The sequence below is a fragment of the Lissotriton helveticus genome, chromosome 10, assembly GCF_964261635.1.
Source record: "Lissotriton helveticus chromosome 10, aLisHel1.1, whole genome shotgun sequence".
Lineage (NCBI taxonomy): Eukaryota > Metazoa > Chordata > Amphibia > Caudata > Salamandridae > Lissotriton > Lissotriton helveticus.
In genome coordinates this window covers 797,915,774-797,987,862 of record NC_136071.1, presented here as the reverse complement: position 1 = coordinate 797,987,862, position 72,089 = coordinate 797,915,774, and positions in this window count along the sequence as shown.

Below are 72,089 nucleotides of genomic sequence, written 5' to 3'. Positions count from 1 at the left end.
GAGCTACTCTCAACATGCCTTTACGTTCGGGTAAAGAGAGAACTGTGCAAGTGTCGACACCAAGTGGCATGGTTACTGGGACCCTTGAAGCCTTTTTTAAACGGGCTACAGGCATCTTGGAGAAGGAAATAGCCTATGCCGAGAAGCGTTTATCCCTGGGCCTTATCTCCGGGAAACGATCTTCCCTAGGACATATTGGGTCAGTGGTATCCCCCGCTATTCAAGCCCCCACAACGAGTCAGGAGACACATCATGACTCTATGCTGGTAGAATCAAGTCAGGAGGTGGACTTCTCTATACTAAATACAATCGATGGTGGCACGCTTTCTAGCACCATCAATCATAGTGGCGGTGAATGTTCGATGCCTCCAAGTCCCGAACTAAATAATCCAAATAAGGGTGGAATTCAAATATCCAAGTGTGGGAAAAGGAAAAGGAGGGATGGAGCCGGTAAGGGGGTACTTCCAAGATTCCTAAATTTAATCTTATACCTCAGCCTCCTCAGGTTCAAAGTAGTCCCCCGCCTCCCATACTGGTACCTCCTGACACTGATGGTCAATGCCTAACCTGTAGTTGCAAGGAGGATGGTCTTTTGGGTAAGATGGAAATCCTAATTAAATCCCTTATGTTACCCTTAATGGAACGTGCTAGGTTAACAAATTCAAAACTAGATAAGTTGGAGAATCTAGTTATTGCCAACACCAGCACACTTAATAATTTAGTAAACACACCGAATAACTCCAAAGCTACTACCACCGCTGCAAAAGTAGTGGGGTCTGGTGTGTTTACTAATAATTCGGTTCCTCAAATTAGTGCCAAGCCAACGAATAAACAGCAAAGTTGTATACAGTTGGAGAAAGCCCCCGTGAGTAATAACTCGGTGGCTACTGTCAGAGGAGGGCCCCTGAAGGAAGGTAGTAGGTCCAACCCACAGTCATCTTTAGGTACACAATCAAGGGCGGGTCAGGCTAGACAGCTTACCCTACCGGGAAGAAGGTCCCAAAACAGAACCCCCAGTAGTGACCTTCCCCCGGAGGCCACCCCATATACTATCATACTGACGGGTGTCTCAGCTATTGGGGAGGATAGCACCGAATCATTTAGGGACCTGAAAAACAAAGTTGTTTTTTGGTTGAACAAACACAGAACACTTCCCCCCTCCTCTAACACAGAGATCTTAAGTGTTAGAAGAGTAAATTGGGTGGGACACAACCCAAAGGACCTAGAGGGTGATTGTGTTATCATCAACTTCAGGGACCCTTGGGTGGTGGACTTTGTGCGTAGAGAACCGAGATTTGGCAGAATGGGTGACGTCCAATCACTGAGTCTCCATTACTTCTATCCCAAATGGATCAATGAACCCCCTTACTACCCGACTAAACCCAGCTATAGAAGACCCGTTTGCAGACTTCCCCACGATTTGACTTCACACATTCCACCTTTCCCTCACCTGTATAATCGCTTTGAACCACTATCTGGTTTGGAGAGCATCGATTGACTTTCTTCTTTGGCTGGTGGGGACATCCAAACTGCAAACTATGCTAGTGATGACGCAGGATTTAGCATAAATGAGGAATGTGGGGATGACTTTAGTAAGGGTACTCAGACTGGGCCTTTGGAAGTGGCCCTAAAGGGCCAGGATGGGGGTTATGAAGTCGAAGGGTCTCCTAGGAGCATTATAGTTTGCAACCCTCCAGTTAGAACCACACTGATAGAGGGAGGGGGTTTAGGATATGACCCGGGAGCCACAATCCAAAGCCACTTGACTACCCAAGATCCCTTGCTAAAATTAGCCTCATGGAACATCGCAGGGCTTAAAGGGAAACTAGAATCAGCTGACTGGGCAGATTTTATAGATGAGTTTGATATCCTGATTTTTCAAGAAAGCTGGGCTATCGAACCGATTTTTCGGGCAGGTTATTTAAATTTTTTTAAACTAGCAACCCGGGGAACAAAAGGCAGAGCATCAGGTGGATTAACAATATGGGTGAGGCAGTCCATTAGTTATAGGCCAGTAGAAGTGCTAGTCCACAACCCTGACATCCTGGGAATTAAGCTGTGCAGGGAAAATTACCAGGACATTTTTATTATCAATATTAACGCCCGTGGATTACCTGGAGGACGGAGCCCGGCAATCATTGATGAGTTAGACTCCTATCTGGAATCAATTGGGAGGGATAAATTCATAATCGTCGCAGAGGATTTAAACTGCACTTTCGAACCTTGGTCGTGTGAGGGTGGGGATATTGGCGCGGAGGAAGACGCTGTATGGAATGTCCCTAACCTAGCACTGAATCCTATTAAGAAGGGCACTGAGGCAGCCTTGCATTGGTTGGGGCTGTGTCTCGAGTGGGGGCTAAGAGCTGCCAATGGACGCTCAATTTCTGACAAAATTGGTCAGTCAACTTTCGACAATGGAGTAAGCAATAGTAGAATCGATTATTTTTTAATAAAAATAGAGCATTGGTCACTTCTGGTTGATATGCTAATCTCCACACAGCCAGAAAGTGACCACAATCCGTTGATCCTAAGTTTGAAATTAAAGGATGGCCCTGGCCGGGCTCCCACAGCTAAGAGCCTTACAGCAGAGGCTATCTTAATAAACGACAGACGTAGGGTCCGTTGGTGCAGGGTTTTAGAGGATCCTGATCTATTAGACAGGATCTCCCACAAAGCTTCATCTACACTGGGTGTTGTTCAGGAACTGACTTTTATTGATCTAGGGTCACTTGAGCAGATTAGCGCCCATCATGAGCTGCTCTTTGACAAACTGAAAGCTCTATTCACTAAAACTGGCAATCGCAGGAAAGTCCTGACACCTTTATTATGCCAGAAATGGTATAATAAAACTTGTCGGCAGGCGCATAGTTGTCTGATTAAAGCTATTAAATCTAGAGTTACTGCAGATATTACATCGGCTAGACTGCAGTATAAGAAGGCCCAATGGGAGGCGTGGAGAGAGTGGGATGATAACCACTGGCAGGACTTATATGAAGCTAGTTTGTCCTCCAACCAGATCAAATTCTGGGAGGTGGTGAAATGGGGCAGGAACCCGGATTTGCAAATTCTGGAAAATCACGTTTCTGCTGACGTATGGGTGGATTACTTTTCAACCCAGTTTAGAGGTCTTGAGCTAACATCTCCCAATGCCCCGGACAAACAGCCTCCTATGCCTCTTCCAACACGACAACCCCTAGTGTTCGATAATAATGATGCAGTGACCGCACTGGGACTGGTACAAGCCGGCAAAGCTCCTGACATGGATTGCATCCCGGCCGACTTATTTAGGTCTGACCCTCTGAATTGGGTGCCTTACATCATGACGTTTGCGAATGCTATTGCAAATGGGGCTAGGATTCCTGACTCATGGAGAGGGGCGGAAATCCTTCCTATTTTTAAAAAAGGGGATTGTTCGGCCCCAGGGAATTATCGTCCCATTAGTCTCATCTACGCCCTACAGAAAATTATAGAAAGGATGGTGCTCGCCAAAATACAGGGGTGGATGGAGAAAGAGAATATTCTCTCCCCGATGCAAGAAGGTTTCAGATCAAACACTAGCACAATCGACCAAGTGTTCAGATTTATTCTGTTATACTGGAAGGTTGTGTATCTGGGTGGAGGATCCATATATGCGGCATTCGTGGACCTTAAGTCCGCGTTCGATCTTGTTCCCAGGGTAAAGTTATGGGCCGCATTAGATAATATGTGTATGCCCCCTGAACTCCTGGAACTAGTGGAAAGACTACACGTGGGGCAACTATGCTAGGGTCAGGTGGGGAAGACAGGGGCAGGTGACGGAGCGATTCCCCGTCACACGCGGCGTTTGCCAGCGATGCGTTCTGGCACCCACATTGTTTTTATTGTTTATCAACCAAGTTGTGCAGTATTTAGCAGACACGCCGACTGACGCGCCTACGCTGGGTGGTACTAAGTTTCCATTGCTCATCTTTTATTATTATTATTATAAAGGCTTTTGTAGCGCGCTCTATTACTAAAAAATAGTATCCTGGCGCGAGAAGGTGAGAGCAAAGCAAAGGGTTCAAGAGAAGACAGAATGGAGACACTTTACAGGGTAATGTTGAATAGGTGGGTTTTCAGACCTTTCTTAAAAGCCATGTCTTTGCTGATGACACCCTAATTCTCTCGAAAACACAAAAGGGACTTCAGACAGCGATTAATAGGTTTGAGGATTTCTGCAAACTGAATGATCTGCAGGTAAATGTTAGCAAAACCAAATTTATGGATATATCTAAAAATAGGCCACTAAAGAGTCACGCTAATATGAATGGGGTGGAAATAGAGCAGGTGGATGTTATGACTTACCTTGGGGTGGTCCTGGATTATAGGCTGCGATGGAAACCTCAGGTCGAATCTCTTTGTTTAAAATGTTCTCGACTAACGGGGTGCCTAATCCAGGAACAAAGAAAGTCACAAACCAAAAGGGTAATGCCTGCACTAAAAATTTATGGCGCCAAAATTAGATCCGCTATCCTGTATGGTGCTGACCTATGGGGCTTTATAGATCTAGCCCCATTGGATAGAATCCAAAATAAGTTTCTGCGTACTCTGGTAGGCCTCCCGCAATCCACCCCAATCAAACCGTTACTGCTTGATATGGGGTGTCAGACGATAAAAGAGTTAGCGCAGTTTCGGATGGTAGCTTTGTGGAGGCGAATCTGGTCAACGCCGGAATTAGCCCTCTTTGCCAATGAAATCTCAGATTTAAGATCAATTATGGGTTCAGGTAATATCCCTTGGTTCAGAGAGGTGAAGCTAATTTTGGAAAATATGGGACTTAGCTCACAGTGGGTAGCCCCGGGGAAAAACGCTTTTCCATCAAAAAAAGAATTTAAAATGATGTATTGGGCTACTGTAAGACGTCATTCTGCCTTGCAGTCTGAGGATTATTGGGACGTCATCACCAGGAGCATGAACAGAAAGCTGTACCATCAGTTTAGAGTCGGGTCACTGCCTGTAAAGTCGTTTACCAATAAATGGCAAGGCCAGTCAACTGAGCAATGCCCCTGGTGTAGAGTCCACAAGGAGACTATTGGTCACATCTTTTTTTCCTGCCCTGCTTACTCCGCCCCCCGGAGTAAATGGCTAAAGCCCATTTGCAGGATGTTGAACACACGGGTGGGTGCTGAGGCACTCTGGGTTTTAAGATCTAATACTTCAGAGATTGTGATCATAGGTGTGGCGAAATTCCTGGGGTGGGCATGGATCATTAGAGCTAGATACCCACTTGTAAGATAATCAACTGTTAGTTTTTAAACGCTACTACATCAGTACGTCTTAACAACATAATTTAATCATGTTTTAATATATAGAGTGTTTTAATTGGGAGAAAAGTGGATTGTTAGTTTTTTGCGTATAGTTTTTTATGAAGAATGTCTTTTATGATGTAAATACTCGAAATAAAGACGTATGAAACCTTCTCACCATCACTTGCCACAGCATTGCACCAATGAGTCTTGCAAATGTATTATGCCAGTGTTTAATTTGCACCACTGGTTTCAGGCAGTGGGAAACAAAGCATATTTTTCATCATCAGTGTTTGACCCACAGCAAAAGAGATTAAGAAGGTGCATAGAAAGCGAAACAGCGAGAAAGGTGCAAAGTAGATCTGAAAAAGAACCTACTATGGAGAGATTAAAACACAGGAGTATTGTGTCGTGGAAAAAAAAGGCATAAGGTGAAATCAAAAGTAGCAGCCTTTTCCTCCGATAGACGGAACTATTCACCAAGGTAACCTTACACTTGTAAGTAACACGTGTAAGTTTACACTTACAGTTTTGAGTACCTTTACTACTTTTGGCTATTATCAAAAGGATAAATAAATGTTTTCAACCCCCTAAACAGTGGATGCAGCCAGATTTACAAGTATAATGTACTACTGCCAAAAAGGAGCAGTAGTAAGACCACACATGACCAATCACTGATACTGCAACACCCTCCAATAAAAAAAAAGTGGACTCGGGGTCTTAAAATAATAGCCATAGGAAGTAATGCTAAATTCTCTTAGGAAGACCAGACTCCGGGGTGGTCTGTCCCGTATGAATGGGAGTATTTCAATGATATCCTGGAATCTAGCGGGCCTGGGTCCTAAACTAGCGACACCTGAGGTGTCCGATTTTATTGAAAAATTTGACATCTGTCTCTTCCAGGAGACATGGTCAGTAGACCCTGTTTTCCGCTTAGGCTATCTTAATTTTTATGTCCCAGAGGTAAAGAAAGATAGGGGTCGTCCGGCTGGTGGGCTAGTTATATGGGTCAGGCAGGAGCTGTAACATTCAGCAACGCCCAGTATGTAGTAATGATATCCTCGTAGTGAGACTTAGTACTCCCTCAGGTATTAGCCTAGACATCTTTAATGTCTATGCTCGAGGCAACCCAGAGGGAAAAAAAATCTGAGGTTTTAACCGCCCTAGAAGAGCTGTTGGTGATCATGCCCTTTAGCATCTTGCCTCTTGTAGCAGGGGATTTTAATACAACTTTTGAGCCATTAGGGCATGATGACCAACGTCTCTCAGAGGAGGAAGATTCTAGGTGGAATATCCCCTGTCTGGAGTTGGCACCTATAAAAAAAATGGGCTGAGGCGGCCATTCAACTGAAAGGATTGTGCTTGGGCAACCACTTGAGGGCAGCTAATGGGCGTACATTATCAGACAAGATGGGAACTAATACCTATGATAATGGCCACAGGTCTAGCCGTATAGATTATCTGCTCATTCATCTAAGACTGTGGCATTATCTTAGGGATATGGTGGTAACCGACCGAATAGAAAGTGACCACAATCCACTCACATCTATTTTTAATTTGTCTCTAGTTGAGGGTGCACCAGCTCAACAGGAGGCTATAGCATTAGATCTTGTTTTAGCCAATGACATGCGCCACCTAACGTGGAGTAAAATTGTTGATCACCCTGAAACCGTGGCTACAATTAAAAAGGATGTAACTAATGTATTAGCCGAGCTGTGGGCTAGCGACGCTAGTGTGGATTCCCGTTCCTTTGTGTCTGATGTCCACACTAAACTCTTTGATCGCTTTAAATCCCACTTTTGCAAGCCTAGCTCAGGCAGGATTGAAAAGTGTAAGAAACCTGCGGGATGGTATAATAAGGCCTGCCGAAAAGCTCGGGTTAGCCTCGGTAGGGCCTTAAGAACGGTGGACGCATGTAAAGTAAGGGCAGCTCGGGGCTGTTACAGGAAACCTCAGATGGAGGCAAAAAAGTCCTGGGATGAAGACAAGTGGCAGGAACATAAAGAGGCCTGTGTGGCCAAGAACCCTAAACAGTTCTGCGATATATTTAAATGGGATAGGGGAGGTTGTCCGGATCGCCCTCAGAGCAATGTGGCCCAGCATGCATGGGTTGATTATTTTAAGCCACAGTATGCCATGAGTAGTGATGAAGAGCCCCATGGTTCACTTGCATATACCTACTATGATGGAGTGGTATTTACTCCTGAAGATGTCGACAAGGTACTAGATGCGGTAACTGGGGGTAGAGCCCCGGGTATGGACTGTATCCCGGCTGACCTTTTTGTAAATGACAAGCAAACTTGGCGATTATATATTGCCCATATTGCAAATGCAATTGCCCAAGGAGCCAATGTCCCCCCCTCATGGAAGGGGGCGGAAATCATTCCAGTGTTTAAAAAGGAAGATAAGTCCGTAGCAGGCAATTATAGGCCACTCAGCTTAATCGATTCGGTGCAGAAGATTATGGGCAGACTGGTTTTGTGTAAGGTGCAGGCCTGAATTGATGATAACGATATCTTGAGTCCAATGCAGGCTGGCTTTCGCCGCCTAACTAGCACGGTTGACCAAGTTTTTCGTTTTATCACCCTGTACTGGAGAACGGTGTTACTGGGAAAGGGGGCACTGTACGCTGTCTTCGTTAATTTGAGGGCAGCTTTTGACCTAGTACCACGTAGAAAATTATGGCAAGTCTTGGGAGAGTTGGGGATGGCCCCGGAGTTGTTGTCACTTATCATCTGGCTACATGAGGATAATTTTGCCCGGGTCCGGTGGGGGGCACAGGGTGAGGTTACGGAAGCCTTCCCCGTTGGCAGGGGAGTGTGACAGGGATGCGTTATGGCGCCAACCCTGTTCTCTCTCTTTGTCAACGGGGCGGCTGACTATCTTTCCCTGGCCTCCACGGATGCCCAGGTGTTGGCAGGCACCCAAATTCCAATCCTCATGTTTGCGGATGATACTTTGATTATCTCAAAGACTCCGAGTGGCATCCAGAAGGCCCTTCAGCGATTCGAAGAATTTTGCCATCTGCGCGGCCTAGAAATAAACACTGCCAAGACCAAGTTCATGTCCTTTAATGAACACAAATCATTCAGAGGCAGCGTGTACATGAACAACTCAGCCCTGGAACAGGTCAAAACTTTTACATATCTGGATGTTACTTTACAGAAGGATATGCGTTGGAAAAGCCAACTTGATCGGGCAGTTTTGATGCAAAAGCAGCAAGCTGGTATCCTTCTAACTAAATTTAAAACCTCTTTAACTAAACCAATCAGCCCAGTAGAAAATTGGTGTGGGAGCACACTGCTTCACCTCCCAGCAGGGTCGCCCCCAAGCATCATGGTAGATGCAGTCCGACAAGCGAATACACTTGCAAAGTCTTTAGAGTGTTTCACCAGGTGGGTGCAGATTAGTGCCGGCCATCTCTGGACACGTGTTTCTAGATTATTATCTGTCATCAGCAGAAATTAGGCTTTATTTGGGGTTGCTGAGCAGGCTGCCGTATCCTTGGAACGTAGTATCTCTCCAGGCACGCAGGTGCCTCTCCACGAGCTCATCAGCCCACAGCGTCTCGAGGGAGCGTTCAAGTAGAAAATTGGTGTGGAAGCACACTGCTTCACCTCCCAGCAGGGTCGCCCCTAAGCATCATGGTAAATGCCATCCGACAAGCGAGTACACTTGCAGAGTCTTTAGAGTGTTTCACCAGGTGGGTGCAGATAGTGCTGGCCATCTCTGGACACGTGTTTCTAGATTATTATCTGTCATCAACCGAGATTAGGCATTATTTGGGGTTGCTGAGCAGGCTGCTGTATCCTTGCAACGTAGTATCTCTCCAGGCGCGCAGGTGTCTCTCCACGAGCTCGTCAGCCCACAGCGGCTCGAGGGAGCCTTCAAGTAGAAAATTTGTGTGGGAGCACACTGCTTCACCTCCCAGCAGGGTCGCCCCTAAGCATCATGGTAGATGCAGTCCGACAAGCGAGTACACTTGCAAAGTCTTTAGAGTGTTTCACCAGGTGGGTGCAGATTAGTGCTGGCCATCTCTGGACACGTGTTTCTAGATTATTATCTGTCATCAGCAGAGATTAGGCATTATTTGGGGTTGCTGAGCAGGCTGACGTATCCTTGGAATGTAGTATCACTCCAGGCTCGCAGGTGCCTCTCCATGAGCTCGTCAGCCCACAGCGGCTCGAGGGAGCCTTCAAGTAGAAAATTAGTGTGGGAGCACACTGCTTCACCTCCCAGCAGGGTCGCCCCTAAGCATCATGGTAGATGCAGTCCGACAAGCGAGTACACTTGCAAAGTCTTTAGAGTGTTTCACCAGCTGGGGGCAGATTAGTGCTGGCTATCTCTGGACACGTGTTTCTAGATTATTATCTGTCATCAGCAGAGATTAGGCTTTATTTGGGGTTGCTGAGCAGGCTGCCGTATCCTTGGAATGTAGTATCTCTCCAGGCGCGCAGGTGCCTCTCCACGAGCTCGTCAGCCCACAGCGGCTCAAGGGAGCCTTCAAGTAGAAAATTGGTGTGGGAGCACACTGCTTCACCTCCCAGCAGGGTCGCCCCTAAGCATCATGGTAGATGCGGTCCGACAAGCGAGTACACTTGCAAAGTCTTTAGAGTGTTTCACCAGCTGGGTGCAGATTAGTGCTGGCCATCTCTGGACACGTGTTTCTAGATTATTATCTGTCATCAGCAGAGATTAGGCTTTATTTGGGGTTGCTGAGCAGGCTGCCGTATCCTTGGAAAGTAGTATCTCTCCAGGCGCGCAGGTGCCTCTCCACGAGCTCGTCAGCCCACAGCGACTCGAGGGAGCCTTCAAGTAGATAATTGGTGTGGGAGCACACTGCTTCACCTCCCAGCAGGGTCGCCCCTAAGCATCATGGTAGATGCAGTCCGACAAGCGAGTACACTTGCAAAATCTTTAGAGTGTTTCACCAGGTGGGTGCAGATTAGTGCTGGCCATCTCTGGACACGTGTTTCTAGATTATTATCTGCCATCAGCAGAGATTAGGCATTATTTGAGGTTGCTGAGCAGGCTGCCATATCCTTGGAACGTAGTATCTCTCCAGGCGCGCAGGTGCCTCTCCACGCTGTGGGCTGACGAGCTTGTGGCCAGCACTAATCTGCACCCACCTGGTGAAACACTCTAAAGACTTTGCAAGTGTACTCGCTTGTCGGACGGCATCTACCATGATACTTAGGGGCGACCCTACTGGGAGGTGAAGCAGTGTGCTCCCACAACAATTTTCAATAAGCCCAGTGTTAGATATCTATGGAATGAAGGTTCTGAGCTCGGCTCTATACGGAGCAGAGTTGTGGGGGCTTGAAAATCTAAAATGCTTGACTGTGTTGGAGAATGCATTTTTACGCAGAGTTACTAGCCTCCCTCTAAGTACCCCCTTAGGGCCATTATTCTTGGACCTCGGTAAAAAACCTTTGGTAGCAAATCTTCTCCCTTTACTATATTGGCGTAGGTTATGGTGTACAGAGGAACTCTCACACTACGCCAAGGGCCTCATGGACGTTATAAAAATTTACTCCTTCCACAAAATGAAATGGTTGAAGGATATCCGATCCCTGTTGGGGAAGTTGGGGATGTCTGAACTTTGGTATGATCCTTTAAATGCGATCTTTCCCTCTAAATTTTTTTTGAAAGAAAGGTATTGGGAACTGGTATTTACATCAGCGAGTCAGCGAGTCTACAAGGTCTCTCTACCCATCTTACTGTCCACAGTTCGAGAAGTATTGGGACCTGATTGAGAAACCATACGATCGCAAACTGTATTTTCAATTCAGGGTGGGTGCTCTCCCAACTCGCGAATTTAATTCTAAATGGGGAGGGACTATCAATGACAGATGTGGCAAGTGTTTGGAACAACGTGAAACAGTAGGTCATATACTTTTTATTTGTCCACTATATGCTGCACCGTGGAGCATGTGGCTAAAGCCCATCTGTGAGGCGATGGGTACCAGAAGATATGCTGTAGCTTTACGAATTTGGTGTTCTGACCCTGCCCCCCCCTCCCGCCCCATAGCTATGGCCGTGGCGAAGTTTTTGAGTTGGGCATGGTCAATTCGTTCGAGAATGTTGTCCCAAATAGTTAGCGAATGACTGCTTATGACATGCCAAGCACTATGATGTCTCTGTGTTATTACCGCTGTGTCAAACTGACTTATATTTTTAATTGTATAACGAATTTCTGATTGTTTTTTAGCATATTTTATCGAAACAGAGTAATCTTTTTTTAAATGTATTCGATAGTTTTCACAAGATTTAATTGTATCTTAAATATTTATATTATTGGTTTTAAAGGGAAAAAAAGAGTATTTTTACATTGTACTTTTATGACTTAACTGTCGAATAAAGTTTATGAATGAATGCTAAATTAAATTAATTTATTTTGACTTTTAAAATCTACATATAAAACTAATTTAACTTAAAAAATATTTAAACATAATTAACAATAAAATACTATTTTAAGATGAACTATTTGATGATGGTTTTATTTAAAAAATAATGCAAATATTTTTAAATGAATTCTATAGATAACTTTCAGTCATTTGTTAAGTATATTAAACACTTTTTTGCAACAAATAATAAAAAAATTGTTTGTTTTATTTAATATATTTGCCTTCCTAAATATTAAATACAAATGAAGTTAATAGAGCTTTAGCAATTTTTATTTTGTTCTTAATTTGAAACAAATATCTAACATTAGTGTACATTAATATTTAACATAAAATATTTTTACTATTTATTTTCAAATTTAGGGAAATCTCCACCCCAGTGACAGAAATCTCACAATGGTACAGGGAACAGTGCATTTTGTTCAGCTTGAAAAAATAAGTATATTGTTTTTATGTTAATATAAAGTAAACAATTATAAATTTTAAATGTTGAGGACCCCCCCCCCTTAAGCCCTTTTTACTCCTCCTTAAACCTCTCTGATTTAGTAGTAAGTATGCCCCTTTTCCAGCCACTCCCACAGGCCCCTCCCACATTTACTACTAAGGGCCTAGTTAGTATGTTGGGCGGATTTACGAGCACCCGACACTGTTGCAGCCTCGGAACCGACCAATCTCTGGTCAGCGGTCCCAACACCACAATTACAAGGGAGCTTGTGCTATGGCTGTAAACCGGCCGTTCCACAAGCTCCCATAGACAAATGGGAGAATCTGTTCATCCCTACACCGCATGGCAGGCACCTCATTGTGCCTGCTGCGCTTTGCAGGGATTAACAGGAGGGCACCATAGGTGTCCCCTCGGCCCCCAAACGGAGGCCGCAGGGTGAAGGGGGCCCTGCTAGGGGCCCGCAATGTTGCTTTCTGACAGGCTTTCCATGTCGGAAAGCCTGACATAGAAAGCCTGTCAGAAACCAACATTGTAATCCCTACAACAGAAACACCATCCATAAGTATTACATGCCGGGCTCCTTAAAACCGTCGGAATCCAGCCGGAATGATCGCCGGTTTAATTTTGGACCGCTTGCATTGTAGTGTGGCGGTGGAAACTGAAACTGCAGTGAGGCTCAGAAAGGCTTTCCGACCGTCATCGTAATGAAGGCCTAAGTAGTAAACTTACATGTGTGAGGATCATCCCATGCACAACATAGGAGAGTTGAAGGAGGAGATTTACACTCATAGGTTTGTGAATTGCATCTTGTAGTAAGTAAGTAGTACTACTGTAGAACTACTTTGGGTCCTACAAAATGCAGTTTGTGAATTGACCAAAAGTTTGGGCCACTGCAATTACTCTTTTTACAAATTAAGTACTGCTATGATTCATGTTTTTAAGGTGTCTGAGGTTTTTTCTGTCGTAAGTGTTGTGAGCACATATTCTGTGGTCACATTTGTTTGGGTCTTCACAATACTCACAGTAGTCTCCCAGTAGTTGATTTTGAATCAATCATTTGAAAAACAAAGTATATTTGAATATGTTCTTACCATGGGTAATAATTTGTTTCTAGGATAAAATAATACATGAAAAGTTCAAACCCACAATAAATTGCTAATTTATTTGGGATCGAGTTTTTAAGCAGGGTTTGTACTGGGTGTTACACCAAAGAAATGTACTGAAAGTAAATATTCATTATTCAAATTCAGATTTATTAGCAGCTATTTTTATTCTTTTCTGCACTGGCGAGAAAATAGTGAATTTGGTGAAGCATAAACACATCTTTGCAAAGGTTTCTTGAAGCCTTCCTAAGGGCTTGTGCATAGACATTGTTCGACTTTCATTAATGCTCCAGGTTCCCAAATAATTTCCGTGATTTTATTTTTGCATACCTTTGGAAGGAAAGCAGATCTATATACACTTGTCACTGTGATGAGCAAAATATGTTTTCAGTTAGTTTCAGAGACACAAGTGCTATTATGTTTCAGAGCAAAGTGAGAAGGAGACAGCAAAGCCACTGACAGCTCAGATATTATCTGCATATATTTTCAGCAGTAACACAAGTAAAATGTAGATGGAGCATGACATTAGGCATGACAAATAGATTAGGCCACAAGGTTTATAGGCACATGGAATGCTAACAGGACTAGGAATGCATGTTTCAACAATATTATGAAAATAACATTAATCTGTTTTGACAACAAGATATTATGCTGAGGTGGCGATACAACAATTCTTCAATTACAAGAATCTGAAACCATGGAGGCAAAGAACAGACGTAAAAACAATAGTGACGTTTGAGACTATGTAACTTCAATTTATCAGGAATATGCTGGGAAATGGATAAGTCTGGAATTACTTTCAGCTGTCATTACTTTACATTACATTACAAGTGTCGTACTTCAGTCAAAGCAGAGTAACATTTTGCACCAGCTGCATAAATTGAGTGGTATGCCAAGTACATAAATATCGATTTGCTATATTACCCAAAGGTGTGGTAAGTCTTTGGGACTGGGCACAATCGACACAGATATGGGTTGTCAATTTCTTTTCAAGGAAATATTCCACAAGAGGCTCACATATTTGATAAATTAGGGGGTCATTAGGATGGTGGGCGGACTTTGTCCGCCAGACACCCTGTTGGTAAAAGGGACCGCCCGCCATAAGGGCGGGGGTCCCGTGGGGGAAATTAGGATGCGCCCTCCACAGTGGCGGAAGCATCCTGTATTCCTGTGATTGTGGCGGGCGGTGTACTCAGCACAACCCGCCACAATGCCAGGAAGGCATGTTGTGCACTTACATGCACAACATGGCAGGCACCGCACGGTGCCTGCCATGTTCTGCATGGAACTGCTGGTCTGCACCCCCCAGAGTCCCTGGGGGCCCGAAAAGGGCCCCCAATGTTTAACACCGCATGCCTTTCCGTGGCGGCGTTGTCGCCACAGAAAGGCATATCCCCGCCTGCATAGTAATATGGATGGCGGTGTCTAACAGACACCGCCACCATATTAAGCCCTTTTCCGCCCAGTCAACTGTTAACCGGGCGTAAAAGCGGCAGACGGTCTTTCCGTCTGCCGCGGTCCCCCCGCCATAGTAATATGGTAGGGGGGAATTGGGTGACAGGCGGGGTAGGATCACGGGCGGATCGCCACCGCCATGCGGGCTGTGGCGATCCGCCTTTGATCCTAATGGGCCCCTTAGTCTCAGCAAATACACCACTACTTCCTTTTGTTGGGAGAGGAAGGCAGGAGATGCATCCACAAACAATGTATTTGCAAGCATTCTTTTCCTTGTATTCAAATGAATACATCACCTTTTAGTTATCTTTTTGCATATTGTTATTTTACCTGTGTTTATGGGGCGCAGCTACTTGAATTGATTTTGCTGCCACTCAAGTAGATTTTGTACTCAAGTGGCAGCCTTCTGACCACGTAAGGTCGCGATCGCCCGCGTTAGAAAAATCTTTCAAGATGTCCTTGTTGCGGCCGGAAATCATGCTAAGGGATGTCAAATTTCACTCTTACTCATCAACTTACCGACCTGGAGCAATGCGTGAGAAAAAATTCTACCATATGTCAATTTGAAGAATTTAGCCAGAAGTCCACGTAACGAGAGTAATGTGGAGTCACCAAAATTTTGCTACTTCCACCGGCGGACTGGAATATTTCGCCTTCCCCTACTTATTAGTGGTGAATTTTCACAAAAGGTTGACCAATAAGAAGCTTAATAGGGCAGACTTTGAAGCCAAATATTGAAGTTGTAGCCCCTCATTATCAAGGAGTTTTAAAAATTTGAATGGTCTGCCCTGAATAACAAGCATTTGAAATGCAATAGGTCTCGCATTTAAGCATGGGCGGATTTTGCGGATTCGCAATCCGTGAATTTGCGTATTTGCGGATTGCGAAAATCCGCAAATTCCGCGGATTTGCGTATTTTTTGGGGGGGGGTGTGTTCGCACGGGTTTCTGCAAGTTCGCGAGGGTTTTGTACAATTTCGCAAATTGCGAACTTACTTGTCGGGTCGCCAGTTTTGCGAACTTGTTGTTTCTACGTGCCCAGCCTGTTTGCAAGGCTTTCTTCATCACTGCCACCCTCTGTCACCACTGGCACTCTCTTTGGTCACCCATGCCACCCTCTGGCTCACCCATGTCACCCTCTGTGTCATCACAGCACCCTCTGGTTCACCAGTGTACATTATTGGGGCAAAGCAAAGCACTGCCATCCTCTGTCAACACTGGCACTCTGGTTCACCCATGCCACCCTCTGGCTGGCACACCCATGCCACCCTCGGTGTCATCACAACACCCTCTGATTGACCAGTGAGTGTACATTATTGAGGCAAAGCAAAGCACACCTGCTAAGTGCTTTAAGTTATGCAAACCGCAACACCTGCCCTGCCTCAACTGACATTAATGAAGGCTGGCACCTGCTTGTCTGCTCCCTTTCCTTTTTGTTGCATTGTAAATTTTTTTTAACAGGATGCAATGGCATACTTGTAACTATTCTGTGACTGTCAGAGCAGGGTCACACAATAGTTGCAAGTAGGCAACCGGATTCTGGAGGGCCCCTTCAGGAAGCACTACAGGGAAATGGTTACAAATGATGAGCTCGAACTTTTGCACCTGCTCGTTGGTTTTGCTTTTGCAAAACTCGTTTTTCGGTAATTTCGCCCTATTCGCCAGGCGCGACGTCGTGCGAAATCGATCGTGTAAGCCGCAAACTCGTGCGAGTTACCCCAAGGTTGAGTACGGGCGCCGCCATTTTGTTTGCGTGACGTATTTCCGTTTCCGCCCGCTATGTGTAATCTCGCGCGATGATCGCCTAGCGAATACAAGTTCGCACGAGTTCGCGAGAGAAATCGCGTGCGAACTTACTTACACGCACGTGTTCGGGCGGCCATCTTGTTTTTCATTCATTCCTATGTGTCTGGGCATGGTGTTTCTATCCTCTGTATATCTCTGCCATCCTTTGCTTGTTTTTTTTTTTTTTGATCTATTAAACTTTTTTTCTATCCCTCTTGTTTTCTAGGTCTATATTTTTGTGTTTTAGTCTACTTTTGTTTACTTTTCAACTACTTTTTTAAACTTTTATTTCCTTCTTCTCTACTCTTATTCTTTTTCATTTTATCTCCTTACCTGCCCAGAACATGGTGAAGACTAAGAGTAAGACAGCTGTCAAGCTGGCCTAGACGGACACCGCAGCCCGTGCCCGTCTCCCGTGTGGCCGCTTGAGGGCGGAAATGGTGGTGCCCCGGGAGATCTTCAGCCCTGAGGAGGTGGGCTCACTGGTTTATTATGTGCAGCGCCGTCTCCCCAGGACCATCGCGGCAGGTGGCAGGATCGCTGCCGGTTACACCAACAGCCAGGAGCGTCGGAAGCGGTGGGGGCAGGTGTGCCGGGCCCTTTTTAACATCACGGGGGTCCAGCGCACCTATAATCAGGTGACCCACCGCTGGACCGATATCCTGGACCGGGAGCACGACCTGCTCGACCTGCTGGGAGTGAAGGTCCCCGGGCTTGGTGAGTAGTAGTAGCAATTTTTTCATCGCTCGTCACTACTCTGTTTTTTCTCCTGCTCTGTGTGTTATATAATATTGCAAATGTTTGCTTTAACTTTTTTACAAAGAGCAATAATGCTGCTGATTACATTGATAGGAGAGGTAAATTAATATTTCAACATCTTCTGTGCATTTCAGGTGCACTGCTCTCCTTCTCTGTGGCGGTGCCACTGCTTATTTGTTTTCTATTTTGTGTTCATTTATTTGGGCTGAGTAATGTATGAGTGTACTTTACAGAACTGCGTAATGCTAGACACAAAGGGGCAGATTTACAAGCCCCTTGCGCCACGTTTACGCTGCCTTACCTGAGGCACAGCGACGTAAACGTGGCGCATCCCTGCGAGTCATGTACAACGTGATGCATCTAGGGAGATGCGCCACGTTAAGACCTGGGCCTGCGCCACAATGGGAGCGTTCCCACGCAGGGGGAGGGGTGGCGGTCAGGCAGATGTGCGCCTCGCAAAAGTGCCTGCGTGAAATCTACAAGATTTAACGTAGGCACTTCCGCGACGCTGCTACGTCAATTCTTTATGCCTGCTTGCTTGAAGCAGGTGTAAGGACTGATGCGGTATGTTGAGTATTGGGCAGCCCTGAGCATTGCTAGAGTTGCATCGCGCCTGCGACGCGACTCTAGAGATGCACCCCTCTTTCGTCACGAGATGCGTCACGCATCTGCCTACCCTTGCGCCAGGGTTTGCCGCATTGTAATTGCGGCGCATCTGCCGTGACGCAAGGTTAGTTTTGCGTTACGCATTTGTTCTGGTGCACATCTGGAGGTGTCCAGCTCAGAACTCGTAAGTATGCCCCTAAGTGTCAGATTAGCAATTACCTGCGCATCCCTGCAAAGTGTGAGGCATGCCAGCACCACCCATGGTGCGCCGTATTTTCAATGCGGCACGCCATGGTGCCAAAACGTCACCGAAGCGTTACGCATCGGTGCCGTAAAGGCGGCTCATTGATGGAGTTGCGTTGCAACGATGGCGCAGCTCCAGCAATGCTGCGTCAAGCCGTAAGTCTGCTTCATGCAGGCGCAGGGTTTCAGTGATGCATCATTGTCCTAAATGACTGATTGAAATTTTATCTATTCCCCATACCCACTTTTAGCATGCGTTCCTGCGCAGGAACGCCCTCCCTTGCGCTGGAACGCTCCCTTATGGCGCAGGGCTTCAGAATGGGATGCATCTCCCATATGCGTCACGTTGTTAATATACGCCACACCATGGCGCCTCTCTTGTTTTGGCGCTGCGTCACAAAAGTGACGCAAGAACGGAGCAAAAGAGCTGCAAGGGGCTTGTAAATCTGCCCCTAGAGTAGAGGCTCAGGTGCAGTCCTTCCTTTGTAGCCCTCTTTTTGGCTGAAATAGTTGGTTCTTGTTCTTTCTAAATGTTTGATTTGGTTGACAAGGACATCGACAAGCAGCAATCATCAATTTTTTCTGTTCTTTCTTTCATGTTGTACGTCAGGTCCGCCCAGGGGCAAGCGGACAGAAACAGTGGATGCAGTGGCTCCAAAGGAGGAGGATGCAGGCCAGGGCGGCTAGTGCTCCTTTGCTGGCCCCAGTAAGTTTTCATTTAAATATAGAGGACCTATTGTTGTCCAAGCGTTCCTAATTTAATTTTTTCGAAACAGTGTTTAGATAGGAGCAAAATCAATAATACTACTGTTGCAGGGACAATTCTCCACAAACCAAACTATGGACACCAAAGACCAGAGTCATAATATTTCAGAGTGGTGTGTTTGGCACACTGTATAAACCTGGTAGTGTCAGCGGCACGGACTCCTCCTTGCAAAAATTACAAAACCTTTCGCTCAGTCACTCTAGTCTGGAGGACCAAAAACCACAGAGTCTATTCAAGTTTGAAAGCTTTAGTAAAAGTAAAAGTAAACACATATATTAAAATAAAGTTAGCTGGAAAAGGAAAAGTGCTTGGTGCTGAATTGATGAGTAATGTAACACATTTCTTGTGGTCGAGCCGAGCTTTCACCTGGTTTAGTTGATGTTGCTCTTGTCTGTAGAAGTCCAGCGTCTGTCTGTTCAGAGAAAAATGATGTGTGTTAAAATTAAGCAAGCATTCATCAATTGTGACAAAAAAAAGCAGCAAGACAACAGCCTTCCCTGGAAGGAGGGACATTTTTACTTTAGACTAGAGTAGACAGTCAATTATTTTTTCTGTTGTTTTCAAATTTCTTCATTCCTAAACCAAATACTAGTGAGTGGTGTAATCTAACAGTCTTAAATATATTTTTTAGGTGGAACATCTGGTGGCGGGGCCAGCTCGGACGTGATCGTGATCGACTCCGAGTCTGAGGACTACTCTGTGGAGGATGCGGCGCCAGAGGACAATCAGACTGTGAGGAAGCAGGCAGTGGTGGTGGCGAGTACAGGTAAGCTGGATCATGGTACTATCTGACTCTTAGATAGCATATGATGTGTATCCAGTGCTGGCCCAGTGACAAATTACAATATGGTAATTACAGCAGGCTGGGACCGACAGACAGATAGAGGCAGAGAGAGAGGAAGACAGAAGGAGAGAGAGAGAGAGGGAGGGAGCCAGAGGGAGGGTGAGGGAGGGAGACAGAGAGAGAGAGACAGCGAGGTAGAGGGAGACACAGGGAGACAGAAAGAGGGAGACAGAGAGAGAGAGAGAGAGAGGGAAACAGACATATCGCCTGGGCCTGGTGCAGATGATACGGTTGCTGGTGTGGTTAACGGCTCAGAGGAAAAGTCACTCACTTCTGCCAGATCTCTTTCATATGAAAGAGCACCAAACCATAAGCGCCCCACCTTGCCCCTCCATGCAGACGCCCAAGATACTGGCCTGAATAGATTTGTACTGCGCTGGCTAGTTGCTAGTTGTACTGTGACACAACTTCCTGCTGAATCATTTTGTGTTAATCATATTTTTAAAGAGCATTGGTTACAGATTATGTCTTTCTTTCTTCATATAGTTGGTAATACTAAAACTGCAAAACCGAGCAGGAGTATGCTGGCTGTACTGGCCCGGCAACGGAGGCTGGATGCCACTGTTGCGCAATATCGCCGGCTGGTGGAAATGGAGGGGGACGACACGCACTCAAGTGCATCAAATGTAACATCTTCTGCATCCTCCTCCGTGACCCCACGTTCTGCCGCTAAGCGCAGTGCACCAGCCAACCAGAGCCGTGCTGGAAGACGCCACCGCCGAGCAGCAAAGGCTGCACCTCCTCACAGTACTGTAAAGGCTCGTTTGCGCCGTGCACTCCGCAGAGTGTCCAACCTGGAGGCGGAGGTCAAGAAATGGCAAGAGTACCAAAAGGTGATGGAGGGCCTCCGTTTAGATCACGTCATGCTCCGGGAGGAGTACGATGCCCTGGCCCTAAGGCATGATGCCCTGGAGGCCAAAGTGAACAACCTGCATCCGTAGAGTGTCCCTTGGCCCTTTTTTAGAGACTTTTGGGGGGTGGGAATTGGGAGTTGGGTTTTTTGGGGATTTTTGATGGACTATTTATTTGGGGTTAGGGAGGGTCTTGCGGGAGATTATTTTGTTAGGGATATAAATATACTTTTTCAAACTTTATCTGAGCATACCTGTTTTTTACTACTTTTGAGCCTGGTGGGTGGTGGTTTTGCAGTAAGTTCGTTTTACTGAACACTGTCATCGTGTTGGTTCACGTGTAATAGGCCAAATGTTTTCCAAAGTAAATGCCTGTCACAGAATTTGTTAATTCAAGAGCCCTAGGACTTTACTGCTAGTACCACTGTCACTCTTTCGCCTCTCCGAATACTCCATTATACTATCTCCCATCCAAACGCTTACCTTACCTGTAATTTGTGTTTGAGGGCTGGCTCCACCTGGAATTCACAGTGTCCTAAGGCGTTCTGCAGCAGGGCCCCAACTGGAGTTTCCCGGCGTGGATTTTCTGCAAAACAAAAGCAATCAACATTAGAAATGTGGCAGCGGTGCTCACACAACCCAAAAACCTAGAAGCCCCACAGACAGCACCCCTGAGACAGGCAAGCGAGCAATAATAACGCCTAAACGTTCACGTGTAATAGGCCAAATGTTTTCCAAAGTAAATGCCTGTCACAGAGTTTGTTAATTCAAGAGCCCTAGGACTTTACTGCTAGTACCACTGTCACTCTCTCGCCTCTCCGAATACTCCATTATACTACCTCCCATCCAAACGCTTACCTTACCTGTAATTTGTGTTTGAGGGCTGGCTCCACCTGGAATTCACAGTGTCCTAAGGCGTTCTGCAGCAGGGCCCCAACTGGAGTTTCCCGGCGTGGATTTTCTGCAAAACAAAAGCAATCAACATTAGAAATGTGGCAGCGGTGCTCACACAACCCAAAAACCTAGAAGCCCCACAGACAGCACCCCTGAGACAGGCAAGCGAGCAATAATAACGCCTAAACGTTCACGTGTAATAGGCCAAATGTTTTCCAAAGTAAATGCCTGTCACAGAGTTTGTTAATTCAAGAGCCCTAGGACTTTACTGCTAGTACCACTGTCACTCTCTCGCCTCTCCGAATACTCCATTATACTACCTCCCATCCAAACGCTTACCTTACCTGTAATTTGTGTTTGAGGGCTGGCTCCACCTGGAATTCACAGTGTCCTAAGGTGTTCTGCAGCAGGGCCCCAACTGGAGTTTCCCGGCGTGGATTTTCTGCAAAACAAAAGCAATCAACATTAGAAATGTGGCAGCGGTGCTCACACAACCCAAAAACCTAGAAGCCCCACAGACAGCACCCCTGAGACAGGCAAGCGAGCAATAATAACGCCTAAACGTTCACGTGTAATAGGCCAAATGTTTTCCAAAGTAAATGCCTGTCACAGAGTTTGTTAATTCAAGAGCCCTAGGACTTTACTGCTAGTACCACTGTCACTCTCTCGCCTCTCCGAATACTCCATTATACTACCTCCCATCCAAACGCTTACCTTACCTGTAATTTGTGTTTGAGGGCTGGCTCCACCTGGAATTCACAGTGTCCTAAGGCGTTCTGCAGTAGGGCCCCAACTGGAGTTTCCCGGCGTGAATTTTCTGCAAAACAAAAGCAATCAACATTAGAAATGTGGCAGCGGTGCTCACACAACCCAAAAACCTAGAAGCCCCACAGACAGCACCCCTGAGACAGGCAAGCGAGCAATAATAACGCCTAAACGTTCACGTGTAATAGGCCAAATGTTTTCCAAAGTAAATGCCTGTCACAGAGTTTGTTAATTCAAGAGCCCTAGGACTTTACTGCTAGTACCACTGTCACTCTCTCGCCTCTCCGAATACTCCATTATACTACCTCCCATCCAAACGCTTACCTTACCTGTAATTTGTGTTTGAGGGCTGGCTCCACCTGGAATTCACAGTGTCCTAAGGCGTTCTGCAGCAGGGCCCCAACTGGAGTTTCCCGGCGTGGATTTTCTGCAAAACAAAAGCAGTCAACATTAGAAATGTGGCAGCAGTGCTCACACAACCCAAAAACCTAGAAGCCCCACAGACAGCACCCCTGAGACAGGCAAGCGAGCAATAATAACGCCTAAACGTTCACGTGTAATAGGCCAAATGTTTTCCAAAGTAAATGCCTGTCACAGAGTTTGTTAATTCAAGAGCCCTAGGACTTTACTGCTAGTACCACTGTCACTCTCTCGCCTCTCCGAATACTCCATTATACTACCTCCCATCCAAACGCTTACCTTACCTGTAATTTGTGTTTGAGGGCTGGCTCCACCTGGAATTCAGAGTGTCCTAAGGCGTTCTACAGCAGGGCCCCAACTGGAGTTTCCCGGCGTGGATTCTCTGCAAAACAAAAGCAATCAACATTAAAAATGTGGCAGCGGTGCTCACACAACCCAAAAACCTAGAAGCCCCACAGACAGCACCCCTGAGACAGGCAAGCGAGCAATAATAACGCCTAAACGTTCACGTGTAATAGCCAAATGTTTTCCAAAGTAAATGCCTGTCACAGAGTTTGTTAATTCAAGAGCCCTAGGACTTTACTGTTAGTACCACTGTCACTCTCTCGCCTCTCCGAATACTCCATTATACTACCTCCCATCCAAACGCTTACCTTACCTGTAATTTGTGTTGGAGGGCTGGCTCCACCTGGAATTCACAGTGTCCTAAGGCGTTAGGGGACTCGTCAACGTAAGTTTCTTCATTGTGCAGAATCCAGGCATCAGCATTATGGGTAATGGATAGGGTGAGTCTGGAGGAGGAGGACTCAGGATAGACGACCAGGACTGAGTTCTTGTCAACTAACTGTTGTGAACCTGAGGAATGCTGCGGCATCAAAATCAAGACAGTTCTGTTGATGGGCTTGTTGTTTTATTGGTTGATTACAGTTTTGTTGGGAATGTGATGAAGCACTTGCTAAAGAAAGACAGACACACAGGAATAAAAGTGAATAAGGAGGACTAAATTTACAATTAATGAATGAATGATTGACTCATTTTCAGAACTCGCTGTCAGGGAAGCAGAACTCGTCCTCATACTCTGCTAAATCATCAGTCGGGGTTACTTCTGGTAACTGAGGAGAACTTTCTTCAGGTAGGTCGGTGTCCTCTTCTTCCTGCGTGGATTCTCGTACTCTGTAATCTGGTCGTATGAAGTGCTGGTTCATCTTTATCAAGGTGAGCCGCTCCACATTTGCGGGCAAGAGGCGGGACCTTTTGGAAGTCACAATGCCACCAGCAGAACTAAAAACACGTTCTGAGGACACGCTTGCGAGTGGGCAAGACAAGTAATTGATAGCCAGGTTGGTGAGCTCTCGCCATATTTTTCTTTTCCCATGCCAATACGCCAATGGGTCCTCAGTAATATTGACCTCTGTTGAGTCATCCAGATAGGCCTGCACCATTGAAAGAATGTCCTCCCGCATTCCTATACTTTGCACTTCTGTTCTCTTTTCTGGGACAAGGAAACCCTATCTCACTTAGCCAACCCGCTTCAGACATATCGCCTGGGCCTGGTGCAGATGATACGGTTGCTGGTGTGGTTAACGGCTCAGAGGAAAAGTCACTCACTTCTGCCAGAGGCACAGATGCAGAAGTGCTTTTTTGGGACGCCTGATGGCCTTCTGATTCACTAGTAGTACTGTCTTCTCCTACAGTTTCCTTCCGTTCTCTTTCAAAACGAATGGCTGACTGAGCTAGCCAACCTTTGTACTCTGTAACATCCGATGTTTCAAAAGGAATTATTACTTTGCCAAACAATGGCTTTTTGTAACGTGGATCCAGAATAGTAGCACAAATGTAGTGCTGTTGTTTCTTGATATTTACAAGCCGTTTATTGCTAACTAGGCGTTGTAATAATCTCTGCGCCAACTCATGTGCTTCGTTCTTTCCAACATCCTTTAATTGTGAAGACACCACCTTGACTTGGTGCTCGAGCTTCAGCAACAATGGGATAGCTTTGCTCAAAGAACAGTCCTCCCTGCTGACGTCACGCGTGAAGACCTCAAAAGGACGAAGCATGTCTGTCAGGCTTTTAACTAGCTGCCATTGCTCCACCGCTAGCATCATTTCTGTTGTATCACCACCCAGGTTGTAGAAATACTCATTGACTACTGGAAACAGCTCATGCAGACGCTCAAGCATGTAGAAGGTTGAGTTCCAACGTGTTGCCACCTCCTGGATAAGTGCTTTCACTGGCATTCTACGTTCATTTTGCTTGCGCCTCAGCTCCTTCCGGGCCTTAAAAGAGTGGTTGAAATGTGTGCATATTCATCTGCAGATGGTCAGTGTTTTGTCGACTGCAAATTCTTTTTTCAAAAAATTTTGCACAACAAGGTTGATACAGTGCGCCAAACACGGCACTCTGAAATAGAAACCGTCCTCCATGGCCCTAACTACATTGCTGCCATTATCTGTAGAAACATAACCAACCTTGCATTTTCTTGGGGGCAGCCATTGCGAGACCTTTTTGTTAAAGTCAGCCAAAATGTTGACTGCAGTATGACTTTTCTCCATGCCAAACATGGCTAATGTTGCATGTTTACGAGCACCCTTAAAAATCTCGACCAAGTCACCACCTGCATTTATCTGTTTTATAACCCCTGAAAAAGAGACCCAGTGTGCAGTGATGCACATGTAATCAAGGGCTTGGCAACTGGTCCACATGTCTGTTGTCAGGTGTATAGTGTGAACAGCACTCTTCTTCAAAGCTGCCCCCACCAACTCAAGCACCTCTTTATGTAGTGCTGGAACAGCAACCCTGGCAAAATAGAACCGGCTAGGAACCTTCCATTTAGGGGCCAATGTTGCCACGAGTTCAAGGAAACCCACACCTTCGACAAACGAAAAAGGGAGAAGGTCCACCGCTAGCATTTTTGCCAGCTTAGTGTTATACAGGCGTACAGTTGGGTGGTTGCGTTGAAATTGCACATCTGAGGAGAACATGGCTGAAATGGTGTGCTGGACAAATTTACGGGATGATGCTGATGCCTTCTTCGACCCACTTCTGCTCAGTGTTGACATTTTCCGCATTGGTGTGTCTCCCAGACTCTCAGTGTGCCTCCTATGTGTTCCGGAGGGTGTGGTGCTGCCAGGGGTACTGGGTGCAACCGGACACATGTCTGACGCTTCTTCTACCTCCCCGTCATCTTCAGATGAAACACCTAGTATGGGTATATTTTGGCCACTTGCGCTTTGGGATCGCTTTCCCTTGATGTTTGCTAGATGCGGAAACCATTCGACAGCGTGCTTTCTTTCAAGATGACCTATCTGGCCTCCGGTTCCATAGTTGGTACCAGTCTTACCACGGCTAACGCTAGTCTTAAAAATGCAACAAACGGCTATGTTATCATACTTTTCATGGACACTAAAAAAGTTCCAAACTGGGGACTGGAAACTTCTGGTTTTGCCGCACGAGGTGATACTGCTGCCAATGCCAGATGAAGCAGTGGTGGATGAGCCTTGCAGACATCTACTGGGTTGTGCAATTATTGCAGCAACCTTACTTGAGGGAGTCGAGCTGGATGGAGTCCCCCTCTGGGGAGAAAATATGGGAGCTGTAGGTTTTGTTGAACTTGTTGTACTACTTGACTGCGTTGGTGGTGCTACCAGTGGCACGTCGCCAGGGTCACGCTCAGCATGACGTCGGGATAGGGTATAAATGTCTGTTTGCTGCATGGCCGGTGTGGCTGGACTGACATGTGTGATGACTAGGTCATTGCTGTCATCCTGTTCAACAACATCAGAATGCACCACTTCATCAAGTCCGACGTTCGGATCCATAAGTATGAGCTTTCCGGGGCCCTTCCTTTTAACATTTGATACCTTTCGCAGCTCATGGTGTGCCTCCCTCCCAGACGTCAGAGATGGTTGCCAATCTAGATCCAGATCATCATCTGATGGAGCGGGGCTTGAAGAGGAACTTCTACACACCCTCCTTGATCTTTTCCTTGCTGGGGAGCTGGGAGAAAATGAATCATCAGGAGGAGTGGCTTCGTCTTCCTGACATGATACCCCGGCTCCAAAGTCAATTTCCTCCTGTGCCCCTACTTCTGGAAGAACAACCATTGTGGGCACTTGCACCGCTCCATGCGCCGCTACATGGGCATCTTCACTGACCTCTACTTGCAAGTCTCCATGGACCTCTCCTTCTCGGCCTTCTCCTTCTCGGCCTTCTCCTTCTCCTTCTCGGCCTTCTCCTTCTCCTTCTCGGCCTTCTCCTTCTCCTTCTCGGCCTTCTCCTTCTTGGCCTTCTCCTTCTCGGCCAGCTCCTTCTCGGCCAGCTCCTTCTCGGCCAGCTCCTTCACAGCCAGCTCCTTCACAGCCAGCTCCTTCTCGGACAGCTCCTTCTCGGACAGCTCCTTGCGCATGTACTTCTGCTTGTACTAGTAGCCCATGCAGTTGTTGTTGCGGCTTTGGTTGTTGAATAGTACTTGTGAGATGAGTTACAACCTGTGTTGATGGTGTGCTGCTACTTTCTTGCGATGAACCAACATCACTGGTCGTTGGTGATTCAACAACTAAACAGGCTACCTGTGCAGCACTCATGGTGGGCATTTGTTTTTTTTGTTGTTTTTCCCCAAAAAATTTATTGGTTGAGCCACCAGTCTCCTTGGTAAGTGGTGCCACTTGCTTCTTCTTCTCCTTAGTAGAGACATCTTTCTTGCAAGAGGACCTACGGGCACCTCTTTTTGGAGCCATCTTCTTCAGATGTCGGAACAACAGGCCGCAGCAGGACTTCTTCCTGGAACTGATGCTCAACGATGATGCGGAGTTTTGTGCACCTAAAAGCAAACGAAGACAGAGGATCATCAGTAAATATATGTTGCATATGTAGCGCTTCAATAAACAGTTTGCAAGTAGGCATTTATGAATACACACGTGCACACCACACAATATGGAAATTTCAAAATTAGGATTTGCTAAATTTTTGGGAAACAGGAATTTAACATTGATCCAAGAGAGCACACACAGAGAGGGTTGTACTTTCATGTACCCCTGACTCCGCCTGGGCACAATGGGTAAAAGCAAGGCACAATGGGTGCAGGCCTATGTCTCAAAGCTCACTGCCTGCCTTCAAAATGGCCGCTTGACCCCCATCCACATGGCCAGGACCATGCCTCAAAATGGCAACCACCAACATAGCCAGCCCCCAACCCCTACTCCAAAAAGTCAAAAAACACAACACAAATCAAATCACCACAATCCAATGCCATCCATCAAGTTTCAGAAGGCTTATGCTGCCTGCTGGTGGTTTTCCGGTGCAAAATTGCAATTTTTACAATTTCGCGAGTGCGAGATTGTTACTTCACGGCGCGAACGTGGCGAAAAACCAGCAAAATCCGCGACCAGACCGATTCTGGGCCCCCTGGGCATAATGGATGACATCAGAGCACACTGGGTGCAGGCCTATGGCACAAAGCACACAAACTGGCTTAAAAATGGCCCCTAGACCCCCACCCACACGGGACCAGGCAATAAAATGGCCCCCACCCACATAGCAAGCCCCCAACACCACCCCAAAAAGTCGTAAAATACACAAAAATCACCACAATCCAATGCCATCCATGCCCTGGCCAGAATCATGTTAAAAAAAAAATTCAACAAAACAGTTGTATCATGCATGCACCCATAACTAAGCCTGGTGGTTTTCAATTCATGTGCAGATTTGTAATTTTTACAATTTCGCGAGTGCGAGATTGTTGCTGCGCGGGACACGAGCAGTGCGAACACAAGCAAAAACATCCTCAGCTCGCGAACTTGCAGATTTTCCCCCCAAAAAAGTCGAAAAAAAAGCAACACACACAAAAATCACCACAAACAAACAACATCAACTTACTTCTTTGTGAAATCAAATTTCGAATCCAAAAGTAATCCAAAAGGCCTCAAATCCAAATATCCAGCAGCAACCACAAAAAGTAATCCTTCCCAGTCAAGATCGAAATCAAAGTGGCCAGGAAATGGACTAAGCAATGGGAGGAGCTTGCTGGACAGGTACAGGAAGTTGGAGACTGGGGCACTTCCTTCACCCCACCCCTATGGGAGGAGCTTGCTGGACAGGAACAGGAAGTTGGAGACTGGGCCACTTCCTTTACCCCTCCCCTTGTAATTTTTGTACTTTCGCGAGTGCGAGATTGTTGCTGCCCGCGCCGCGGGCCGCGAGCAGTGCGAACACAAGCAAAAAATCCGCTTCGCGCGGATTTGCGTATTCTCGCCACATCCGCGAGAGTTCGCGGATTGCGGATTTTCCGAAAATACGAAAAATCCGCGAGCGTAACGGATTTTACGCCCATGCTTACTCGCATTAGGAAAGTTTGAGCTATTGGTCTTGTAAATGACAATTTTTTTATTTATGTGTTGGTTTTGAAAATAGCTAAATTAATAGCTTTGTCATTTACAATGCCAATAGTTATAACTTTCGCAAATGTGACACCTATAGCATGTATGCATTGTAATGCAACATATGTTGTATTTACGTGACTTAGATGTATTGATATTACAAAGAACAATGGCTTTTAATTTTTTTAAATAATACTTAAATAAAAGTGATTGTAATTTATAATGGCAATACCTTAAACTTTTGTAAATAACTTTTGTGAAGATTATGTTCAGTGTATTTTATTGTGACGAAAATCCAAGAACAGAAGTGAAATATTAACATCTTTTTGTGACATTTGTAATAAAGCTTGAACCATTGAGAGAACATATTTGAACCAGTTGTTGTTGAATGGTTGCGCAGATTGATGCTGGGGTGGCGCTGAGTGATGCTGTGGTGGTGCTGAGTGGTGCTGTGGTGGTGCTGAGTGGTGCTGTGGTGGTGCTGAGTGGTGCTGTGGTGGTGCTGAGTGATATTGGGATGGTGCTGAGTGATGCTGGGGTGGTGCTGAGTGGTGCTGTGGTGGTGCTGAGTGATGTCGTGCTGCTGAGTGATAATGTGGTGGTGCTGAGTGATAATGTGGTGGTGCTGAGTGATAATGTGGTGGTGCTGAGTGGTGCTGTGGTGGTGCTGAGTGATAATGTGGTGGTGCTGAGGGATAATGTGGTGGTGCTGAGTGATAATGTGGTGGTGCAGAGTGATACTGGGGTAGCACTGAGTGATGATGTGGTGGTGCTGAGTGATAATTTGGTGGTGCTGAGTGGTGCTGTGGTGGTGCTGAGTGATAATGTGGTGGTGCTGATTGATAATGTGGTGGTGCTGAGTGATAATATGGTGGTGCTGAGTGATGCTGGGGTAGCCCTGAGTGATGATGTGGTGATGCAGAGGGCAGAAAGGCACAACAAATGCAAATTTCTTTTAAAACCATCCCTATTTATACGTTTTCCCTGGCACCCTTGGCTGTGTGTGTGCGCGCAGTGCCGGTGTGTGTGTGAAGTGCCGGTGTGTGTGTGTGAAGTGCCTGTGTGTGTGAGCAGCGTCTGTGTGTGTGAGCAGTGTATGTGTGTGTGTGAACAGTGCCTGTGTGTGAACAGTGCTTGTGTGTGAACAGTGCCTGTGTGTGTGAGCAGCCTGTGTGTCTGAGAGCATTGTGTGTGTGACAGTAACTTGTGTGTGTGAGGGCAGTGTGTGTCAATGCAACAGGGCTCATGTTATCGACCTCAGAAGCATGAAAAGTGTGTGTCTTGGAACGTCTGAGGGCAGCGCGTGTTACAAGCTTGCTTTGAAGACGGTCATGCAGCGCTGGGAGTGGAGCAGATGGTCCTGTTTATGACCTGCAGAGCATGTGTGAAGTGGGCGCGGATGAAGTGACTGGGGGTGAGGGGGTGTGCAGCCTGGTGTGCTGAAACCTGGCAGCAGAGGCGGCGCGCGCACACAAAGTGGCTAAGTGGCTGGTGGCAAATGGACGCACATCAAAGGAGCTGCGAAAGTAGCATGCAAGCAGAGGGCTTTTGTTATTTATTTATTTCCTCCCAGATGAATAATTAAAAACGCAAACAATTAGCGTTGCCTGATTTTGGGCTGCAGGACAAGAACCTAGTTAAGCGATTGCAGAAGCTCATGGGCCGTGTGTTGTCCCTTAATAATGTACACACTGTCATTCTACGTGGCTGACCTTCCTCAGAGGGCAGGCCCAAAGACCGGAGGAGTACAGCTTATAAATCAAGCAGCACTTTAACGATTTTATGTCACTTCCTGAAGAATGACATTCAATAAAAAAAAGAATTTCAAGTGGTTGGATCAAGAATGCTCCTAACGTAACAGTAGCAGGCGCAGAGATCTATTGTTTCGGGACAGGCAATGGGTTGATGCTTTGGAGTGTCCTGCGTGCCACACAAAAGCAATTTCCAAGATAGTCAGATCCCGTCACCCCAACGGCGACAGCACATAGGGAACCACAACTCCTTGGGAACTATATGAAGCACAAAATGATGCATAAACAGTCACCAGTCACTAAATTAAACAAACACCAGCGTTCTCATATTGATGCGCAGCAAAACAGACGTTTTTCGACGAGCATGGTCGTTTGTATATTTGAGTAGGTGGAAAACGAGGATGTGTGTACCACTAAATCCAAGAAATATTGACTTGGCTGTGTGTTTGCGCAGTGCCGGTGTGTGTGCGCAGTGCCGGTGTGTGTGAAGTGCCTGTGTGTATGAGCAGCGTCTGTGTGTGTGTGAGAAGTGTCTGTGTGTGTGAACAGTGCCTGTGTGTGAACAGTGCCTGTGTGTGTGAGCAGCCTGTGTGTCTGAGAGCATTGTGTGTGTGACAGTAACTTGTGTGTGTGAGGGCAGTGTGTGTCAATGCAACGGGGCTCATGTTATCGACCTCAGAAGCATGAAAAGTGTGTGTTCCACGTTAGAGACAGCCAACAATAGGAGAGTAGGCAATGATAAGAGAGACGGTAGTGGCAGCATGGCAGAAAAGAAGAATACATGAAAGGGGAGACAGGAAAGACGCAACCTATATGGACACAGGAGGGCGCGTGTTACCATGTTTTTTAGGAGAACAAAAAATATATACTTTGAAAAGAAGAAGAACCCGTTAAGATTATCTTTAACGGTAAAGAGTAGCCTTTTGTTTTTGGGAAATAACAAAGGTGACCATTATCGTGTCTTGTAAGACCGGAAATGGCAGCTTTCCTATAAAGTCTGACTCACCCAGTTGCAGCGCCACAATCAGACACACAGACAAGGCGCTTGTTTTAACATTTTGCCAAACTAGGCAGAGCCAGTGTCCTAATCTAGACGATTACAGCAGCACAATGGTGACCGCAGGAACATGCAGACAAGAAAAACACAGCGGGATGCCCAGGGTTCATAGTTCATTATATATGAATTGTTATATATTTGCTTTCATATAGCACTTCACAAAACGCTACTTCGTTCTGTAAGCGCTGTAAATAACAGGTTTAAAAATCACCCAATTTAATAAGAATCAATTTACCATCATTTGAAAGATGGAAGGCTGAATTGGTCTGTGTGTCTGTGTTGCATAATGCGCTCGTTAGGGGCGGGGGGGCTGCAGCAGAAACTGGAACATTTAAAATTATGGAACTGCATACATGTAAGTTTATGTATGTATCCGCTGGTGAGCTTAAAGAACCGTGCTACGTAGATGTATATAAACGTATATATACAGCGAGAGAGAAATTAGAAGAGACCAAAGTGTCTCATAATACCGAGGATTAACTAAACCAAAAGGCCCAGAATCAATGGCCCACATTTAATAAAAATGAGAAGTAAGCTGGTTTTGTATTATTATTTGTTTTTGTAGTATTATTGATTATTAATTGGGATCAGCAATACCAATTGTTCTAAACATATCTAGCAAAGGTCTAGTGCACAAAAGAGGTGTTGTGCTTGAATAAATAAAATAAACCAGTTTTGTGTGTTGTCAGTATGTTTAAAAGCAGCTCACAACTCAGAAAACAAGCTCTTGGCATTGCTGCGGGGGGGGGGCGGGACGGGAGCGCATTGACGGGGGAGCAGCAGCCATTGATGTGCGAGCGCGTGAATGGGAAGAGCGGCCGTGGGAGGTGGGAGGGGAAGTGAGCAGGCGGAGGGTGGGGAGCGGAGCCTTTGAAGTGTGTGAGGCACTGAGAGACAAATGGTGGTTTGTGACGTAGTTGGTATGTGAACGCGCACGGAGCACATGCACTCGTCGAAAACCGCAGCCTGGTTTAGCTTTCCTGATCCAACCCTATAATTCTCCTCTATCCATTCCTTGCGGAATGGGATAGGCGAGACCTAAAAAATGATGTGGCTAAATTGGCTTAAGGAAGGTCCATAAAGAGATTATTCAAAGAGAACTTATCTGAAGTTTGTTTGTGAAGTGAGGAGGCATTATAATTAACATTAATTGGCAATTTAATTTGAAATTTGTAGGCAAGGCGACTCTACTCAGATTTGGATGTTTGTTCATTCTGTAGATTGTGACCCTTCTCAGGGCAGGATTAAAATAGATACTCAAGGGTCCCGAAAGGACAACATCAGGATGCTATATCAGAGTACTGACTCCATTGATTTAGAAAAATATAGCGCTAGACACAACATTTCCACTATGAATGTCATGTGATTTCACCACAAGTGCTAGATGTGAAATTGTGTCCTGTTTTGGAAACTGGGCCTACTATTAATTCTAACCTTTGAACAGTACATCTCTTAATAAGAACTATTGAAGTAGTCTGGCAGACAGAGGACAAGGATCAAATTGGTTACTAACTGCTGTGTTAAAATTAATTTTAATACATTGCCTAATTTTTCATTGTTTGTGGTTCTTTGACACTCTTTTACATCCACAATATTAAAAAGAGACACCGATAAACCTGAGAGTTATTGAATGGTAACTTCAGTAGACACGGTGCTGAATTTTATGGAAAAATTCCATTGATTGAATTGCAAGAGTCAGTTGTGGAAGTAAAACTGGCTCCTCCGTCCCAGAGAAGGGACGGAGGAACATTGACAACACAATGTTAGTGCCCTAATCATATATGAATACACAAAAGTTAAGAAGATGTCACTGTTCACATTTTACTTAGATTATTGATCAGGCTCTGATGGAGTTGATACTAATCTATTATGGAAAGAAATGAGGAATTGAGGAATAAAGGAATCTCTAGCTTGCATTTCAATAGCTCATCACACAAGGAATAAGGTGAAGTAGAGGTTCGATAACATTATACTCAGACAATATGGGCTCACAAAAATCCTCTTCCTTCAGTATGCAGATGATACTGTTAATTTCACTCTTACTGGGATGTGTTTGCAGCCAGAGAAAAATTGGATGAATTTAGTCAAGGAATAAAAATGGACATCAATCATAGCAAGGCTAAGGTTATTGCTTTAGGGGGCAAGAATTTGAGGAGAATCTGTTTGCAATGAGGTGGGGGGAGTCAGACAAAGAGAAATGTTTCTTATAAAACTACATAGGTTCCTGCTTTGAAGACATCGGTCAACATGGTTGCAATCCTCAATTTAAAAATTAGAGATAGTTCCCTAAATTGTGCTCTTGGGAATCCTCTTTTCAAACAATACTGCAAGTTGTAATGATAAAATGTCTTTTAACATTGATTTATGTCCAGGAGGCTTTTCCTAGGTGACATAGCCACTACGGTGAGCAATGTACAAGTTAAATTATTCATATATATTTATATATATATATATATATATATATATATATATATATATATATATATATATATATATATATATATATATATATATATAAAAAAATTAATCTCTCATTAAATAGTCATATATATATGTGTGTGTGTGTGTGTGTGTATATAAACTGAGTACGCTTTTCTACCTTGGAGTGCCGGATGATTTCCTGTTGCTTGTTGGGTTATCTCATATCCAGTATCGAGCGGCGTGGCGGATCGTCGCTGAACCGGCACCACCAGCGCTTAGGAAGCACGCCAGCGCAAACCGCCGTATCTTGGAAGCAAACGGAGACAGGCGTGCCCCCTGTGATTGCCCGTAACTGCAAACCCAGAATCTAAGGAGCGAGTGGGATCGCGGCTGATTTTCCGAAGTCCAGAGGTCGGAGGATCGCGGAGTTTCGGTAAGTCGGTGCGGCTCCGTCTCTCCTAGCTAAACGCGGGTCACTGCATACGGGTAACGGGAGCTGGATTGGTACATTGTGTGGCGCATTGGTAGCGTACTATGAAAGGTACTGGGTACAAACAGGCATTCATTGTTTGTTTCGTTACATAGGGCTGACTGTTGAAGGTACCTGCTTTATATATTTGTGAGTATGGTAGGGATACTGTTGTTGATGTGGAGAATTACTTTGTAAATATTAGATGTACATATTAGGTGTTTTAATTTTTCTAGATTGTGGGACATATTGGTCCACTTGGCTAATAGCATATTATACTTCCGGCTGGAAGCATTGGGTAAGACTTTTAATTATCTTACGTGTTCTCTGGGCGTGGGCCCTTTTGTTAAACACTTGGGGCTCTTATTGGGTTTATTAGTTGAGGTGGATTCAGACCACCTATTCTAAATTTTCACTTCTAGTGATTTTTGTCTTTTATGGTGAGAAGACGATACCTGATATGCATGGTTATTTAGTATGTTTTCAGATGTAGTGAAATACACATGTGCAACGTTTTTCGTCCTGAAGATGGTCCTGGGGAATGTTTAAACCAATACGGGACCGAAACGTCGCCGTGTAACATCGATTTGCTTAGAAAAGGAACTTTTGTGTTGATTTGAAATTATCACATCATACTTTGAATAATTTGTTTGTATGATATTTTGTTTATTCATACAATTAAGCAAAAGATATTTTATACTACTTATAATAAGATCTAGAATGTTAGTAGTATGTTGGTTGCCATATTATGCCGTTTGAATTTTGAATAAAATGAAGCACGATACATAATGACATTTCCATGCAGTATTTGACATTTGTTCACTTGTTGTGACTATTTATAAATTATAAGTAGTTATGAAACAATTCCTATGGGGACATTTGTGTATTTTTGCATTGGTAATCATGCACGACAAATCCACGTTCGGTGACTGAGCGGATATAATTAAGCATACAAACTCGGTAGGACGGTACCAGAAGTAATATGAGTGACGAGGAATGTGCAGCTAGGGAACAAGAGGCCCTGAAGCTCTTTGAAGAGACAGCGCAGCCTGTACAGAAGGAAAGAGGGGCGGCTGCCCCAACTGGCAATACAGATTTACATAAACAGCTACAAAACTATGAAAAACTTAAGAAGAGGGAAATCTCACGTTGGAGGAAGTGGCATCTCTACGTAAATATCTGCAAGTGGGACGTGTCCCACGTGGACTTAGAATCATGATTACCCCCTCATATGTAAACCCTGATATTGAGATGTTTGGAGAATGGGCAGAAAACAGTGCAGCCAGCTCCACCAATATGATACGCATCCTATTGAAGTATGCAGAAAAAGAACGTTTGGAAGTGGTGGTAAGAATTAAAGAATTGACTGAGATCCTTGACAAACATGAAGATAAGGTGTGAATCAGTAAATTTAAAACTGATCTGAAAGGAAAGCTGGAAAAATATGAGAAGCACATAAAGGATAGAAAAGCCACGAAGTTCATAAGGGATCGTATAGATTATGAATCCGGGCGAATCTATACCTTTGCAAAAAAAAATCGACTTGGCCAGGCGACAAAAAATGTATAGTGGCCAAATAGACCAGCAGACCGCTTCGCAGAGTGAAGTCAGCTCAGACACTGGTTCAGAGCAAGAATCGGATGAACCAAGTAGGAGAGGATCTAGAGATCTAAGACTGTCTGTCACAGAGGAATTCTGTTTTATGCTGATGGAACAACAGTCCGACCATCGCATGGGCAGAGGAAGGGGCTGGGGAAGAGGCCCAGTAAGAGGCGACAAAGAAGAGGAGGCGAGGGATATAAGAGGAGCGCAAGGCTGGCAAACAAAAAGATCGTTGCGCTCGAACACGAAGAAATAACTGAGAGATCCAATGATGATGTAACAATTATTAACCTGAGTTCTGTGAAGATAACAGAAGATGAAGAAACGATACTGAAATTAGGACTATGTTACTGCGACAATAATGATTATAATTATCCTATCAGTGGAATGGACCTTTATCGTTACATCCGGAAACTTAAGTTATCAAAGTTGCATACAGGACAGCATAACAACAATAATTCTCAAGTGGAAGAATCGACTCATACTCTCACAAATAATTAACCCTGGGCGTAGTGTGCGTAGTGGGGCTACGTGAAGCTATGCAAAGTGGGCGAGAAACTACGCCCACCTGCGCACTTCGCATAGCCCCACTACGCGCCGCATGCCCCCCTCCCCTGCATACCTAATTTTAGTAAATGGGCACATAAAAATAAATAAAAGGCATTTAACTTGTCCGCGGCGTCCCGGGGCTACCTCTGCTCGTTCACGCCGCCGTCTTGATAACCAATACGCATGCGCGGGCGGCCCGCATGCGCATTGGTTAGCAGACGGCAGCGTGAAAGAGCAGAGGGAGCCCCGGGATGCCGCGGACGAGGTAAGTGCCTTTTATTTATTTTTATGTGCCCATTTACTAAAATTAGGTATGTTCGGGAGGGTGGGAGGGAGGCGGGTGGTGGGCAACTTCGCTACGCCCAAGGAGTGGGCGTAGTGTTGCTTGCTTCGCCTACTTTTCAAAGGGCGAAGTAGGCAACACTACGCCCACTTCGTGGGCGTAGCGAAGTCCTTCGCCCAGGGTTACAAATAATACAATCTTCTTAAACGTCAATGATGTACCGGCCCCAGATGACATAACTTTGTTAGACGATACTAATCAGACTGAAAGGGAAGATGTATTTGGAACTGAATCTGGTTTGGAACAGAGTGATCACACACCTTTTAGGGCGCCTTCCAGATTTCTACCACAAACTATAAGAGACAATTTGGATTTGTTTGGAGAAAATGTAACCAGGGATCTTAAAGATCTATACTCTGTGGAAAATCAAAGAAAACGGAAAATTGACCCAAAGAAAGCTTTATTCCACAAGACAGTGAAGAAACTACAGGATGAAGATGGACTCCTGATAAAGCCCTCAGACAAAGGGGGGAATATTGTACCGTGGGGGAGGGAACAGGATAAAAAAGAAGCTCTCAGTCAACTGCAGGATTGCAGTTGCTATAGCAGGATCAGTTCCAAAGAATATAAAAAGGTAATGGTAGATTTCGTTGGGAGACTAGATACCTGGAAAGATGAAGGGCTTCTTACCTGGGATGAACATAAATTCATCAAAAGAGAAAAACCGATAGTCCCAGTATTTTATATGCTCCCCAAGATACATAAAAATCCCACTAGTCCACCAGGGAGACCCATTATTTCATCCTGTGGCAGTCTATTTAAAACGCCTCACGTTACATAGATTACTTCCTAAATCCAATAGTAAGATCACTCCCATCCTACATCAAAGAATCAACTGATTTCTTTAAATGCATTTTTGACATTCGTTGGGATGCTGAAACTATGGTTCTGCTAACATTAGATATTTCTACTCTGCATACCAGTATTAGACGTATAGATGGAGCAAGTGAATATTACCTTAACAGGTGACCAGCCCGGTTTGCCGCCCAAAACAGTATGATTTTAGAACTTATGGAGTGGTGCCTCACTAAAAATATTTTTCTTTTTGGTGATGATTTCTTTCTGCAGGAATAGGGGACTGCGATGGGCACCTGTTTCGCCCCCAGTTATGCCAACTTATATCTCGGCTGGTAGGAGGAACGGGTGCTTGGGGGTGGTCCCCTGGACCAGTGGACTGAACATGTCCTGTTGTGGGTTAGGTTTATCGATGATGTCTTCGTGCTGTGGCAGGGCACGGAGACAGACATCAAACTGTTTATAGTGCATTTAGCCTCTATTTGTAAAATAATATTTAAACATGAATATCTTAAGTTCTACTGATTGGACTTATTTGCTTTCATCCCAGGCTAATCAGAGTGACTCTAAGGGTGAGTCAGCTGGCATCCTGTGTGGGATACAGGTACACAACAAGCATCAAAGGCCTCCCTGCAACTGCCCAACTGACCTCCTGCATTTGGACCTGCTAGGACCTACAACAGGACCTGCCTGAGCCCAGCTGGCCACTGCTGGAGTACGTCCCTGATCATTCAAGATGTGCCATCTTGGGAGGAGCTTGGCGGGCATCCGAGATGGCCGCGTGAGCACAGCGCTCCCCGGACCCCCGCCGCTCCCGGCTTAATATCCTGCTTTAATCCTGATTTTTGCGAGGATTCATATAGAGGACATTGGGCTGATCTACCTGGACCTTTCAGAAACTGATTTGGACATCGGGTGCCTGAATTATGTTCAATTGAACTTTTGGGCTCCGCCCTCGAAGTGCGCCCGGGACTGGGTGAGGTTCGGTGGCCGTCTTGGAGTTGAACAACAACGGCAGGGGGATTGGTCTTGTGAGTCCCCCTCTTAAGTTTCGGTTTCGTTTCTGCCTCGGACTGGGACATTGGTGAGAGTGTCGGGCCAGAGCTGCGGCCGGGACACACGTAGGTTGTCTGGCCCTTGGCTGCTCTGTTCCTGGAGTGGGCTGCCTCTATCCTGGTGATACCCCTCTTGTAGTCCTTTGGTCCCGGGGCCTCCATTTCTGGTGCCCGGTCCGTCGACCCTGGTGACATTACTCGTGACGCATCTTCAAAATGGCGGGCAGAGGGGACCGAGAGACGCGCAAGACGAAGACATCTCTGCGCGGGGGTCCGGTTCAATCTAATGTTATGGATCGTTATACCCACTCTAAGGGGTCCCCCGGAGCTGCCCTGCCCGGTCCCACTGCGTCGGACCAAGTACTGGATGCGTCGACGGAGCCCTCCTTGCAGGACATCATGGGCGCCATTTCTGGCATGAGGGAATCCATAGGCCAACAGTACGAAACTTTGGCCCACAAACTTGACACTGTGGCAATTGAGGTGAATTTGATTTGAGCCGATCTCTCCAAGACGAACGAAAAGGTGAAGTTGTTGGATATTAAATCTTCCAGCCTCACGACGGACGTCTCTGATATTCAGACGGAGATTGGCAATCTCCGTAGGGTGAACGATTTCATGACCCGGCGCTTGGAGGATTTTGAGAACAGGGCACGTCGCTGTAATGTTCGCGTGGTTGGTGTGCCGGAGAACCCAGAACCCCACTCGGTTGATCTCCTGGTTGAAGACCTTATCCAGAACCACCTTTCACCGTCTGGCCTTCGTAAATTTTTCGCAGTGGAGCGCGCACATCGTGTCCCGGGGGGCCAGGGCAAGCCAGGCGCCCCGCCGAGACCTATTGTTGCAAAGCTTTTCCACTACAGAGATCGGGACGCTATCCTGCAGGCCTCGCGGGTGAAGGGCCCGGTAGCCTTTGAAAATGCCACGGTGAACTTTTATCCGGACTTTTCCCAACAGGTCCAGAAGCAGCGTATGGGATTTCGTGGTGCCAAGAAACGTCTTAGGGACTTGGGGATGCGTTACGCAATGCTCTTTCCGACCAGGCTGCGGGTGGAGTATAATGATCGAACTTTCTTCTTTGATCGGCCAGATGCTGCGAATGACTGGCTGGACTCCCTGCCTAATCGTCCCCCTGAGACTGAGTCCGAAGCCCACCCGGGCGGTGCTGAAGGTGGTGTAGAGAGCTGAACGTTTCGTCTTTGACTGATGCCTTGTTTTGTATAACTGGTCCAGGGATGTAGGCCTATGTTCCTCTACCTCATTTGTGTTTTGATGTATGGTCTTCTTCTCGCTATTGGTTTGATCGGGGGGCGGGTGGGACGGAGCCTTTCCTCCTCCGGGGTCTTTGTGTAGAATAGGGGTTCTTGGGCGACAGGCACACTGCAGGTTGGGGTGGCTTTTTAGCTTTTTGCAGGGGTGCAGGGTGGGGGGTGTTTTCTTGTTATTGGGGGGGTGGGTGGTTGGGAAGTTCGTTGTTTGTGTGTTCTGTGTTCAAGGCGACTTTATTCTGTATTTGAATTGCTTTTTGTGGTCATGCTCATTGATGGGGGGTTTGGGCTTTGTCGGGTGGGATGGGGGGTAGCGGGTTGCGATGTGTTTCGTGGAACGTTAACGGTCTGGGTGATCGTATCAAACGAAGTGTGGTGTTGAAATGTATACGACGTTTATCCCCTGACATTGTGTTCCTGCAGGAGACTCATTTGATAGGAAATGTTTGTCATGCACTGAATAGGTGGGGCTATCGCCTCGTAGCACATTCGGGGTTTACCTCGGGTTCCAGGGGTGTGGGTATCCTTATTCGGGCTTCCCTCCCCCTGGCTATTGATGATGTTATTCAGGATGACCGGGGGCGGTTTGCTGTCCTTGTGGGTCGATATGAAGGCCGTGCCCTCTCCTTATTAACTGTTTATGTGCCCCCCGGCTTGCAGACTTCTACCTTTTCAGATTTGGGCCGTGTCTTGTTGGACCTTCCTGATAGTACTCTCTTTCTGGCTGGTGATTTTAATTCGGTAGTCTCTGGCCTCCATGATCGCCACCCCCCTAGGGATACCCCGGCGGCTCAGCAGTGGTTGGGTGGCTTTTTGGATACCTTCGGCCTGGTGGATTGCTGGAGGCTTTTGCATCCTACGCAGCTTCAGTACACCTTTCACTCTGGTGCCCATGGGAGTCTGTCTCGGCTGGATTATTTCCTGATGCCTGCGGCTCAGTCCCCGGCGGTGCGTGAGATTTTGCACATGCCCAGGGGTATCTCTGACCACTCCCCGCTCTGGCTTCGTTTTGAGGTTGGGGTGGAGGCAGTGGGCAGGGTGGCTCCTATTAATCCGTGGAACCTCACCTCCCCCGAGACCCGCACCCTTTTGCTTAAGTCCTTGGACTCGTATTTTCTGGATAACGAGGGGTCGGTTTCATCTGCTGTGTCCCTGTGGGAGGCCTTTAAGACCGTGATTCGTGGGCAGGCCCTCTCCCTTATTGTTGAGGCTAAGAGAGAGAGGAATAGAGAGGTGGTTGATCTTGAGGGGGAGATTTCTGTATTGGAGGAGGGTTTGGAATCTGGTATCACGCCTGAGAAACTCCATGCCCTGGGTCTGAAACGATTTGCTTATAAGTCCTTGGTCACGGATGCCGCCAAAGTGATGTTTCGGGAGCAACAGGGACGTCTGTATGTTGTGGGTGACAAAGCGGGTAAATTGCTGGCGTGGCTGGATAAGAAGGAGAGAGCTAATCGTGTGGTACCCGTGATTCAGTCTGCATGTGGTGTGAGTGTAACGGACCCGATTGGGATAGTTGACCGGTTTGCCGAGTACTTCCGTGTGGTGTATACCCCTGTGTCTGTGAGGGATGTGGTTGACTCTCGCCTTCTGTTGCGTGATATAGCCCTGCCCATTGTTTCTGATTTAGACCGTGTGGCGTTGGACTCCCCCTTTACGGTTGATGAGATAGCTACTGCTATCCGTTCCCTCCGTTCGGGCAAAGCATTGGGCCCGAACGGGTTGCCAATCGAATTGTACAAGTTGCGTCCCGATAGGGTGGCTCCGTATCTCCGCGCCATGTTTCTGGAATCCCGGGAACGGGGTATTCTCCCTTATGATCAGAGACTGGCCACGATAGTTGTCATCCCCAAGGAGGGTAAACCACGTGATCTTTGTTCCTCCTATAGGCCCATATCCCTACTAAATGTTGAACCCAAGGTATTGGCGAAACTCCTGGCATCCCGTCTCTTGACGGTCATTAGTGACTTGGTCCATCCGGATCAATCTGGATTTATCCCACATCGCAACACGGCTCTGAACCTACGTCGTCTTCACGGCGCGATCGCGAGGGCGGGGCTTCTGACGGAGCCGGCCATTTTGGCATCGTTGGATGCATCCATGGCCTTCGACACGGTGGAGTGGCCTTATCTCTGGGCGGCTCTTGAGAAATTTGGTTTTGGACCTGAGTTTATTGGTTGGGCCCAGTTACTGTACGCGGCACCTCTGGCGCAAGTAGTGGTGAATGGTAGGGTCTCGGCTCCTTTTACCCTTGGCAGGGGTACCCGTCAGGGATGCCCCTTGTCTCCGTTACTGTTTGCTCTCGCCTTGGAACCATTGGCTGCCTGGCTTCGGTGGGAACCGTCTCTCAAGGGGATTCGCTGGTCTCCGGACTTTGAGGACCGCGTTTCGCTTTACGCGGACGATATCCTTTTATATCTCACTTCCCCGCGTAAATCTCTGTCTGTTCTGTTTGACGTTCTTGCTTCTTTTGGAGCCAACTCGGGCCTCGTTATTAACTGGACCAAGTCCTGCGTATATGTTCTTTCGGGGGTTTTGCCCCCCTTGCCGAGCAGACTTCCTATCCAGGTGGTCCAATCGGGTTTCAAGTATTTAGGGATTTTTATTACGTTGGACCCGACGCTCCGCTTTGAGCGTAATCTCCTCCCACCGTTGCTTAGACTGCGCTTGGATGTGGCCCGTTGGCGCAAGCTTCCTTTGTCTCCTCTGGGCAGGGCGGCCCTGTTTAAAATTATGTCCTTGCCGCGATTCCTTTACGCGCTTCACAACTCCTATGACGCTATTCCTAAGACCTATTTCCAAGAGATTGAGAGTCTTCAACGGCAATTGATATGGGATGGGCAACCGCGTATCGCACTCGCAAAACTCACCATCCCCTGGTATGACGGGGGCATGGCGCTCCCCGATATCAGGCGATATTACTGGGCTTCCCAGTTGTCTGCCATTAATCACGTGATGTTTTCCCCGGGTCGTAATCCTGCATTCGAGATGGATAGACTCCAGCTTCCGGGTGGGGACTTTACCAGAGCGCTTTATTCCCGATCGGCCGGGCTCCATCTTGTGGGCCCATCCAAGATTGCAGTAACTGTATGGCGAGCTGCGACTGTGAGTTTGGGGTGGGAGGATCGATTGACTTTGGCGACGCCGCTTTATGCCTCGGAACGTTTGGGCGGACTCTGGTCTACCAAGGGTTTCGACCGCTGGGATGTGATTGGGATTTGTAAGGTGGGTGACGTGTACGCGAACGGTTGTGTGAAGTCGTTCCAGGCCCTCCAGGCGGAATATGGTTTGAGTGGTAGGGAATTTTTTTGCTACCTGCAGGTCCGGCACGCCCTCGCCTCAGTCTTGGTTCCTGATGAGGCTCTGCCTGAATCTTCCCCCCTCGAGGACCGTGTCCTCGATGGGCATCTTCCCGATAGCACTATTTCTCTGATTTACAAGAAATTGATTAATAATCGGGCGGACTTACTGGTCCGACTTCGGGAGGCTTGGGTTGGCGATGGGTTGGAACTGGACGACGAGGATTGGCAGTCGGCACTCTCTTCTCCCAAGGAGGTGGCCATTCCTGCCCGTCTCCGTTTGGTTCAACTTAAGATTCTTCATCGAGTCTATGTCACTGGTCCGCGTCTGGTTACGATGGGCTTTTCTTCGGATGGGCTATGTAAGCGTGGATGTGGTTTGAGTGCGACCTTTTTACATATCCTTTGGGAGTGCCCGGTTGTGGCTGCTTATTGGACTGCGGTGCTTGAGGTGATGACTGCTGTGACGGATGTGGCCCTGCGGCCGGAGCCTCGACGATGTCTGTTGAATGTGTGGGAGCCCACTGAATACTCTGTGGCCCAGACCAGATGGGCTACCCTTGGTTACATGATTGCGAAGCGGGATGTCGTGCAACTCTGGGGCGCTTCCAGGCCCCCTGAGGTTTCGAAGTGGGAGGACAACATGGACTGGTCCATGTTTCGTGAAAAGACGGTTTATGTGGCCAGGGGCAGACCCAGGGCGTGGACGAAGGTTTGGGGCCAGTGGAATGATTATCGTGGGGGTATTTGCACCCCTCCCCTTGTAGACACTGCTGAGATTGTCCTTTCTCCCTAGACTAGCGTTCCCGGAACCTTTCCATAAGGTTTTTTATATTTCCGGTTCTCCCCGCTGCTCCCCTCCCCCCCTCCCGACTTGATTGGAGCCTCCGGGCTCTGGGTGTGTTCTCCTGATCGTGGACCGTCCCCTCCGTTCTTTGGGCTGACCTTACTTCTCGTGCACTCGCCTTTTAGTGTTTGTTTTTCTTTTTGGAAAATTAAAAATACAAATTGTTCTGTGATAGCGATAGAGTAATGCTTTGTACTCGAGCTGTGCCTAACCACGGGTGTACATTTTTATTTCATGCATTGTGCCTTGTTATTAGCGGCCAGCCCGTGAGGTTGTAGGCCCATTCTTGTACTTTTCTATGCTTACTCCAATAAAGGTTTTTGAACAAAAAAAAAAAAAAAAAAAAAAAGATGTGCCATCTTAGGCCCTGGCTGATATCAGAGTGTACTTTTAAAACATACTTGAAAATCCTGAAGTTTGCGCTCCTCGTGACCGCTAACCATCCAATTCTGATCAAGACTGTGCCGTCCACAAGCACCAATGCAAAGCTCCAGTAAGATCTGTTTTTCATGTTGAAAGTTACTGCCAGTGATGACTGCAAACATGAGACCTGCTGTTTGAGCTACAGCAAGTTCAGCCTCCGACAACCGCCAATGAGAAGCTACAGCAACAATTATCAGCAATGTTTGACCAACCCCACTCTAAAGCGACAACTGTCCATGACGTCTGACTTGCTCTTTGCGCTATAGCGACGACCTTCCGCGACACTCACCCTACTCCGTGGGGCCTCCTCCAACATGACTGGAATTCTATGTGCTGGACTTTGAAGGTAATTTTCTGCGTGTCTAACCTGATCCCTGAATCCTACCCCTCCCCTATTGCGGTTCGTCTGAAATCATGATTCTCCCCCAGTCTAGCACAAACAGATGACAAGGAGTGGCACTTTGTGCTTTTAGGTGCTATTTGCAATAAAATATTTAAAAATGAATATCTCCAGTTCTGCTGATTGGATTTGTGTACATTCTGGTATAATTTTATTTGTTAAAATGTGCTTTTATTTTCTAACTTGGTTTTGGATGTTTCTTGCATTGTATTTGCACGTTATTACTGTTTGTGTGCTGCAAAAAACTGTATACATTGCCTCTAAGTTAAGCGTGACAGTTTTGTGCCAAGCTACCAGATGGTTAAGCACAGTTTAATTTAGTGACTTTTGTGGTTCTCCCTGAAAAGGATTGTGGTTGTTGCCTAAGAGGGGCTTTCCCAACGCTCAACCAATAAGTCAATTTCTTACACCTTAGAGTAAAGAATTTCAGTTGAACTTACAAGAGAACAAAGACAATAAAGAAACAGTTAAACATAAGTGTAAAGAAGGAGGAGTGAGGGAAACAGCTTCAAACAGACATTGGGTGAAGGACAGATATAGACAAAGGTTTATCTTTTTTTAATTTAGAATATGTTTATTGGTTTTCATTCGACCAGTAACAAACAAAACTTTTGTCGCATAATGTCTTACAAAGCCATACTCAAGGACTCTATTTTACATAGAGTACATACGGGCATAGTACATCATTTGTTTAGTTATGTCTAGAATACTCCAATAGTACTTCTCCCTTGTCCCAAAGATAAAGATTTAGCTATACGTAATAGGACGGCGTAGGCTATGGGTAATAAAATAACAGTTTAATATAGTTAGGCAGCGTCTCACCCATAAATAAGAACATGGTAAATATTAGATTTACCATGGATTTCTTCCCAAAAATGGTGGAAGGAAACTGACAGAAAAATAATAATAATAAATAGAATCCAAAATAATTCACTTTTAAATTAATCACCACTGATTAATCATACATTGATGTTTTCTCTTGAAAAAAAATCTCTGTTGAGTGAATACATATATGATACATATTTTTGATTAATATATTATAATTAGGAAGTTGGCAGTGTTTGTCCCAGGAATGCCCAACATCCAAAGAGCTCAGTAAGTTCATACAGTCCAGAAAAGCATATTTTCTATGAAATGATATGAGATTGTTTTGCTTTGATTGAATGAAGATTCCCTAATGAACCAGGGCCGTTAAATCCATGAAAATGTGCTAAAAACACACAATTTATTTATACTTAGTGGTAATTCATCCAAATTTGCAGTCCACAGGAAATGTCATTCCTTCCTAGATCCACTGTGTCCTAAATAAACAGTGCCACACAAATGCATGTTGTCACAATGAACATGAGTGGAAAATGCCAAAATCGCAATACTCACTCAAATTTAACAAGTGACTTACATTAACGTTTCGCAGATGTCAGTATATCACTCAATTCAACTTTCAATGTCATATATTATTAAACAAGTAGGCACAAGAGGAAATTGATTTATTATCCAGCATCAGTTGCACAAGGTTTCCTTAACCATGTAGCAAGCTGCTGAATATTGTCAAACACTGCATTCCTGTATATTGACATCAAATACTCACTAAAATCTAAAACCAAGAGCGAATGTTAGACCTCCCTATATTTCACAGTTCTTCTAATAAATCTTGAGCCTCTGATGTATGGTTAGGTGTTCTAAGTGGAAGAGGATTCAACCCAAGACTGCATTTGGTATTCGACTCACATTTAACAAGTGGCATGGATTAATGGGACACCTAAGACAAGCATACAAGCACATTCAAGTTTTGGAAAGAAGACTTCTTGGAGGAACAAGGACGGTGTCACTTTTGTTAGTAACACATCGATGCCCTACATATTTTGCCCTAAACGCCTAAACACAGGCGTTTTTCAGTATAGCAATCAATACAAGAGAAAACAAAAAGGCATATTCCTTAACATAAATATTGTATTATCCAACATTTGCATTTATTAATGGTCAACAAGGATACAGCATGAACAAGAGCCATAACTCTAACCCTGATAATGTATGGCCCTTCCCAAAATAGATTTATTATGGGTTGAAGGGCCTTTAAAGGAGGATATGTTGTACAATTGTTTCGTGCTACATCTATATCTTTCTTTAAATCTTTAAAACATTCCTTTACTTACTCTAGACCAGCTCTAGGATAACTGAGACCTGTCTTGTGGCTGTAAATCCTCAAAGTAGTTTGAGATGTCCAGGTTATCATATTCTAGGTACAATACGCAAAATAAAAGGATAGGGTATTAAATATTGGATCAGCCAAGAAGATTTCTATGCCTAGGTTACCATGCATGCCATTTATTTATTTAAAACGTTTTGTATAGCGCGAAGAAGACACCGAAGGTTATCAGAGTGCTTCACAGTAAAGGAGGTAGGAACAAAGTAAGGGGACATTGAAGAGAGGGTAAGAAAGGGTAACACAATGACATACTAAGATGGTGCAAGGATGCGCGCAAACATTACTTAATAGGGTAAGGCAGGGAATCATAGTTACATAGAATACAATTGTTTGGCAAAACAGCAACTGCAAAAAAGGACATTTCGCAAACAGATGGGCCATGACCAATTAAGGCAGGAACTTGTTCATTAGGGTTGTTTTTCCTTCAGTTTGAAAGCAGCCGTGTAGGGGATACTGCGAATTTACGGTGTGAGAGAGTTCCAAATCTTAGGTGCCTTGCCAGAGAAGGCTCTGAGCCTCATTTCCTTTTTGTGAAAGGTCTGAGGTTTCAGTAGTAGAGAATTTGCCCTTCCTGAGGGTCTGCCCCCTCCTGATAATTCCAGTTTTTGAGCCAAGTAGCCAGGGGTTTTGAAGTAGAGGGCTTTGTGCATCAGACAAGCAATCTTTCGTTGTATTCTTGCTTCGTAGGGTAACCATTTTAGAGCTCTTAAGGCTGTGAATATGTGCTCCTTTCTTTTTGTATCGGTGACCAGTTTGGCAGCAGCATTCAACGAGGCCCTGAGTGGGGTCAAGGTATATTTGGGGAGGCCACAGAGCATCGCACTCCCATAGTCTAGCCTCAGTAGGACAAGTGCAGGTACCACCTGCTTTAAGTCCTCCTAAGGGAGGAATGGTTTTATGTTTCTAAGAATCCTCATTTGGTGGTTCCCACCCTTGCAAGTCTTACTATTTTTCTTCATGTTCAAGTGTGAGTTCAAGATGATTCCAAGCGATTTAGCTAAGTCGATGTTAACCAGAGAGGTGTTTCATCCAGAACTCAATCTTGGGGGTGTCCTTAGGAGGGGAAATGGGAAGGAATTTTGTTTTGCCAGTTTTCAGCAGAAGGTGGTTTTCAGTTAAGCAGTTTTGGGTAAACGACAAGGAGTTGAGTGAGATGAAGTCTTCAGATTAATTTATTTTAAGATAAAGTGGCGTGTCATCCGCATATATATGGAAAAGAATGTGGTTCAAGGAAAATATTAAAAAAGTATAGGAGAAAAGGCGGATCCTAGCGGGACCCCCATGGTGACTGCAGCCAGATGGGATAGAGTATGATTCACCTTAACTCTTTGTGATCTATTGTGCAGAAAGGAAGAGAAACATTGCAGTACCAAGCCTGAAATGCCCATTCTGTGTTCCAGAATAAGGAAGAGCTCATCGTGGAAAACCGTGTCGAATGCAGAGGAAAGGTCAAGGAGGAATAGGAGGCAGGATTTATTATGGTCTAACATGTTTAAGATGTCATCCATGATGTGGACGAGCGCTGATTCAGTACTGTGACCACTCCTAAAGTCAGATTGGTGTTGATCCAGGGGATTGGAAGTGTAGATGTGTGAGCAGAGTTGCGCTTGGATGCATTTGTCTAGGAGCTTAGCCAGAGTAGGGATGTTCGAGATGGGACGAAGTTGTTGAGATCTGATCTGTCCTTATCAGTTTCTCTTAGAATGGGTGAAACCTGAGCTTCTTTTAAACATTCGGGGATATTGCTATGAGATATAGAGGCTTTGACAATTTTAGTCCCGATGGGGATGAGGGCCCCCATGATAACTTTGATGACCGACGGTGGCATTGGGTCACTGAAGTGATTAGGCTGGGTAATGCTAAGAAGGGTTTTGTGGATGTCGTTTTCACCGAGGGACGAGAAGGAGCTCCACGTGGCCATGTTCTTAGTGCTAATACCGAAAGGTTTTGGTCCCACAGAGAGGATAGGATGAGTCGTACTCTCAAGTGACGTAAGAAGGAATATCTTGGCTTCAAGGTCAAGACTGATTGATTTAGTTTTCTCCATAAAGAATAAAGAAGATAGCCAGATCAGTGCAGGAGGTGAGTCGACTGCTGAGTCGATATGATTGGGAACTATTGCTGATTGCTGTTTGACAATTCCAAAAAGTTTTTTAGGGTGATTTGAGGCTTGTCTAAGTTGGGCTCTGAAATAATCGGCCTTGGTCATCTTGATTTTTTTATTGCAGGAGCGTCTAACCGATCTAAGGACTTTTAGATGATACACAGAAGATTTTGATCTCCATAGACTTTCAGCTGCCCTTAAGTTGCGGCGATCAGAGTTTGGGTTATCGTTGAACCATGATTTGGAGAATTTGGAGGCAGCATTTTTTTTATGTAGAGGTGTATGAGTCCATGATACCAGAGATAGTCGAGGTATAGAAGTCTGTGAGATCATGCACATCAGATAGGTCGTCTTGGAGAGACAAGGCATTTTTACATTCGGTAGCTAGGCAGTTCATGTTAATATTCCTGAGGTCTACTGTCTGACGTAGGTACTGTGGTGGCACCACCACAGTACATACGCCAGACAGTAGATTGCTGCTGGCCATCTTCTTTTGTTTATCAATATACAATTCGGGACATAGACGGCCGTCTTATAGTCCTAACTCTCCTCATTGTTTTTGAATATTCCTGAAGTCCCTTTTCCACTGTTTAGTTTTTTTGGGTTGGATGCTGAACATCTTCACAAGATAAAGCCACAGTGTAGGAAAAAAAGTTCTAAAGTAAAACAAACAGTTACAAATGCTAAGTGTGCCACTGTTCAACATTGACTGGTTTCCTGATCTGGAAAGTTTAGACATTGGAGCGAATACTGTAACAACCTGTGGTTGTGTCTGTGGAGGCCACACTGAACAGTGTAGTATGGAAGGCAACTACTCTGTCTAATAACAGGAAACATGCATTAAGTGATGGTTTTAGGCTTCCTCTTATTTAAGTATCACACTGTCTTGATTTGCATCCATCACTTGTGACTTAAAGTTCAGTATTCCAGATTTCCACATCACGACCATAGACCAACAAGATCTACCACCAAGGGTGTCATCAGTTGAGAACAATATACCTCGGATCATTCAATTGTTACATTCTGGCATAACAGATGACATCAAGCTAAAAATACTAGGAGATGTAGCACCAGAATGCAGGCTCATTGGCCCAAGCTCTCTTAAGTGAGATTCAACAAATATAGAACTTGAAAACACTTTAGAGAAAGTTCTTTGGCTCTGATGATGTTTCTAATTTCCCAGCCTGCATATCTTCACTTTTGCATCAGTACTTTTTAATCCATCACAGCTTTAAATTGGGATGTAATTTAGCTGTTTCTGCTGAGGTTAGGATTAGCTATTTTGAAAGTTAGGATAAAGGGTTTTTCTCAGGTGATATCCATTCCATTAAGGATTTCTAGATTGTACTTTGGAGACTATGGAGCAATAACCATAGTTGTCTTAGTTCTTCCTTCTGTCAAGTTAGTGTGTCAACTTCTTTTCGCCTTGAGGATTATTCTTCAGATTTCATTTGCACTGCCGTCCCTCACATCTGCTTCTTTATCAGGTTGCCTACCAAAGAGGGTAGTAGCAGTTCAGGTTTGGGTATGCACATGTACAAGTACCATACACCTGAGAGAGTCAGGACATCTAGCAGGATCAGCATCCTGACTCTAGAATAAGCATGGGTGGATTTTGCGAATTGGCAATCCGCGAAATTGCGTATTTACGGATTCGCAATCTCGCGAATTTTGCGGATTCCTTTTTTTTGTGTTCGCTAGTGTTTCTGCCATTTCGCAAGGGTTTTTTTACCAGTTTGCAAACGCAAACTTACTTGTCGGGTAGCAACGGTCGCGACCATGTTGTTTCTACATCTGGTTCATCACAGCACCCTCTGTTTCACCACTGCCACCCTCTGTTTCACCACTGCCACCCTCTGTTTCACCACTGCCACCCTCTGGCTCACCCATGCCACCCTCTGGCTCACCAAAGCCACCCTCTAGTTCATCACTGTAGATTATGGGGGATAAGCACACCTGCCCTGCCTCAACTGACATGAATGAATTAGGGGCTGATTAATGTGTCACTGAATTTGAACTTCCAGGCTGGCACCTGCTTCCTTATCTGTAATTGCTTTCTGTTGCAGTGTAATTTTTTTAACAGGACCTTTGTTGTATACTTGTAGCTATTCTCTGAGCCTGCTGTGAGGGTCAGAGCAGGGTCATAGAATAGTTGCAAGTAGGCAACTGAACTCTGAAGGGGCCCCTCAGGAAGCACTACAGGGAATGGTTACTAATGATAAGATTGAACTTTTGCACCTGCTGAGTGCTTTCAGTTTTGCAAAAATCCAAATATCCAGCAGCATCCACAAAAAGTAATCCTTCCAGGTCAAGATCCAAATCAAAGTGACCAGCACATGAAGAAAGCACTGGGAGGAGCCTGCTGGACCGGAACAGGAAGTTGGAGACTGTGGGGCACTTCCTTCCTCCCACCCCCCCACCAAAATGGACTCCTTGCAAAAAAAAAGTGCAGGCAAATGTCAACCTGAGGAGTTATTCTGCTAAAAATCATAATTTTCAAGGTTTATGCTACCTGCTGGTGGATTTCTTGTGCGAAATTGCAAATTTAGCAATTTCGCAATTGCGAGATTGTCGCTGCCCGCCGCATCTACGTGTTCGCAAGTGTTTACTCCCGCGATGCGTGATCACGGGCCTTTATGACGTACTCGCGTTGCCAAACTCTCGCTGTGCAAGGTGGCAAGCCGCGATGACGTCGACAAACTCCCGCGGGATCCCGCAGCAAGATCCAAAATGGCGCAGCACACGCAAACATGGAGAAAAACAACTCTGCAAACGCTGAATGACGGTAAGTGAACGCTGCGCGCCGCAAAATTGTATAGTATTCTAGTTGGCAAGTGCGACCAAGCAAAAAATCCGCTTCGCGCGGATTTGCGAATTTTCGACAGATTTGCAAGAGTTCATAGGATTGCGAATTTGCCGAAAATCCGCAAAATCCGCGAGCGGAACGGATTTTACGCCCATGCTTACTCTAGAAGCATGTTTACTTTTTTTTTATTTATTTTTTTAGTCCTCATCTCCACCATGGTTGTAATCTGTCAGAACTATGGACAGAAAAGAGTGGCATATTGGGGAATTGACATGCTGTCTCAGTCAAAGACTGGTAAGGGTGTAAATGATGTACTGATCTGCCAGAACCCTACAGCTATGTCGTTCACCCAGCCAATCCTTAGCCTTGTTACCTGTTGTTCAGATTTTACCATTAGCCAGTTACCACCATTACTTTAAACACCAAATTGCCAAGAAAAAGGGCGGAGATGTTTTAGCAGGGAGAGTTCATCATGGCTTCATCATGGCTTCATAATCATCGGACCTGGAGCACAAAAAAAAAACCCAGCTCAAACTAATGGGACCAATCGAGTATATGCCAAAAAGCTCTTTTATCTGGTTTCCCGGCCCTGGCGAGATCGATTTTAGAAATTTGCAACATGGAGGAACACCAGTCATGCAACAACGGAGGAGATGGAGTAAAACAAGAGATTGTTAGCAGGACTTCGCACTTGATCCACAACACCAAAGAATACCAGCCGAAGATCTATAGTCACCGTGGATCCAATTGAAGATGTTAATTTGTAGCTGATTGAATCCCAATATGACGTCAAGTGTGAACACTCATAAAACATGTGTGCGTCTGAGGCTGCCACTAAACCACACCGGGCACATGCCACTGGTTCCTCTGTTGAAAATTTAGACAGTCTCTGGGGAGAGTAGTAGGCCCTGTGAAGGGTAAAAAGATGGTTCCTGCGGAGCCAGGCTGGTTTAACTATGTCCCAAAGAACTTTACAGGAGATTAGCCATAGTTCATTTACATTCAAAGAAGGCAACAAAGAGCTCCATAATAATACTGGGAGATTGAATTCCCCATCCATCTCTTCTAAGATTAGGTTATACCAGAGGGACACCTCCTTGGGTGCCGGTGTTTTATCCAACAAAGAGGACTCCAGTTGGCTACCTTCTCCTAGGGGCGGATTGAAACGAAGCGGAGCTCTAGCTGACTGTGCTTGTGCCCAGCTTGATATTTGCAAAAACTTAAATCTAGAGAGGTTGGGGCCCACCTTGCTCATTAGATGTTCCCAGGAAAGCATGGCCCCCTCCACAAATAGGTCACCCCATGTTAAGATTCCAGCATCTATTAATGGACTTACCAGTGAATCATTTGCCCAACCTGGGGGGGCGGGGAGATCCCATATAGGAGATCTGTTCGAGTGGTAACCTAGTTTAGTAGCAACTCTAAGATTAAACCAAGTTTTTGCTAGGCCCTGTAGCACCTTCAGCTTAACCTTCTTGAAAAGCGTGGGGTCTCCAAACTTAAAAAGAAAACCAGACTGCCCCAATCCTTCACACTGTAAAAATGCTGTGAACATCATCCTTATGCCCTGGTCTGATGGAGTCTTTAGCAATATTCGGGCATGTGTCATCTGAAAGGCCCACGCATAAATCTGAAGGTCAGGGCCAGCCAAACCACCCTTCTCCCTGCGACGCCTTAACTTCTTCCAGGCTATTCTTACGTTCTTGTTCTTCCAAATAAATGAGGAGATATCACTCTGCATCTTTACTATTAAAGTTGTGTCAAAATATAGTGGTATGCTGTTAAAAACTAAAGTCAACTTAGGTAAAATAGACATTTTTACAAGATTCGCACGACCCAGAACTGTAAGTGGGAGATGCCCCCAAGCTCCCAATAACTTCCTACATTCTTTAGCAACTAAAGTGAAGTTAATAGAGGCAATCAAGTTAATGTCTTTAACAATTCTTAAGCCTAGATATCTCATATTATCACTTAATTGCTCAGAAAACCCTGTTACTTCGCTGTTCCATGCCATAACTTCGGTCTTGGAGGCATTGACCTCGTACCCTGATATATTACCAAATTCCAATGCTAAATTTATGGCTACCGGGAATGCGGTACTAATATCTGACGTCATGATCATAATGTCGTCTACATACAGGGACACTTTTTTTCCCAATTTCTGTATCTGAAAGGCAAGATGTTGTTGTCCTCCCGAATTTTTTGAGCTAACGGCTCGATATAGAGATCGAAAAGCAGGGGGGATAGAGGGCAACCCTGCGGAGTGCCCCTTGTGATAGTAAATGGTTCTGACAGGCCGCCATTAAATAAAACCGAAGCTGATGGATTATGATAAAGGAGTTCCACCGCTCTGCGGAAAACCAGACCCACGCCGAATTTTTCCAAGGCCCCCGACAGGTACAACCAATTGACCCTGTTGAAGGCCTTGGTGGCGTCAAGCGTGAGAATTGCAGGTGGCATAGAGGAACTAGTTGCCACGTCGATTGCTCCAATCAGGTCGTACGTCAGCTCAAAGAGCTGGCGACCCTTCACAAAGCCCTTTTGGTTGGAATGTAGGACTGAGGGAACTACCTGACCCAGCCTCTTGGCTAAGAGGGACACAAAGATCTTATAGTCGGCGTTCAGAATTGAAATGGGGCGGTAAGATCCACAGTCAGTGGGGGCCTTGCCTGGTTTCAGAATGAGAGTGATAGAAGCGTTATTCCAAGATATGGGCGGAAAGACCCCCTCCTGCAATACTTCATTAAATAAGACAACAAGGAAAGGGGCAATGACGCCCGCAAGGTGTTTATATATCTCGGCAGGCAAACCATCAGACCCCGCCGCCTTACCCCCTTTGCTGTTACGTATAGCAGTCACCACCTCTTCTTCCGTAACAGCCTGATCTAAAAAAGCACTTTGTTCTAAGGAAAGTGAAGGCAATGAAATACAACTCAGCCACTCCTTTATACTTTCAAGAGAGATGTTATTGTCCTCTTGATATATGGTTTGAAAAAAGTCTTTAAAGGCTGATCTTATTTCTAAATCCGAAGAAACAGAACCAGAAATTGTTGTTATGGACCCTATGTTATTACGCGTCCGATCGGTTCTAGACTTCCAAGCTAGTAGTTTGCCTGCACATTCTCCAAATTCAAAATGGGCCAGTTTACTTGCTTCCCACCTTTGGAGGATGCGCTGATTGAGTACTGAAGCCAGTTGGCCTTTGAGTTCCAGCAGCTTCTCTTGATTGGCCTGTATAATGGAATTTGGAGCATTGCTGGAGACCTCTAGCTCAGTTTGAACAAGTAGCAAGTTGGCCTCAATAGATGCCACTTCTTGGATATACTGCCTCCTACGGAAAGTGGTTTTATTCTTGATTACCCCTCGCAAGGAACATTTGAAAGCGTCCCAAACAGAGCTAGAGCAAGCAGAACCAATGTTGACTAAAAAGAATTCTTGTGCTTCTGCTCTAATATACTCAAGATCATCAGGGGATGTAAGAAGGGACCTATAAATAGACCATGACCTGGTCGGAAGTTGTACCAAGTCTTCAAACTCCAGAAGAACTGCAGAGTGGTCCAACAAGTGCGATGGTAGGTAGGTGACATTCTTTACCAAATTAAGCAAAGCTCTGCTAATTAAAAAGAAGTCAATCCTGGATCGATGATGATAATACCGTATTGACGCATGGCCTTAAGTAAAAAAACTCTGGATTTGGATAGGGTGTGTTGTCGACTAGAGGGAATTTTGTCTACCAAAGGGTCAAGTACGATATTAAAATCTCATGCAATTATGACAGATTCTGAAAAGTGCAGAAGTTCAGAAAATAATGTCTCCAAGGCGGAGGGGTCGTCTCGGTTTGGCCCATAATAACCCGCTATCGTAAAACGTGAGCCTCCTATAACCACTGTAGCTATAGCCCATCTGCCTGCGGGATATACTTTTTGTGCTATAAGTTTGGTAGTAATAGGTTTTTTTAAAAGAATGGTGACCCCTCTAGTTGTGGTAGTTTGAGAAGTAGAAACTGACAGATCTATCCAACTGTTTTTGTTTACCATATTGAGTAACTCGGCCTCAACCAAATGTGTCTCCTGAAGTATAATGACCTGCGCATCAAAATCCCGTAAATATTGTAAGATCCTATTCGATCTGGGTTTGGTGCGCAGGCCATTAATATTCCAGGAGAGAATCTTAATGGTACTCATGAGTGGTACAATTCACAAAGGTACAAAATGCAAACAAACAGCCCCTACTCTTTATCTGAAATATTAAGTCTGTCCATTTTTTTATAATAGGATTATCAACAGCCAATTCGAAAATGAGGAACATTATATATTTTTTTACCCTTGCCCAAGTGGAACCCTCCCCCCCTCCCTTGAGGAACCCTTGTATGTCTAACCGGAACTCGTCCGGTTTGTGGTACCCCTAAACCATTCTAAGCCCCCACGAAGCATTTCGTTATAGTGTTGAGGACTATGGTGCTACCAATATAATTTGATCTGTTGTAGCTCCACATCTTGTCAGAAAAAATTCCTCAAGTTCCTCAAGAGATGTGAAAATTATATATATATATTTTTTTTTTATATAGTCACACCACATCTATTAGTGCTAGTGTTGTATTATAACTCTACTTGAGGTTTTAAAAAAAATTTTTTTTTTTTACCCTTTTTCTTTTTTCATTTTTAATACTTATATTTATTATTTTTGTGCTTAACATTGTGAAGAAAAAGAAATCGCCCCACTTTTTTTAAATTAAAGGTTAGGGTGGGGCTGTGACCGCGGAGACTAAGATCGTGGAGACTGCTATCCCCGTTACCTTCATACCGAGAGGAAGATAGTCATACCCCTGTTCTCAGCCCAAACCTGACCTGCCATTACCCCTGCTGGGAGCACTAAGGGTCATCAGAAGCTCGTCTGCAGCCTGAACTGAGCGAATATTTTACATTTTATTGTTAAGCATAATTTTCAATGCTGCGGGAAAGCTCAGCTGTACTGACGCACCCAATTTCTTAAAGGCCTCCATCCTCCTGCCCAATTCCCACTGTCTGTCCAGGGTGGCCCTTGAAAGGTCGGATCTTATTTGAAAGGTAAAATCATCTCCTGATAGAGATTTTTGTTTCAGAGCTAGATTGAGGATATGGTCCTTCAATGAGAAAGTATGAAAGTTGACTAATATCTTCCGGGGCTTAGTCCTCTGTAGATTTCTCCTGAAGGGGTCCCTATGTATCCTCTGGATGTCAGTCTTCAGCTCCTCTTCAGAATGAGATAGATTTAGAGATTTTTTTATGAGTGTTATGATGAAGGTCTTAATATCTGATCCTTTACGACCTTCAGGTACATTTAGAATGCGAATGTTACAACGCCTCGCATTGTTTTCCAGGACCTCCATTCTTTCTGCTAGAGCGGTATCCTCTCTTTTAAGTTTAACTATATCGTCCTTGGCATTTTCCAACTCAAGAGACATCCCAGCCACTGTCTCTTCCAATGCACCAGTTCTTGCAAAAAGACCATAAATCTTACTGTCTAATGACTCGCAGTATGATCTGATCTCTCTCTGAATTTCAGATGACTCTTCAAAACCCCGTTTAATGTCAGCTGACAAATTTGCAAACATAGGTAGTAGTGAGGCAACTGAGGGATCTGGAGGGATGGTGGCGACAGAAACAGGAAGTTTGGATGGCATATCAAAGGTGCAAGGGGCACTTAGAGAAACTTGTACTACATTGTTTTGATCTGTTTGCAGGAGGCCCTCTAAATCTGGGGGTCCTGAGACAACAGACTCCAAGCATGTTTCAACCTCCGGGCGTATGCGTTCGCCCGAAAGACTACAGACTACACCCCCAACAAAACTGGTAGATGCCTCTGAGGTAGTAGGAGCCTCACATGACTCCAAAAAACCACTGGGGCTGGTATTATTTACATTAGCTAATGCAGCTGATGGTGTCGTGAGCGAGAGAAAAGGGTTTGTCTCTATCGAAGTGATGTTTGGGGGTATGCCTACCGCCCCCCCAGGTTGTGCTTCATTACTTCCCACCTCCATACTCTGAAGACTAGAAACCGAAGAGACCCCGCAACCCGGCCAAACCGTGGTCAAGGATATGCCTGGTAGGACACGCTCAGTGGGGGAATAGCTCTCCGCCAAATTTAAGGCCTGATGAATGGCCTTGAAATAAGATCGCAGTGATGGTGTAATCTTGGAGCTAGAATCAAAAGCTGTTTTGGCTGAATTAGACTTTTTCGCACGTTTGGGTTTTGCCTCGGAGGAAAGATAGGAGGAAGTTTTAGGAGGCATTTTAGTTGTACTGTTACTAATTAATTAGTCAGCTCAGGACCCGCTTCAGCAGTGTCCTGAGTAGCTTTCCCAAAAACCAGCCTGGCTTCAAGGGCAGGGGGTCCACTCGTGCCCTCCTTCTTTCTATTGGTTTTGCCTCCCTGTTTTGTTTCTGATATCTGCAGCCCTTATTATTGTCACCACACCCCCTGCTAACTGCTGCTGGGTGTAACTTTAAGGGAGCTTCAGCGTGGTTCATGTAATAACTCCTTAGGGTAGCCACACGGGGGGTATTAACCAGGTCGCACTCTCCCTGCTTAGTACTATGACAGACTGCTGACTCTGATCCTGGGTCGAGTAATCCTTCGACAGGCGACTTCAAGCACGGGCTATCTGCCGCCATCCTCCCACTTTGCTCCCCCTTCACCTCATATGTTGCAGCAGAGACCGTAGAAACCGTAGAAATCGGCGGTGCATCTGATACTGTAGCTGAAGTTTGCCTTAAGACGGCTGCCGCCGCTGCCACTATGGCTGTACCTGCTCGCTCGGTCTTGGTCTTGGTCTCCGCCGCCTTCCCCACTGGAACCACAGAAAAACTAGGGTCTCCACGAAGAGACCGTAGATGCCTCCCCCGACGGAGCTCCAGGGCGGCTTGAGACCACTTCCACAACGCCGAGGGCTGGAGCGATGTCGGATCCACTACGGGCTCGTTTGCCGGAATCCCGTGGAGGCGAGCCGAGGCAGGCTGGAACACGCCCCTCTGTTTGCACATGGACACGGGCAGCTCAGAGCAAACCCCAGACCAGGTGATTATCTCTTATCTTTCCTCCCTCAGATTACTTCAAATTGCTCGGCAGTTTTCAATATTTGGCCGTGTCTGACAAAACGGCATTATCACGAAGATTTCATACGGAAAAATTCCTCTTAAGGCTAAATGAACGCATACGCTCCGCTAGGGCTCAGAGCGGAGTACCGCGGCAGCTAGCCAACTGCCGCCATGTTCCTCTAGAAGCATGTTTACGTTCTCAAAAAAAGTGTCATCACTGCTGGAGACTGTGATCACCTTTGCTGTAGATTCAACTTGTATTCCAAGACTATTGCTGTTGGCTTCGCTGTCTATTTAAGGAACCTATGCCTGGACACTCAGATCACCAAACCCATTGATGGGCTGAGGTGAGGGGCATGTGCACACACCATAATATCAAGCTGTTTGCAAAAATAATTGTAATTGATGATCTGACTACTTGCAAGGTGGTTAAGAATGCTCTAGAGCAGGGGCAGCTGGTTCTGAATTGGCCGTTTCTGATCAGCGATGGGAAAAATTACTAATCCAGGCAATCATTCCATCTGCAAACAAAGTATGTTTGCATTATGCTTCTTTCACAATAACGAAGGATCTTTCAACTTGGGTGGATGCTTCTGAAGGAAATCTGTTCCACCATTGGTATCTCAGGACACATTGTTTGAGGCCTGACTGAGTAGTGCAGTCAGTTCAGTGACACAAGGAATATCAGTCATGCCAAAATAAATCCGTGAACATACATTAACTTGACATTTTCTAAAACCTTTAATCACACAAGTTATGACTAAATATGAATATGATATGCTGCCACCATAGAACCAATGTATGGACATTTCATTATTCTAATTATTTATAGGACTAGGAAGTGAATTATGTATCCAGGTAAAGAATTTGAATAATACACTCTTTTCTAATGATGAAGACACTGATTTTTACTAACAAATTTGAATAAAGGGTCATCAAAAATGTTATAGCATGAGCGAAGTCTAGAGCAGACAAAGGTTATTGGCTTAACAGAGGTTCACATTGTTTTTATTGCTTAACTGAGGTTCATGTTGTTTCCTTGAGGAAATTAGGGTTGTCATGTTCTGAGGCTGCCTATACCATCCAGTGCCCTGTCAGGTCACGGGTCCAGATGGCACACCGTGAGCTAGCCAGGAATTAGGTCAACATATTCTGATTGTATAGGCGGACTCAGTCCATCATAGTTTGACTCTTATTATAGCATTGACTATCGTTTAAGTAACTCTTTAAAATACTATCACAATTTTACCATCACCTGCAAGGTTAAACCCTGTTTCTGCACTAATTCTTCTTCCTTCTTATGAAGGATCTTTGAATATTGTATAATGAGTCAAGAAGTAAATCAGACATCTCAAACTTAACTTTCATTAAAGTTTTAGGTTCAGTCAATGATGAGAGTTGGGATGATTTTCTAAAACCTTTTTTCTCATCAAGAGATTAGTAAAAAAAAAATCTTTATTTTATGTTTATTTCAATTAGTCCATAAATTAAAAACCTTTATAGAAATTTCATCAAAAGAATGGTTACAGCAAAACATCAAATTTATTGCATACTAAAGATCAGGGTCAGAGTTTTAATTCAACAAAAAGAGTGAGATCAGTAGAGCATAAAGCTTCAAATTCAAATCAGAATACACAAACTCCCCATAAAGTGTAGGTCATAAGCCTCAGCAGATTCTTAATAAATCTAAATAAATCAGCATATCAAATGGCAAAGGTAAGGCAGAGAGTCAAGAACACTTTTCAAAAACATTGTATCAGGCTGCTTCCAAATAAGAGGCCAACATTCTTCTGTAAGCAGGTTCAGCTCCTCCGTTCCCACAAAAATACATGCAGCTTGTATTATTTAAAACAAGGTTAGCTACAGCCAGTCTTGCATATTAAGATTCTGGAAACATTGGACTTGGTCCCCAAAAGCCTTTAATCACAGATCGACCTTCTACATCTCAATTTGTTTCACTGCAAGAACAATAAACTACTGACCAAAAGGCAAAATCAATGTTAGATAATGCATTCCTTTTAATACGAATAAAACATTAGTGTTTAAAATGCACAAGTTATTCTGTTCAAATGTTATATGAAACATAAGAACATAGGAAGTTCATGGCATTCAAGAATAAAATGTTGCTTATAAAGTAATATATTTGTTGAACTAGAATTTAAGGTCAAGCTTCTAATTCATGTTGTGTGCATTTCAACAATATTACATTTTACTCCTGGTTAAAGAAAGCTTGCTTTATAGCTTTTCTATGGCCTGCACTGGTAACTATCAGCCTGATTATGAGTTTTGGTAGTGTGGGAGGGGAGCGGGCGGTATGCCACTGCCATGCTCTCGCACCATCAAGACTTGTTGCCGCTTGCCAGATCACAAGTGTGTCTCGTGTCTGGTGGGCTTTTTTGGGTGGTCCCACGGAGGTGCCTCTGAAAATGAGCACCACAATAGGATAGGAAAACCAATGGGAGAGCAAGGGTATTGAAGGAGTGCGTCCTGGTCCCCTGGATCGTATGATACTTAAACAATGTGGACGAGCCCACTATGTGTGTGTGAATACTTGTTGTCACTGTTTGTGGCATGAGTTGAGACCCATTGGGTGTTTAAAAGACCCCTCACACACCAACCTGGTTGGTGTCATGCTTCATCATTGGGGTCCCAACCGGGTGGCCGAATGCCCCCCGGTTGTGGTACGACGCCTGATTACAGCGGAGAGGGGGTTGGTGCACTAATGTGATGTGAAGTTCTACTGTTAAAAGATATCTATGAGAGTCCTTGCCTCAACTTTATTATTGGTGGCTCAGGATATGGATTAAAATCTGTGTGATGCAACTATTAAGGATTAATTACCTATCAGTTGGCTATGTGAGATGGTCAATGGGATGCCAAAAAAAGTTGTAAATCCATGCTGTGCAAGAACTGGTGTACACGCACACAGGGGAGGCGTGTACTGTGGCCCCATGCATGAATACTCATGCAAAGGGGAAATATTTTGTTTCAGGACCGCCAGCCTTTTCAAGGAGGAAAGACCTCCATGACACAGCTGGCAGTCCTGAAACTTGTAATATGCATGGCAGTGCCGCAGCGCAACCTCCAGCATATTACTTAGGCCCTGACCACCGCGCTACCGCCAGGGAACAACGGTGCAATGGCGGTCCAAACACCCAATTCGTAATGGGGCGGTTGGACCACTGGTGCGGCGGTGGCCAGACCGCCACGCCCCCATGAGTCTGACAGTGTTCTATCCGTCAGACGCGTAATTAGGCCCTATGACTGCCTACTGCAAATCAGCACATTTCAAATGCGTGCCTTTCCTGCATTAAGGCTTTACAGTTAACATTGCACATGCAACTACTAGATTCATTATTTCCATGATAAATAATTTGCTTTCTCACTTATTTTGCCTAAATGCACAGTCTTAGTGAGAAATAAGGAAACATACGACACCTATGTTTATGCCTTTACCAAACTGGCACCCGTTCATCTCAAGTGATCATTGTCGCTGAACATTAATATAATATTAGAGAGATGTAGAAAATTCACGTGTGAAAACCTTGAAACTTAGCAGACCTCACAGAAATGTTACAGTATTTGAGTGTCCAACATACCTAAGAGTGAAAAAAAGCTTTTGGTTCTGCAGCATATTGCATCCCAAAAACCGTGAAGCTGGGGCAGTTTTCTTTTTCCACTCCCATTAGATCAGCAGTTTAAATCTGACATTATTTTATTAGCAATAAAAATCACAAAAGACATGTCCGAAAATTGAACTAAGTATGAGAACAAGCCTTGGAACGACCTGCTCTTTTGGATAAAGATATTCCATTATCTAGCTGTCAGGCGGCCAAGCAGTGCTCTAATATTGATTCACTGTTCTGGGTGATCACAACTATCAATTTCATGTTCTCTTTGTGAGAAGCAAGATGTTGATATTGGAGTTGCACTGCAGGTTTAGCAATGATGAGTCTGTAATGGTGAGCTATTCAGTCTGTTATAATTTCAAAAGAATTCTTGCGTTATAAATAGAGCTACTGATACATAATATCGAATGCATTTTTGATAGTAACATGAATTGGGCATTGTTCAAAATCAATACCTTTAAAAGTATTTTGCTTATTTGTAACCGTTTTTGCACTGTTTTACAAGTGAACACTGTGTTCAGAAACTTAGGACAAAAACAGAACATCATTATTGCAATCTTAGGTTGTCTTGAGAAGTTGAAATTAAAATTTTAAAACGATGCTAACAATTGCATTACAAAGTATATGTGTTCAAATGATAAACTGTAGAGAGCGAAACCTCTGCACTAAGCAATTATGAGATGAATGTAGAAGAGTACATACATTGTAGTGGCAGCCAGGATGAAGGAGAATGGACTTAGGATGTAGAGAAGAACATTGTCTCTGAGGTTGAATGATATCAGGTGGTTTAAAGGGGTATCGAGTGGTGGCAAGGAGAGAAGATGAGATGCATGAAAGTAAGACCAAAATAACATATGTCTGATTCCCATCATGCAAATATGGCTGGTGATACCGATGTCGGCATTACCACACTGCAGCATGTTTGACAACTAAAATTGTTACTATATAATATTTCCTATATTAGTATATGACTGTCAAAGCATTTGTGCCAGCAGAAACAATGCTTCCGTTGCTGGAGAATAAATATCACAGACAGTAAATATATTGCATGCAACACTGACATCGTATGTAAGGGCCAGAGAAGACATGAACAGAGACAAACTACATGGACTAACAACAGAGAATCACCATGCAGAAGTCACACTAACTAGCAGGTTCACCGGAAGCAGCTGGAAGCAAATAACACTGACTTGGTGACCACAAACGAAGTAGACTCCACCATGAACCATCAATAAGGACACAGTAGAGCCCGAGGCACACAGATGGCAAAATGGAGACCGAGCCAGCCCAGAACACCAGGAGTGACCAAGAAAAAATATAATGCTGTGGATCTTGGAAGCATAGGTGGACCTAATCTAAAAGTGATCTTTAGAACAAAAGTGAAATAAGGTCTCAGTAGTCTAATTATATTATCCAGGAAAGTATAGTAAAGTAGGTTAATAACGTTGAGCTCAATTTATTTTTTGGTGGGTCGGCTGTCATCCTCCAGGGCGACAGATTATTTTACTCCATCGCCCTGGTAGAGGTCCCAACTGCCAAATGTATAAATGTCCATCAGGCCAGTGGATATTTAATGCATTGACAGGAACCATTGTAAAGGCGCTTCCTATCAGTGCATTGTAACTTTGTTGTACGGCTTTGTCAAAAATGAGGGACCCGTGAGGAAAAGTTACAATCTTTTTTTTTTTAAACAAAACCCTAATTGGGATTTCTGTTTTTGAAAATAAAACCAACAACGTCACCATGGGGGTTATCTCCCATGTTGTCATGAGGATTTGGCTGTTTTTACTGCCCCATACAGCCAGGGATTTCCTGGTGGTGATGGGCAGTGAAAACTAACATGTATGTCCATCCATCTGAATTAGGTTGGTGAACAAGCAGATCAACTTGAAATGACCCTTACTCCATCGGACAGTCAGAAGGGTCTAACCGTAGCAGTGATTGAGTTGTCGCCGCTGTTGCTACATCAAAGGTCCTCCCATTTTGAAGTCGGGTGAGTGAACCATTATGCTGGTGGCAAGGGTATTCAGTCACAGTAGTCAACGTATAAATCAGGTCCGCTGTTATTAAATTGGAATGAAATAGTATGAACTACCATGTGACACCAATGATAAACAACAGCATCCACCATGTCACTTTATCCCTCTGTCATAAAGGGGGTGTTCAGTAAAAATGTTGTTGCATCTTAGTCATGTGAGAGACCAGCAGTAAAGAAACAGAGGACAATTTGGGGTCAATATATTGTTGCTTTCTTTGCCTACTCACAGAAGTGGCATGCCATGGCCTGCTCAGAGCAAACCTAGCAGACCATAGTCCACTTAAGGCACTGCCATAGAGGATCTCTGCCAAATCACATGAGAAACTGCTTGAAGAGAGAGCTGGAGAAGCACAGAGAACACAAGAACAGTCCTTTACCTTGTACACGCATAACATTGAAACCATCACTCTCAACCTCATACCACAAAGTACAAACCACTTTACCATAACTTCTTGACAACTTATACATGACATCATACTACTCTGTCCAGCACCCTTAGAAATGTCCTAAAATCTCAACTTCACAAGAAATGTAGTAAATCATTTTCACAGTTCTTACTAAAATGGGAATGCCTTAAAAGTGATGCCCACTAAACATGTTAAATACTCAAAAGAAGATACCACTGGCCAGAGAAAAACAATTATGTCAATGTAAATATATTACATTACTAAACTTGTGACTTATTTTTCAAGGACACCTTTTTCATTTGGTTACTTTCACTCGTGTTATTATTCACTGGATTTAATTGGGGATGGTTCACAAACATTAATAACAAATACAAAATATTTAGATACAACACATGACTAATACAAATATTCAGAACAATAAATATAAGCACTAACATATTTACATATTTTAAAATGTTTATATCAAACTTAGGTAAGTAATAGTTTAAAAATGTGAAGCTTAATAAACACCTAACCCTTAGGAAAAAAGTTAATTTACATGTAAACATATGCATTAAAATGTCTTTCTAGAAAATCAAAAAAATCCATTAAAAAATTAAAAGAAAGATAGGATAGGATAACTATTATGCTCGTAAAGGGTTTGTCATAAAAAATATAAAGAAAATACATTCCAGTGTTAGGGTATAACCTTCACCTAGTGTCCAAAGCATCACAGTGAAAGTGAGACCGTTGTTAAATGAGGTAATCATATTTTTTTTCTAATCAACTGCATTTCATCCAGCTGCTTAACTGGGCAGAAAGTTATTTGGGAATACGTCAAATTCTAATGCCACCCCCGGTGTTAGGGAAGCGCAACAATAAAAAATAAACTTATTTCACCTCGTTTTTTCTGAAGGGACACCTTCCTGCACAAGAACAATCTCCCTTACAACGCAGACACCCTTGCACCATGCTGTAAGGGTGCCTGCTTTGGCGCATGGCAGCCCATTGTTCACCAATGCAGGGGAAAAGGTACAGGAATGCGCCATATCTCATAGATTTATGTGCATTCTTGCCATTTTCTATTGACACTGGGCAGGGCAGCACTGCAAGATTCCTTGTGGTGCTGCTTTGCACCTAAACCTCATAAATGGGGCCCTTAGTTTGTCCACAATGCGACTGGGCATAGGGCGGCCTGGCCAAAAGGTAGGCCCTTTGCTCACCTCCCACTGCTCGTGGCTAAAGAGCAATCTCTCCAGATAGCATCCATATGGGGTATTAAGGCCTGGTAGTCAGTCCTTGTACCTTCTTCCTGCCTTTGGACACACTTTGTATTGCTCTAGCAGCTTGCTAGATACTTGTCCATGGAAGTGGCCAGCCCTGCACCAATCAATGGTTACTGAGCATATCATTTGCCTAAGATCACTCAGGCTAAGCAGCCGGCCTCAGCCAGCTACTCTGTCCACAGCACTCACTGAATAAATCCTTTGGCAATGCATAGTGAATTGTTTATATTTTTTTGTGCTCTGCAATTCAAAATGCATTTTACAAAATAACTGTGGACCTGAATCTAGGGCCAGGTCCATGTACCTCACAACAAAAACAGATTTTTCTTTTTTTTTGGGGGGCAGAATCTACTCTTTGGGACTCCCTCGCCTTGTCACTGAGTCTGGTGATGTCCCCCGTGCTGTACTACACAGTCCTGAAACACTTTTCCAGGACACAGAATTGGTGCCTGACATCCAAAAATGGATAACGTAGGCTCTTCTTTCTAATTGCTAGCTTCTCGTGTGTTGGTATGTTGATAACGTTTTAATCTTTTTTTTAAAAGACCGGAATTTTGCGGGAAACATCATTAACAACGAAGGCATTACTACGGGTAACGTTTACAACGAAGCACTTACCACGTAAACGTCTTTTCAACGCGTATGCCTTCAACAATCTTTTTTACCACGCATAAAAAAAAAACTTGTAGGATTAAAAAGGGGGGTTGGGGGGGTCTCCCCCCCATAAAAAAATGAACCCGCCGTGCCTTAGAAATCAGCGTCGTTAGAGAGGAAGCGGAATAAACGTCCGCTTCCTCTTTACAACGTAAGAGCGACGTGGTAACGGTGATGCGGGGAAAACGAATTCCGTGGTAACGCATGCGTGGAAAAGGCATGCGTTGCAACGGAACTCGTAGTAACGACATATAACCGAATTTTGCAGGGTGCTAAAGAGATTTTGCAATCCAGTATAGGTAGATTGGCCTGGTGGTATATTTTGAGAATGTCTCTGCTGTTAAACATTAGATGTGGCAAGCCACCTGCTCAAGACCAGTAAGTCCCAACGTAACAAGAGGCCTAAGAGGCAAACATGTATCGGCAAGTATAACTTTAGTGTTTCTGAACCAATCGCAATGATTTATTTTTAAGGAGGAAAACATTTTTAGTTTTTACGTTTTGAGAACGCCTTCCATTGAAGAAGGATACAACATATAAAGGAGATCTAAACAAACTGAACCAGTAATTAAATATCCTAGCCCTCTTGAAACCACATAAGCACTCAGAAGCAACTATAATCATCAAAGTACAGCCTGACACTGTAGGGACTTTGATACATCCCGATGGTCTTATCTGCTCGGTGACAAAGGCAATGGGATACATGACTGTAAGTTACACATAACCTATAAATAATATTAAACATAAACTGTGAATATTTATTTAAAGTATTTAAGGAGTGATACAAGCCTAGTAACTGACGTTTTCAAATGTTTGAAGCACATCCTTAATGTGAAAGTCATCTGCCTTAAATTGAGATAACTCAGGGACAAGTTAATTACACTCTCCAGCAGAAGGAGCTACGCGCAGACTCAAGATGGCTGCGTGTGAGCTCGGCTCCATCGACCCCCCTCCTCCAGTGTTACTATCCTAGCTAATATCCTGATTGTTAACCCCCCTACCTGGTTGCCGCAGAGAAGCGATGCTCCCTGCTGTGCTCCCGGGCCCCCTGCGACATCAGGGGCTGGAGTTAAGACGATCTGCGGAAGACGGCCTATATGCTTCCTGAGCCGGGGGCTTGGGTCTGCGCTGCAGCCGGAACTGAAGTGGTCAACAAAGGGGCCGATCACCGGATGTCACCGGTCCGGGCCCGGAAGTGATTTGCTGGCAGACGGAGGACACACAAAGAGGAATGGAAGATCAGTGGGGGTCCGTGACGTTCTTCTGCAGCCCCATGCCTCGCCCGATGCACCCGGTCTGCCTGGATTTTGCGGGTCCCATGGTGGGAAGCGCAGCTTCGGGCCCTATGTGGAACAAGCGGGCCATTTTGACAGAGCACTAGCCTGGGCACCGGCAGTATAGAAGAGCCGAGATCGGCAGAGGAGGCGGTCTTCCTTTGTGGCCCTGGTGCACTGCGGGGCCATTATGGTGCTCCCTGAGGTTGACGGACTGAATTGAACTGCCCCGCTCGCACGGGGGGCCAGCTCTGATGGGGACTTGCGTCTGTGCTACAGTTACCGCGGAGGGCTCCAGGTGCCCCGTGGTGTAACCCTATCACGAGCAGAGAACAGCGGCCGATTGCCTGAGCTCCGAAGGGGGACCCGCAGTTTGTTTGGGCAACGGGGCCAGGTGAGGGGCTCCTACTGGTGAGGGATCCCTGGAGCAGTGGGGTGCTGCAGGGACAAGACCCCCCCGAGTGGTGATAGCTGCGAAGAGCTCACTCATGCCTTCGCCAACACAGTGCTGGGACGTTGCTCTTGTGACCTCGAACAACGCGCCTCGGGGCTGCGGCCTCCAGTGGGGGCGCAACATCTGCTGGAACCTTGGAGTGCTGTGGATTGGCTATGGCAGCCCCCACGGCTGCAGAGACCAGGCTGCATTGACCTGCCCACACGGGGATACTTGAATGGCAGTGGGCTGAGGACTTTGGGACAATGGAGCACTACGGGTCCTGAGAGCTCCGTGGTGGATGCGGGGAAACGAGTGACTGGCAGCAGTAGCGGAGTCTGGCTGCCGGGAAGGAACCGGTGCCGCAAGTTGGCTAAGGGCCAGGTAAGGACTCTGATCGAGTGTACTTAACCCCTGCAGAGGTGGTGGGGTGCCGTGGTGGACTTTCTGGTGGTGGTAGCGGCGGAGGAGCGCACATGACTACTTGGGACCACGTTGCCGGTGGTACTGTTCTTGAGTCTACATGCATCGCGCCCCAGTTATAAGGGACAAAGGCTGCGGGCACCATTTGATGGCAAGATAGGCACTGTGAAGCTTGCGGAGTGAATGGCCCTGGGTGACCCGTTATTTAGTCCCCCCCCAGTTTTGTGGACTGGAACACGCAATATTGAAGTGCGCCCGAGACTGGAGCTGCGGGTCCTCGTGATGGGGTACCAGTCATCACCCCCCTTTTTTTTTAGAGACCTTCATTGGCACTGATGTCACTGGTGGAAACTGTTTGCATCCCTGCTCGTTGACTGGGATGCATGAATGGGTGTCAGCCTCACTAATCGGACCGCGACGGTGCTGTCGATGAGCACGGAGAAGACGGACGACACTCGGTACGCCCAGGGATCCTGGACCCCGGGAGATTTATTGTGACCCACAGTCCGAGAAGGAGAAAGGCAAACGTCCGGATGGCGACTGAGCCAGATACTGACAAGACCTTGCCCAGGTCCACTAAGGGATCGAAACATATCCAACCTAATAATCTGGACTGATACATGATGCTCAAAGGCTCTCCTACTGATCTGAAGAGGGCCCAGTCAACAGGGGGAGACTCTCTTGGCTCTGCAGCTGAACCAACGCTCATGGATGTCATGGCGGCTATAAATGGGGTCCAATCTTCACTGGGACAAAAAATTGATTCTTTGGACAGCAAACTAGATGCTGTCACTATAGAGGTAAACTTGATATGGGCGGATCTTACTAAGGCGAGTGGAAAAGTCAAATCGCTTGATATCAAGACTGCCAGCCTAATCGATGACATGGAGCTGCTGCAGCAGGAGGTGCGTGATCTCAAGATTTTTCGTGACCTTTTAGACCGGAAGCTCGATGACTATGCAGGAAGAGCCAGGCGTAACAACATATGCATCCTTGGGGTGCCCGTGAAATCAGAGGACCCGGCACCGGATTTGTTCGTAGAAGACATTATCCTCAATCACCTAAAGTCTAAGGGACTGAGCAACTTTTTTACGATTGAGCGTGCCAGGGGGAAGCCCAGGCCTGGGGCACCCCCTCGCCCAATGATTGCAAGAGTATTGAACGTTCGCGATAGAGATGCGATTCTGCAGGCGGCTCGTGCAGGGGCCCCACTGGGGTACAAAAATGCTACGCTCTCCTTCTTCCCAGACTTCACCCAGGTGGTGCAGAAACAAAGACAAAGTTTTCTTCCAGTGAAGAGGAATCTCAGGGAGAAGGGACTTAAGTATACCATGATGTTTCCGGCTCGTCTACATGTGGAACTTGAAGGGAAGGCCTGGTTTTTTGACAACCCGGAGGTGGCATCGGACTGCATAGACAGCAGGCATCCGACCGGGCCGGAGGGGCGAGACCGAGGTGGAGGAGAGGAACCGCAGGAGCAGGAATGAAGAAGGCCGTAGGATCTTTCATGTTGTTTGGGGGTGTCGGGTGGTGGGGCGGTCCCGCAGCTAATTCCTTATCTAGACCTAGTTGACCGCAGATTGCTGTGGACTACCCCGGGGTTTGCTTTCGGGGGATGGAAGGGAGGGGAGGGGCATTGGTCCTCATTACTACCTTTAGTTAGTTTGTAGGTTAGGTATTGGGCGACAGGCACACTGCTATTTGAGGATGGGCGTCAGCCGTATGCAGGGGTGCAGGGACGGGGGCGGGTCAGGGGCAGCTGGGGTTTTTTGGGTTTGAAACTATATTGTATGCAGAATTGTTTGAAGTGTGCTTTTTCCCTTTTGTCTTCCTTTTTGCATCAGGTGACTACGCTATGACTGTATTGTGTCCATACCAGTTAAATGTCAAATGTTAGACGGGGATCAGGGATAAATGTGCTTAGTTGGAATGTAAACAGCCTAGGGGACAGAATTAAGAGGGGCATGGTCAACCAGTTGATTAGACGACATTCCACGGACGTAGTGCTACTGCAGGAGACTCATCTCATTGGCAATCATTGCAAGGTCCCACACAAAGGGGGTTACAAGTTGGTAGCACATGCTGGGTTTACCTCGGGGTCCAGGGGAGTAGGGGTCTTGGTGAAAAACTATTTTCCCCATACCATTCAGGCCACATGGTCTGACTGGCAAGGTCGATATACTGGAGTATCAGGACAGTGGGAAGGGAAGACAGTTACTTTTGTGTCCATTTATGTTTGCCCGGACTCCAGTCCGACACTTTCCACAACCTGGATATTATTTTCCTCACTTTGCCATTGGGCCTCCTAGGGATGGGGGGAGACTTTAATGCGGTAATGAACGGGGAGATGGACAGGCACCCAGCCCGAGCATTGAGACCGGCGCAGAAGTGGCTTCCCGACTTCCTAGAAACAATGGGGCTTGTAGATAAGTATTGCAATAATATCGATCCATTTCTCTTGTACGAGAAAAGAGACTGATCAATAAATAACATCTTTTATTGAACACGCCCGTCTCT